Source organism: Glycine soja, chromosome 6, assembly GCF_004193775.1.
Source record: "Glycine soja cultivar W05 chromosome 6, ASM419377v2, whole genome shotgun sequence".
In the NCBI taxonomy this organism is placed as follows: domain Eukaryota; kingdom Viridiplantae; phylum Streptophyta; class Magnoliopsida; order Fabales; family Fabaceae; genus Glycine; species Glycine soja.
This window is the reverse complement of record NC_041007.1, coordinates 39,579,513-39,631,877: the sequence shown is the minus strand read 5'-3', so window position 1 is coordinate 39,631,877 and position 52,365 is coordinate 39,579,513. Positions and strand designations below refer to the sequence as shown.

General features: G+C 31.0%; 1 protein-coding gene and 2 long non-coding RNA genes across 3 annotated transcripts; 2 read left to right on the top strand and 1 right to left on the bottom strand.

The window, feature by feature from the left end:
* Window positions 1–29,740: 29,740 nt before the first annotated feature.
* LOC114414380 lies at window positions 29,741–30,334 on the bottom strand. Its single transcript, XR_003667205.1, has 3 exons — window positions 30,266–30,334; window positions 29,969–30,037; window positions 29,741–29,766 (listed from the first exon to the last, which is right to left on the bottom strand). It is a non-coding gene; the product is annotated as an uncharacterized LOC114414380 (long non-coding RNA).
* A 1,426-nt stretch (window positions 30,335–31,760) lies between these two features.
* On the top strand, window positions 31,761–33,764 carry LOC114414200. The gene is made up of 3 exons (XR_003667155.1): window positions 31,761–32,182; window positions 32,874–32,930; window positions 33,704–33,764. It is a non-coding gene; the product is annotated as an uncharacterized LOC114414200 (long non-coding RNA).
* A 13,956-nt stretch (window positions 33,765–47,720) lies between these two features.
* Window positions 47,721–48,059, top strand: LOC114416229 (probable ATP-dependent RNA helicase DDX46). The gene has a single exon (XM_028381101.1). The coding sequence runs from the start codon at window positions 47,721–47,723 to the stop codon at window positions 48,057–48,059; it is 339 nt and encodes a 112-aa protein (XP_028236902.1).
* Window positions 48,060–52,365: the final 4,306 nt, after the last annotated feature.

The following is a 52,365-nucleotide window of genomic DNA, read 5'->3' as shown; positions in this document are numbered from 1 at the left end:
AGAATAGAAGACAGCATGGGGGCCCAAGGTGAGAATGGCGCAGTTGAAGAAATGAAAGACCATCATCACTCGCTCTTCTCTCTCAGGTCCAAACGAAAAAAAATTTAAGGACCAAATATTTTTAAAAAAATATTTTAGGGTTTTAAATATAGAAATTATGGTAGGAACTATTTATAATAGCGAAAAAATATTTAAGGAGAAATGGAAACCTTAAACCTGCGAGAAACATTAAAAAAAACGCGGTTAGAAATATTGAGGAGAATGATAATGATTTTTGCTCATGGAAGTTAACCTGCATTTTTGAATCGTGAAATTTGATTCTTTTTTTTTTAGTGTGGGTGTGGGAGGGAAGGTGTTTTGGGGGTGAATGGAGAATAGGGCAGAATTAAGAGTGTTAGAAAGAAAGAAAAGAGTGAGAGTAGCGTGGTTTTACTTTACCAGGGATTTCACATGCACTTGGAATGGTTGTGATTTTGGCTTGCTAGGTTTTACAGTGAGGAGTGAATGAAACTAAACAGAGGCAAGGACCGTAGAAGGACTCATGCGCTAAGTTGAGGTGAAGAAGCATGATAAGTGCGCTACCCCATAAGAGATAGAAAGCGAGAATATCAAGAAAAAGAAAGTAACAACTTTATGATAAGAGAGAGAAAACGAAAAAAAAATGTAAAAATACAAAGACGGTCTTCAGAACCCGTCTTTGTACATCAATCAATTACGACGGCTTTTTAAATAACCGTCCTTAAACTCATAATTTATTACAATATTGCCACCGAATCCTTTTCAAAAACGGTTTTTTGCCAACTGTCGTAGTTGAGGTGTCGTAATAAGCATTTCTTCTAGTAGTGAATGTGTGTTGTAAAAGACATTTTTTATTACAACAATCAGAACAATGACACAGGTTCATTTTCTAAGGCGGTCCACTTAGAACCATCGTAGAATAGGTGTCATAGAAACTTATATTTCTAGTACTGCTTCCACTCCCTTCTTTGAAATCAAGCTTCTCAAACGCTTCTAGAGTCACATTCATCGATTATTACAAATTAAAATGTTTCCATCCACTTCAGTGTTCTCCCTTGCTACTCAGAGAAATTAATGATTCGGTCTTGATCTAATATAATGGTATAAGGTAGCCAACATATAATGCATAGGATCCAAATAGTAAAATTGTGTAATAAGATACTATCTATGTTTTAGTTTGGTTTCTGATGTTTAAAAAGTTTCACTTTAGTCTCTTGTTCTCTTTTCACTCTCATTTTTTATTTGATCCTCACAAACCTCACTTGGAGACATAGGTGTGAGGGTAACCTTTTTCCTTTTATGTACAAATGAAAATTTGTTTGTGACACCATTATGGACAACATCCTTATCATACTGCCAATGCCTTCCACGTAAGAGATTGCTAGCCTCCATAGGGACTACATCAAAGAGTATCTCATCAACATATTTTCCAATGGAAAAACATATCAAAACTTGTTTATCTACAACTAGCTCCCCATTCTCACTCAACCATTGTAGTTTGTAAGGCCTAGGTTGAGGGGAAGTTTTCAAAGCAAGCTTTTCTATCTATCTTTGGCTAGCTACATAAGTGCAATTTCCTCCATCACTAGTCAAAGACCATATTTTCCCCATGACCATGCACCTAGTATGAAAAATGTTCTCCCTTTGTGTTTCATCTCAATCCTTACACACACTCCCCATTAACCTCCTAACCATCAAAAGATAACCTTTCAAGGGTTGTACATCACATTGACTTTCACTTTCAGTAAAAGAACTAGAAGAGCAAGAAAAAGTTGCACTAGTAATAACCCCATTACCTAACACTGCCATTGTACTTTTGTTAGGACATTGGGAGACAATATGACCCTTTCCCAAACACTTAAAACATTTAATGGAACTCGCTTTTGAAGAAGTGGGAGTAGGGTTAGAATTATTTGTTACCAAGGGAAGCACCTTTTCATGAGATTTAAATGGAGATCCTCTCTCCTTCTTGTATGTTTGTTTCCTTTTTACTTGTTGTTCCACCTTGATAGCTTGATGAATGAGATCCTCCAAAGAGGCATAGTGGTGCAACTCTTGAGACTACTCAATTTGATCCCTAATCAAGAAAATTTCCATCTCTTTGTAATACTCATCCACACTCCTATTTCCTTGAAATAGTCTTTGGAGCTTGTTGTGCGGTCTCTCCCATAATAAGGTGGCAAGACAAAGATATGAAAGAAATGGGTTCCAAAAAGGAAATGAAGGAGAAAGTTAATCTATGTTGATATATATATATATATATATATATATATATATATATATATATATATTGTAATTTTTTAGGATTGGACTCCTCTAAGATGCAACCTGTATTTTAGAACTATGCATATCTAAACTACTCATAATAACAAATTATTAACATCATTACAATTAATTAAAAAATTTCATATCATATTTTTTATAAATAAAAATTTGTCACCTTATCACATCATCACCATCATTGTCATCGGTGGTGATGATGATGGTAATGTTGATGACAGCAACAATTATTGGAGTGATAATATTGGTGGAGATAATAGTATATTTTGTTCTTAAGAGAGAATTATGATATCAAAAATATAAATTAATGATAATTTTGTGAATTCTTTTGGCATTGTTCTTTAATTTCATGAAATCTAAAGTCTTATGTTGATAATTTATGATGATCTTTATCAAGATGAAACTCTAATTAATTTTTATTAAAAAAACTATTTCATAGATTATTATCAGGATAAAACTTTAATTTTAATTCAAGAATAATACAAAAACACTTAAGGAACTATGTCTAAATTTTATTATCTTTATTATTAGTAATATTGATAAACATTGATACGAATACAGGGTAAGTTATAACAGTCTTCACTTAATTTTACCTATGCAATTTTGGTACCACAGATTCTAATTGTGTGAATTAGATAGTCTAGTATCATAATTGTATGATTTTTCTCCCTCCACCCGTCAATAATAAAAATTTAATATATTTTTCCGACCTGCAACTAAATGATGACATGTAAATGTCATGACAATTGACCTATTACTTGACATTTATATTATTGTGACTTAATTAAACTTTTGATCTCTTTGTTGTTGCAATAGTGAATTTCCAAGAGAGCAAATAAGTTTTGTCAGTATATACTACTTTTTGATCCGTGCAATGCACAGGATAAACAAGTTTGGTTGTGTAGTGATAGGATGATTTTGTATTAAACAATATAGTTTTAGAGCAAAAAGCTGCTCAATTTTTTTTTAAAAATTATTTATTTTGGCATATGATAAGTAAAACTTTAAAAGAATAATTCAAATTAATAAAAGTTTGATAACGCGTGTTATTGTTAATCTAGCAATTATTGTTGTTACAAAATGTTGTACATTAATGTAGGTAATTTGTTAAAAGAAATATATCATTTTTCAATGATTCTTTATACGTCTCAAACACTTTATCAAAGGAAATAAAGATAAAAATAATTCAACAATATATGATTTTATATGCAATAATATTTGATAAACTGTATTTTGAATTGTAACAAAAAAAATTATGGTAGCAAAGATGCTTAAATTTCAATATCATGTTGCATTTCCCTATCAATTTGAAACTATAACTTAAGGTTGAATGTTACACAACTTAAGAAATATAGAAATACAATGGTAACAAATATTGAAATATTATACTTGATAGACATTTGATTCCAAAACATAATTTCTCAATTCTGAATAGTGTAATGGGAAGATCAATCTTAAATGCAACAATTGTACATTATACAGTATCTCAGAGAGGACCAACATTTAAACCAAGGGGGTTGGCCACCCCCTCCCCCCTCTTACAAACTTTTTTTAAAATATTATACATATAATATTACTATAATTATTTATATTTTTAGTTAATATTAATATATAATATTATATTACTATCAAATGCTCTTTAGAATTATTTATTACTATTCAATTATCAATGAATTTATTTTCTTTAAAGAATATAGAGAAAAATAATTTATGATTGTTTAGTTACTAATAGAGTAAAATAAGTTAATTTTACCTTATTTTCTTTTTATTATTTAATATTATAAACAATTTAGCGTTAATAATTAATTTTGTACATTAAATTTATATTTTGACATAATATCAACTCTAACGAAGGATTTAGTAATATTTTTTAATTAATTATCTTTTAATCATAGAAAATATATTTTATATGACTTTTATAGTTTTAGTTTGGTAGGTTGGAAGGTCACATTTAAAAGGCTAATAAAAATGCTAATGTTGAACATATTCCTTTAGCAATAAAAAATAATTTAACATTCGAAAAGACAGGAAATATATCTTAATATGATTAAAGAAATAAAAAAATATATAATTAAATTTGTGATATACAATATACCTACAGATTCGAAAGACGCATAAAAGTAAAATTTGTATAATTTTTCCTTCAAAAGATGATGCTACACTTACCATTGTATTTCAACGGGTGCAAAATATATATATTTCCGCAACTACCCATTGGTTACATGAATTGCTTTTGTATTTATAATCACGATCCATTTTTTCGGTCAATCAATTTTTATTAATACAACCATATTGAATTTTTTCCATTCAATTCCTCATCAAAAACTACAAAATATATTTCCGCAACTACCCACATATTCTTTCTTTCGTATATCTAAAGATAATGATAAAGATAAAGTAATTTCATATTACATTTCATACGGAAAACTATAAATTTATGGGATTAAAGAATTGTGGTCTTATTAAATACAATTTTCTATTTAGATTCTATTTAATTTTGCGCATTCAACTTTTCCTATTAAATACGAAAACCCTCATGCAGTGTTGGTCAATCACACAACCCCTCCCTATAGATATATAATTAAGGGATGCTTGGTTACTATAGAGATTTCAAGTAATATATCAATTGATTGATATACATTTTTAATATCAATTAATTTGATTATTAGAAGGAACTAAATTTATGCATAAAAATAAAAGTATTAACTAATGATGTAATTATAAGATGCTTGAATATTACAAGAGTTATGTGACTCTTTGTTTTTTTTTTATTGAATTTAAGCATATATAAGATTAATGAGTTATCTCCTAAAAGAAGACAGTTAGTCATGAAGAGAAAAATCCTTTATCATAATGAGAACATAACTTCTAGTTTTTTATTTTCAGCATCTAGTTTTAAGAGAAGTATTTGATTGTCGTCTAATTATCTTTTACCAAAATACATTCTCAATTATTTTAATATTTATTATGGCCAACATCTCATTATACGTAGCTAGGATGGCGTTCAAATAGTGTGCAATACACTTGTTCAATTGTGTTTTAAACATTTATTATTTTTTATTACACTTTAATATAAAGTTATTACGAAAACATGAAAATTAATGTGATCTGTATTTTATGGAAAAATATTTATCACTTACTTCCAAATTTCATTTAATAAGTGACAATTAATATACTTTCTTTTATGATCATCACAACCTATAGTCAATCTGCATGCATCTCATTATGCAGTCATGAACTTAGGGCTCCAATTTTATTTTTTTTATATTCAGTATTTTTGGAAGGATTGAAAAATAAAATTAAGGATTTTCTTTCCCCATATGACTACAGGTGATCCACCCCAACAGAAGACAAGTCAAGGAAATGAGAAAAAGAAAGAAGATGAGAATATTACTCAAGGTTAGTGAGATTTTTCTAAAATCAATTAATTTGCTTAAGTGTTTTATGTTTACATATGGTTTCAAAAGGTAGCTGAATTCTATGCATTCAAACGATATTTCTCTCTTTTAGAGGAAGAACTCAAGAATACTACAAAAGGTTAGTGAGATTTTCTTTGAAATCAATTCTTTTGCTTAAGTGTCTCATGTTTTGATATGGTTTCAAAAGGCAATTTAATTCCATGTATTCAAGAGATATTTTGTTCTTTTAGATACACATGTATAATTTGAGGTCTATTTAATTTTACTAGACTTTATTGATTATGTAAGAAATTTTGGAAGAGTTGAAAATTAAAATTAAGGGTTTCCTTTCCCTCTTTGACTACAGGCGATCCACCTCAACGGGAGAGAAGTCGAAAAATCGGCATAAAGAAAAAATTCAAGAATATAGCACAAGGTTAGTGTGTTTTTCGTTGAAATCATCACATCACTTTTCTTTTATTATATTTTCAACTATGAAGAAATTAAGAGTGTGTTTAATTATTATTTCTTTGGCTATTTTGGGATTCAGATTTGATTTCTTTTAATGTGTCCGCTTTTATTTAAAAAAATGGTTATAAATTATATTTTTGCAACATAGTTTATTAGGCACATTAGACAACATTGAAAAAGTTTTTCTCACTGTGAAATCCCTGTTTGAGAAGAAAACAGTCCATACCAAAATCCCTAAATCAAATGGCGGAAGAAGAATCTGGACTACCTACAGTCAATTTGCATGCATCTCATTGTGCAGTCATGAACTTAGGGCACAAATTTTTTTATATTTACTTAATTTAAGAAGGATTGAAAAATAAAATTAAGGGCTTTCATTCCTCAGATGATTCCAGGTGATCCACCTAAACAAAAGAGAAGTCAAGGAAATGAGAAAAAGACAGAAGACGACAATATTACTCAAGGTTAGTTTGATTTTTCCTAAATCAATTATTTTCCTTAAGTGATTTATGTTTTCATATGGTAACTCAAAGAGAAAAATGGAAATAAATCCAACTTACGTATCTGGTATAAATAAATAAAGAAACATTTTGAAAAGAAAATCTTCAATTTAGTCTTTTAAGGTTACATGTTTTATCACATGTTACTTTCTGAAAATATTTAGTGACTACATTATTTCTTCAAAGATTTTTTGGCCATAATTTGTAGTTTTCAAAAGTTTTTCTCCACAATGATTAAATTAATTTCACATTTAAGCCATTCTACCCCTACTATCATGTGTATATCAGCATGCATGGTTTTATGCCTACTTGACGATTTTCTATTCTTTGTTGTGTAATAATATTGTCACATAACTAGTTCACAATTTTACACCATTATGGGAGTGAACATATTTTAGCTAGTTTCATTTTTGCCCATAATTCTTGGTTTGGAAATATGTTCATCATCAAATAAACAGGGCCATCAAAACAAAGAAAGCAATTTAGGGTTGGAGATGATGGTAAAATATTATTTGATGAAGAAGAGCTCAAAATGATCCTAGATTTTAAGAGAGGTGAGGATTATATTGAGGTTGTTTGTGGCGCTACAAACAAAAAATATGGAGATTATGTTGGGAGGCTAAAAATTAATAACGAAGGTCAATATTTCATCACTTGTGAGTGTTGCCCTGACTGTCCCTTGGGTAAGTATTCCACTTCAATTTATCAAGTTTTCTTTTTTTGTGATAGTATAATTGATCTCCAATGTTCCAAGCAAGTATTTTTGTTTTGTATTGCTATAATTGTACAATAAAAAAATAATGGGACAAGAACTGCAGAGTCTGTTGATATTTTTTAGAGCCTTATTTTTGTTATTTAAAGTAGGAAAATAATAGTTTTATTTTGTAATTTGGAAAAAACAAATAAATAGCAGATATATAGATTAAATTTTATTAAAAAAATATCTGTGAGACAGAATCACTATTTCTTTTCATTTTAATGTAGTAGCAATATAAATTATTATTATAAATATAATTTGGATCCTATGCATTATTTGTTGGTGGAAACGAGGGAGAACACTGAAGTTGGTGGAAACATGTTTTTTTGTAAAAATCAGTGAATGCCACTCTAGAAGCATTTGACAAACATGCTTTAAGGGAAGGGAGTGGAAGGTGGAAGAGAAACATCTGGGTTCATTGCGAAGAGGAAGACAAAGTTCCACTCTGGAAGACACCTCTGATAAAGTATTACACACACCAGGCAAATGTGGCTAACTGGAAAGACTCTGCAATGAGGAAACAAAACTTTCATAGGGATGAGTTCCTACGTTGCACGAGATGCGGGAAGGAGTGCAGGTTCCATCTCAAGAGCAGACCAGACATTAAGAACTACCATGATGCTTTAACCAACAAACGCTAGACTTGTTCTCTTTGGCCTTATCAAAAGTAAGTTGCTCAATCCCAAATCAAGCTGTATGATATTCAAGTTCATGCATGATTAGTATTTTCTGGTGAACGTAGTTGGTACTTAGTCTTGCAAAACACATTATATGTTGGAAAAAGATATAGGGGACTCACAATGTGTCAATAAGAGCTAGAGAGACAAAAAGGATGAGTGATAATTGATATTTTACTAAAAATCACAAATACCTTCAACTAGAGACAATCCAGCTTTAGTAAGGTACGATCATTAATTATTAATTGCTACAACGATCTTTTTCCAAGTAATTAACAACATCAGCATACATATCAATTTCTAATTAATGATGTGAAAATTTTTATTTTTCAGAATAACATGTGATGATGATGAACAAAAATACATAAACAAAAGAATGGAAGTCTTCAACCGAACATCCAAGACAACTTATACATGAACATGCATGCTGCCTTGAAGGCATAACATATCAAAAACATGACAGTCATATAAGGTTAATAAGTTTAAATAAACAGCAGAATAGGAAGTTTAATGATAGGTCTGATTTTTAAAACATCAACAAAAACTATTCCGTAATTTTTTATGAAAATATACCATAGAATACATGCGTTCATCTCAATCTCACCATTTGAAACACAATGAATAATTAAAATGGAACTTTTATGAATAGAACAATTTTATTGAGAACCAAGAAAGGTGCAAAAAGAAATAACAACATCAGAGGAAAAAAACACCTGAAAATGACTAATCAATCGAGATACTTAAACCTAAAATATAAATGGCAACAGAGATCACCTATAATTATCAGGATTCATGGAAAGTAATGCCCGGTACAAAGCTTCGCCTTCTTCTAGGTGACATTGCTTTACTAAAAGTGAAACCTCTTGTTCTTTGTATACAAGTTTATCAACCTAGGAAGGCATATTCGGAATCAAGTTATATATCATGTATTAGTTACATTTATCAAATTCCCCAGGTTAATAAAACTAAAACATACTTACAATTTTAGATTCTTTTTTGTGCAACTCCTCCAGAGCTCCCTCAAGAAGCTCACATTCCTCTAACAATGAGATCTGGGAAATAATATTTACTGCAGAGAAACACCACAAGGAAAAATAAAAACAGCAGTCAAACCATATTAAGATTTCATATACTTGAACATTCAACAGGAGCATTGACAGCAAAGAGAATTGTATTCAACAAATGTAATTTGACCATATATTAAACTATAAAAGTGACAAAAAAATCCAATTGATTTATGAAGCCATAGTGGATAGCAGCTATCATTAGCATATAAATTATTAAATTTATTGATTATAGAGAAGCAACTAAAGGCAAATGCATTTAAGATGCTACCTGTAGGAGTGATAGGTCACGAAGAATTTCAATATTGTCGGGATCAATTCTCAGTGCATTTCGATGGCACTTGATCACCTCCCTGTATTCTCTGTCTGACCGATGAAGGAGACCATAATTGTATGATTTTTCTCCCTCCACCAGTCAATATTAAAAATTTAATATATTTTTCCGACCTGCTACTAGATGATGACATGTAAATGTCATGACAATTGACCTATTACTTGACATTTATATTGTTGTGACTTAATTAAACTTTTGATCTCTTTGTTGTCGCAATAGTGAATTTCCAAAAGAGCAAATAAGTTGTGTCAATATATACTAATTTTTGATCCGTGCAATGCAGAAGATAAACAAGTTTGGTTGTGTAGTGATAGGATGATTTTGTATTAAAAAATATAGTTTTAGAGCAAAATCCTGCTCAATTTTTTTTTAGAATTATTTATTTTGGCATATGATAAGTAAAACTTTAAAAGAATAATTCAAATTAATAAAAGTTTGATAACGCGTGTTATTGTTAATCTAGCAATTATTGTTGTTAGAAAATATTGTAAATTAATGTGCGTAATTTGTTAAGAAAAATATATCATTTTTCAATGACTCTTTATACGTCTCAGACACTTGATCAAATGAAATAAAGATAAAATAATTAAACAATATATGATTTTATATGCAAGAATATTTGATAAACTATATTTTGAATTGTAACAAAATGAAAACTTTTGTTACAATATGTTTTTTGGTAGCAAAGATGTTTAAATTTCAATATGATGTTGCATTTCCCTATCAATTTGAAACTATAACTTAATGTTGGATGTTACACAACATAAGAAATGTAGAAATATAATGGTAATAAATATTGAAATATTATACTTGATAGACATTTGATTCCAAAACATAATTTCTCAATTGGGTGGCATTTAGTCTAGTGTTATTACACAATCCGGAAAACTAGTCTATATTTCTGAATAGCGTATTGGGAAGATCAATCTTAAATGCAACAATTGTACATTATATAGTATCAGAGACGGACCAACCTTTAAACCAAGGGGGTTGGCCACCCCATCCCCCCTCTTACAAACTTTTTTTAAAATATTATATATATAATATTACTATAATTATTTATATTTTTAGTTAATATTAATATATAATATTATATTACTATCAAATCCTCTTTAGAATTATTTATTACTATTCAATTATCAATGAATTTATTTTCTTTAAAGAATATAGAGAAAAATAATTTATGATTGTTTAGGTACTAATAGAGTATAAATAAGTTAATTTTTCCTTATTTTCTTTTTATTAGTTAATATTATAAATAATTTAGTGTTAATAATTAATTTTGTACTTTAAATTTATATTTTGACATAATATGAACTCTAACGAAAGATTTAGTAATATTTTTTTAATTAATTATCTTTGAATCATAGAAAATATATTTTATATGACTTTTATAGCTTTAGTTTGGTAGGTTGGAAGGTCACGTTGAAATTGCTAATAAAAATGCTAATGCTGAACATATTCCTTTAGCAATAAAAAATAATTTGACATTAGAAAAAACAGGAAATATATCATAATATGATTAAAGAAATAAAAAATATATAATTAAATTCATGATATACAATATACCTACAGATTCAAAAGAGGCATAAAAGTTAAATTTTGTGTAATTTTTTCCTTCAAAAGATGATGCTACACTCTCCATTGTATTTCAACGGGTGCAAAATGAATTGGGTGAAAAGAGTATAATCATGATTGGTTACATGAATTGCTTTTGTTTTTATAATCATGATCGGTCTTTTCGGTCAATCAATTTCTATTAATACAACCATATTGAATTTTTTCCATTCAATTCCTTATCAAAAGCTACAAAACATATTTCCGCCACTACCCACATATTCTTTCTTTTGTATATCTAAAGATAATGATAAAGATAAATTAATTTCATATTACATTTCATATGGAAAACTATAAATTTATAGGATTAAAGAAATTTGGTCTTATTAAATACAATTTTCTATTTTAGTTCTATTTAAATTTGTGCATTCAACTTTACCTATTAAATACAAAAACCCTCACGCAATGTCGGTCAATTACACGACCCCTTCCTAATTTATTTTGTAAATTAATCAACGTGCGTTATAGATAGATAATTAAGGGATGCTTGGTTACTATAGAGATTTCAGGTAATATATCAATTGATTGGCATACATTTTTAATATCAATTAATTTGATTATTAAAAGGAACTAAATTTATGCATAAAAATAAAAGTATTAACTAATGATGTAATTAAGAGATGCTTGATTATTACAAGAGTTATGTGACTCTTTGTTTTTTTATTTTGAATTTAAGCATTTATATGATTAATGAGTATTATTAAATAATAAAAAATTTATTTAATTATCTCTTGAAAGTAGACAGTTAGTCATGAAGAGACAAATCCTTTATCATAATGAGAACATAACTTCTAGTTTTTTGTTTTTTATTTTCAGCATCTAGTTTTAAGAGAAGTATTTGATCGTCGCCTAATTATCTTTTACCAAAATACATTCTCAATTATTTTAATATTTATTATGAATAAAAAATGAGAGTGAAAAGAGAACAAGAGACTAAAGTGAAACTTTTTAACATAAGAAACCAAACTAAAACATAGATAAAGTATCTTATTACACAATTTTACTATAATTACTATTTGGATCCTATGCATTATATGTTGGCTACCTTATACCATTATATTAGATCAAGACCAAATCATTAATTTCTCTAAGTAACGAGGGAGAACACTGAAGTTGATGGAAACATTTTAATTTGTAATAATCAGTGAATGTGACTCTAGAAGCGTTTGAGAAGCTTGATTTCAAAGAAGGGAGTGGCAGCACTACTAGAAATATAAGTTTCTACGACACGATGGTTCTAAGTGGACCGCCTTAGAAAATGAACGTGTGACATTTTTGTAATTATTGTAATGAAAAATGCCTTTTACAACACACATTCTAAGACGGTTATTGAAAAACACCTTAGAATGTTATGTCTAATAAAATTTAAGACGGGTTTTAATAAAAAGCCATCTTAATTCCACTGAAAAAAATTTAAACCCTAGCTAGCCTGGTGGAACTCTGTCGCGCGCCTCCGTACTCTACCTCAACATCAAGAGAGAGGAAGAAAGCTGAGAAGAAGAAGAAGAAGAAGAAGAAAAGAAAACCCACTCACACACACTCTTTGCACTTGCACATGCACCATTCTCACTAATCACTAGGGTTTATTCATCCATCCATCGAGCTAACTATTTTCTCTCTCTTCTTCTTCTTCTTCTTCACGTTCCACCTTCCCTCCTGCTTCTTAGGTACCTTGTTGATTTCATTCTTTGATTCGCGATTTCTTCACAATTTTAACTATTATTTTTATTTTATGTTTTCTGAGGTCTAACTCTATTGTCTTTCCTTACATTTCACGGAGAGTGAAGGGTTGTTAGTTGAGTTGAGATGGATGAAGAATGAAAAAGAAAAGTGAAGTTTAGAGATGGAAGAAGAAAAAGCAGCGGCGTACTACGACGAGCTGACCCGTAAGGGCGAGAGAGCTGCGAGGTTCAAGCAAGGTCTCGGCTTTTCCTCTTCAGCACCAAACGACGATGTTGGAAAACCCTCCTCCTCCTTCCTCTCCAAATTTGTCAAAGCCTCGTTCGAGTCGAAGAAGGAAGCGCAGCTCCAATCCATCCATGACAGGCTCAAGGAAAAGCCTTCTTTCAAGTCTAGGGTTTCGAGCAGGGATAGGGACAGCAATAGAAGTAGAAGATGAAGCAGGCGCAGAGAAAAACGTAGGAAAAGGAGCAGAAGCAGTGATAGATACAGGGAAAGATGAAGACGAAGCAGGAGCAAAGAGAGACATAAGGATAGTCAAAGAGGGAGACGGAAAATTGGGTTATTTTTCTTAATTGTTATTCTCCTTCACTGTGCTCTTTGTTTTCCCGTAGGAGCTACTTTCTTTTGGTGCCGCAAATCTAGGACCACAGGAATATTGGGATATTCAGAGTTTAAGTTTATTGGCTTTGGCTTTTCTCCTACGGCCATAGGAAGTAGGGAGTTCGAACTGATATTAGAATGACTATGGATGTGGTTATTTTTATCATGGGGGGGGGGGAATCCACTTATTTATGCAAGTGAAATAATCTTGTTTTAGGAGGTGGTGGGTAAATTTGATGTGGAGATTATGTGTCATTGTTTTTGTTTCTGCAGAAATCATATGAAACCAAACAATATAAAAAGGGTCTCAAAGCAGCTGTTGTAATTTTGAAAAAATTTCCAGACCATGGAGGTATACTTTATTATTTTGGTGATTATTTTCTAAGTTTTTCCTTATGGCCAGGGGTCATCTTCTTACCCTTCTTAATTGTTTAAGTAAGTCATGCAAGAAATGCAATGTTAGCCCCTCCCCCCTTCCCCATTTCCTATCTATTATTTCTTATTTGCAGCATATTTTATTTCTTTGGTCATAATTTTTATTTATGTGTCCGTTCCTGTTTCTGGATGATAGAAACTTTATCGATGAAGGGTTTGACATTAAATTGCATGGACCGTAAGTCTGAAGCATACAAACTAGTTTATCAATCTTACAATAGTTGTCTGTCAGATGATCCAGCTTTGATTTTTGTTCTGGTACAGAATGACCTTAAAAGTCATGTTTGCTGGCATGTTTATGGTCTCCTTTGTCGGTCAGAGAGAGAATACCGGGAGGCGATCAAGTGCTATTGAAATGCACTGAGAATTGATCCCAACAATATTGAAATATTTTGTGACCTATCACTCCTACAGGTAGCATCTTAAATGCATTTGCCTTTAGTTGCTTCTCTATAATCAATAAATTTAACTTGGATGTTAGTCTTTGATTATGCTGGCATGTACTTAAGTTTGAAAATCATAATGTTAGTTTGTATAACAAGTGGAGGTGTTTTTTTTTTTTTTTTTGTCTTCTATTTTCTATTTTACTGAAAATGATAACAAGATGTGCTTAAACTAGAATTATTTATCACATTAGAACTTGGGCTGGATTAAGGGGAAAGGTGAATTAAAATCTCCTTCCGTTCTGAATTTTGAAGTGCACAAAGAAAGGCCATATCATGGGAAGAATTTCACCGTAGGACCTTAGAGGAAAACTCATTATAATCCTTATAAGTAAGAGTGGATAACATAATCTCGTAAAAAAAGTGTGGATAACATAATGTGAAAGGTTGAGTGCATAATATAAATTAAATTAATTTTTTACACTCACAATTTATGTTCCATAACATTAGCAAGTATAACTATTTTGATATTATTTGTACAAGTTGAGTATCTACTGTAATATTTAATTAACTACTTTGATGAATGATAATTGGTATTATTGAGTTCTAACGCTTTTTAAATGTATAGGTAAAACAAACACTGCAGAAACTTAACATATTTAAGTTGTGACTTGTCACAAGCAGCCTTAAACAGTGCACGCTAAACCCTGTCATGGTAGTAGAGATTATTTTTATGAGTTAAATTTATACATATATGGTCATATGTGAGTATATAGAGTGAATTGAAGGGACTTTTATATGAGAAAGTGAGATAATCATGATTAATTAAGTATCGGATCAAATCATGCATTATTAAGATTAAAGATAATGTGACATAACTTTTTAAGAGATTATGTAAGCATAATTATCCACGTACATGATTATATAATCTAAATTTACTTCTCTTATCTTCTTATTACAAATACTATTCTTACTTTATGTATCCCCTTGTGTGTAAAATATTTTTACCCAAATATATATAAGAAATTTCAAATATATATATATATATATATATATATATATATATAAAAGGATAAATTTGTTTAAACTTTAAAAAAATAATTTTAAAATAAGCGTCTCTTATATGAGCGTTTTCATATAAAATAGATAGAATTTATTTTTTGAAATATAAAGAGTTTAGACAAATATACTTAAAAATAAAAGAATTACTTATTTTATTAGAATGAACGTTTATTTCAACAAATAATTTTAAAGAAACTACTCATATATTATATTTATAAATGAATAGATTTGTTACGAGAAAACGACAAAATCTTATTATTAGAGATGTATGCGGAAAAATATTATACACCAACTATGTACATTTTATACAATAGAATGTTTTTTAATATATTATAAACATGTTTTAATACATAACATAAAATAATTATATCCCATTCAAGAAATAATTAATAATTTTCAGTATTTTTTAATGACATGTTCGTCATGGGTTCTTCTATACAGTATATTAAAATTATGTTATGCTTATTTTCAGGATTTATGAATTTTGGGTTGTCAGACTGTCAATATAGGAAACTGGCCACCTGACTGGGTCAACCCTTGGTCCAAAAAATGGCCTATTTAAAAATATGTCCAACAGATATGGTATTCACTATCTAGTACAAGTCTTGGTATTGGTGACTTCTGTGAGGCATAATGGGACTGGAAAATTGCTTATTTGTGCACCAGTAATTTTATTCGCATATCCTAAGCAGCAGGTGGAGTAAATGATAATACTCATTATTATTTCTGAGGCTGACCTCTGGGTGGTATTCATGGTACTTTGAAGCTTCTATCAATTAGATAAGATAAGACCCTTAGTAGGGTTGGTGTAACTGAAATGTGTATTGGCTTTTTGTTATGCTCTTTAATAATTTATATGCTAATGATAGCTGGTATCCACTATGGCTTTATAAATCAATTGGATTTTTTTGTCACTTTTATAGTTTCATATATGGTCAAATTACATTTGTTGAATACTATTCTCTTTGCTGTCAATGCTACTGTTGAATGGGCAAGAATATAAAATCTTAACATGGTTTTGTCACTTTCTCTGCAGTAAATATTATTGCCCAGATCTCATTGTTAGAGAAATGTGAGTTTCTTGAGAGAGCTCTGGAGGAGTTGCACAAAAAAGAATCTAAAATTGTAAGTATGTTTTAGTTTTAAAAACATGGGGATTTTAATAAATGTAAATAATACATGATATATACCTTGATTCCAAATATGCCTTCCTAGGTTGATAAACTTGTATACAAAGAACAAGAGGTTTCACTTTTAGTAAAACTTGGTCACCTAGAAGAAGGCGAAGCTTTGTACCGGGCATTACTTTCCATGAATCTTGATAATTATAGGTGATCTCTGTTGCCACTTATATTTTAGGTTTAAGTATCTCGATTGATTAGTCATTTTCAAGTGCTTTTTTTTTCGCTGGTGTTATTTTTTATTTGGCACCTTTCTTGGTTCTCAATAAATTGTTCTATTCATAAAAGTTCCATTTTAATTATTCATTGTGTTTCAAATGGTAAGATTGGGATGAGCGCATGTATTCTATGGTATATTTTCATAAAAAAATTACGGAATAGTTTTTGTTGATGTTTTAAAAATTGGACCTGTCACTAAACTTCCTATTCTGCTGTTTATATAAACTTATTAACCTTATATGACTGCCATGTTTTTGATATGTTATGCCTTCAAGGCAGCATGCATGTTCATGTATAAGTTGTCTTGGATGTTCGGTTGAAGACTTCCATTCTTTTGTTTACGTATTTTGATGCTTATGGTTATATGGACTGTTTTCTACTTTTGATTTCGATTGTCTCACAGCAGATGATGATACCAGTAGTACACAATCATGGAAAACTTCTCTCACAATTCCAATTAATAATGGGAGAATTTTCATTTTTCAGAATAACCTACAATAATGATGACGCGAGACCAAACACTACTAAAAAAATATGATTTTAACATCGTCAATTTAACATTAGTTTTATGAAAACCGATGTTAAGAAAATGACTTTGTTAAAATCGGTTTTTTAAAAACCGATCTTGTGTGTATCCCTTAACTTCATTTTTGACCAAAACTGAAGTTGGTAGACGTGCGTTAATAATGGTTAATAAAAAATCTAATGTTGTCAAATTTTCTAAAACACATAGTCTCTTGTCCTCTAGCTGCCTCATTCTTCTCTCAATGTCATGAACCCTAATTAGGTAAGAATCTCTCCACATTTCATGATCAGGCTCCCTTCGATACTCCTGCCACCGAACCCAAAGCCTCATATTCACCGCCACAGGTCCTCCCACCCTAAAGCCTCACCGTCCCTTACTCACCCTAACCCACAACATCTTGTACCAGCAACTCGCATACAAAGCCAACGCCTCCATCTACACGTGCTTCATTTCACTTTTATTATGATGTAATTCTGAGTTTGAACTCAATGGGAATGAAGAAAATCTCAAGCTTCAATTAACAACCTTGATGGAGATGCAGTCACAATCTATAGAATTTAGGTTTGGACTTAATTGTAAAATGTAACTCAAGGTAAGGATTGTCATCACTTATATTTTCACCATACTACCTGTTAGTTGGTGTCACCCCTGCAAGTCGGGAGATGGACGTCTCAGTTATGAACTTTGCAGGATTAGGCATCTTTGGGAGGTTTGATAACAGCCTGATAACATGTGACCCAATAGGCCAACAACAACCCTTATTTTGAATCCATATTAGAATTCAGGTTTAGGTCTTACTCAACTCCTAAAAGCTAGTTTGATAGGTGAAAATTGCCCCCTTATACCACTAGTCTATGTGTTATTTCCTACACAATGCTATAATTATTTTGCAGTGTTACATAAATTAATCATCCTAGACGATCAGAAACAGCTGTAGGCATAAGCGTCAATCCACCTCCAAAACACAGTAGTATAAAAAGATAATATAAAAAAGAAAACTTTAAGTTGAGTACCATGTCAAGCTCAATATTATTCAAAGAGAACTAGTTCTGATTTGATCAAATGAAAGACCAAGATGGTACCATCTAGAAGTTCCCCAAAGAAAAAGAAAAAAAGTCACAGCTTTCTTAAACAGTAATAAAGAGGTCCAAAGTTTCTCCGCAACATCATATAGTTTTCATGTCTTCATGTAGGTGCCAAATGAGTCAATTAAGAAATGGCACTTTGCAGAGCCTAGTTAAGGTTTAGCATATAGCATAAAGTCTCTGCATTTTTGGCAATTGCAATCCTCAAAGCGGCACTTGATGCACCCTTCACAGTAACAAGTTGAGCAGCCTTGGCAAGTTGAAGAACGAGAACAGCCCCTGCTTGCTTTCAGACTTTATCTCTATTCATAATCATCGCATGTTATTCTGAAAAATGAAAATTTTCACATCATTAATTAGAATTGATATTTGAGCAGATCTCACAACTAGAATATAGCTTCTTATAGTATTCAAGTTTACTGTATGCAATACAAGCTAGCGTGAGTCACTTTTCAATCTATATACGGTTTGGCTTGGCCCTAAGCTAACATACAAGAGTCCCAATATTTGGACGCTCAAATTGTACATACACCTTGATTTCTCTTTATCATTCTTTCATATCATACCATTAATCACATCAGTCATTTATCTCTCCATCTCTGAGTCCATGGATGATAATCTGACATAAAGTTGTTCATAACAAGTGGTCTTAAATCTAAGTTATAGGTATGTTGAAGTTGTTAATTACTTGGAAAAAGAGCGTTGTTGCAATAATCAATTATCCTACCTTACTAAAGCTGGATTGTCTGTAGTTGAAGGTATTTGTGATTTTTAGTAAAATGTCAATTATCACTCATCCTTTTTGTCTCTCTAGCTCTTATTGACACATCGTGAGTCTCCAATATCTTTTTCCAGTATATAACGTGTTTTGCAAGACTAAGTACCAACTACGTTTACAAGAAAATACTAATCATGCATGAACTTGAATATCATATAGCTTGAGTTGGGATTGAGCAACTTACTTTTGATAAGGCCAAAGAGAAAGAGTCCAGCATTTGTTGTTTAAAGCATCATGGTAGTTCTTAATGTCTGGTCTGCTCTTGAGATGGAACCTGCGCTCCTTCCCGCATCTCGTGCAACGCAGGAACTCATCCCTGTGAAAGTTTTGTTTCCTCATTGCAGAGTCTTTCCGGTTAGTCACATTTGTCTGGTGTGTAATACTTTATCAGAGGTGTCTTCCAGAGTGGAACTCTGTCTTCGTCTTCCCAATGATCCTAGATGTTTCTCTTCCACCTTCCACTCCCTCCCCTTAAAGCATGTTCCTCAAATGCTTCTAGAGTGACATTAACTGATTATTACAAACAAACATGTTTCCACCAACTCAGTGTTCTCCCTCGTTTCCACCAACAAATAATGCATAGGATCGAAATTATATTTATAGTAACAATTTATATTGCTAATAAAATAAATTGAAAAGAAATAGTGATTCTGTCTCACAGATATTTTTTTAATAAAATTAAATCTATATATCTGCTATTTATTTGTTTTTCCCAAATTACAAAATAAAACTATTATTTAACCCATTTTAAATAACAAAAATAAGGCTCTAAAAAAGATCAACAGACTCTGCAGTTCCTGTTCCATTATTTTTTTATTGTACAATTATAACAATACAAAACAAAAATACTTGCTTGAAACATTAGAGATCAATTATACTATCGCAAAATAAAAATAAAAATTGAGAAATTGAAGTGGAAAACTTACCCAAGGGACACTCAGGGCAACACTCACAAGTGATGAAATATTGACCTTCGTTATTAATTTTTAGCCTCCCAACATAATCTCCATATTTTTTGTTTGTAGCTCCACAAAGAACCTCAATATAGTCCTCACCTCTCTTAAAATCTAGGATCATTTTGAGCTCTTCTTCATCAAATAATATTTTACCATCATCTCCAACCCTAAATTGCTTTCTTCATTTTGATGGCCCTGTTTATTTGATCATGAACATATTTCCAAGCCAAGAATTATGGACAAAAATGAAACTAGCTAAAATATGTTCACTCCCATAATGGTGTAAAATTGTGAACTTGTTATGTGACTATTATTACACAACAAAGAATGGAAAATCATCAAGTAAGCATAAAACCATGCATGCTGATATACACATGATAGTAGGGGTAGAATGGCTTAAATCTGAAATTAATTTAATCATTGTGGAGAAAAAATTTTGAAAACTACAAATTATGACAAAAAAATCTTTGAAGAAATAATGTAGTCACTAAATATTTTCAGAAAGTAACATCTGATAAAACATGTAACCTTAAAAGACTAAATTGAGGATTTTCTTTTCAAAATGTTTCTTTATTTATTTATACCAGATACCTAAGTTGGATTTATCTCCATTGTTCTCCTTGAGTTACCATATGAAAACATAAAACAATTAAGGAAAATAATTGATTTAGGAAAAATCACACTAACCTTGAGTAATATTGTTGTCTTCTGTCTTTTTCTCATTTCCTTGACTTCTCTTCTATTTAGGTGGATCACCTGTAATCATATGAGGAAAGAAAGCCCTTAATTTTATTTTTCAATCCTTCTTAAATTAAGTAAATATAAAAAAATTGGTGCCCTAAGTTCATGACTGCACAATGAGATGCATGCAAATTGACTGTACGTAGTCCAGATTCTTCTTCCGTCATTTGATTTAGGGATTTTGGTATGGACTGTTTTCTTCTCAAACAGGAATTTCACAATGAGAAAAACTTTCAATGTTGTCTAATGTGCCTATAAACTATGTTGCAAAAATATAATTTATAACCATTTTTTTTTATAAAAGCGGACACATTAAAAGAAATCAAATCTGAATCCCAAAATAGCAAAAGAAATAATAATTAAACACACTCTTAATTTCTTCATAGTTGAAAATATATTAAAAGAAAAGTGATGTGATGATTTCAAAGAAAATCACACTAACCTTCTGTAATATTCTTGAGTTCTTCCTCTATCTCGATTCTTAGACTTCTCTCCTGTTGAGGTGGATCACCTGTAACGAGATCGAGAGAAAGGAAACCTTTAATTTTATTTTTCACTTCTTTAGCACAATGAGAAAATCACACTAACCTTGATTTTAGAAACACTTAATTGATTTTAGAAAAATCACACTAACCTTGAGTAATATTCTCATCTTTCTTTTTCTCATTTCCTTGACTTGTCTTTTGTTGGGGTGGATCACCTGTAGTCATATGGGGAAAGAAAATCCTTAATTTTATTTTTCAATCCTTCCAAAACTACTGAATATAAAAAAATAAAAATTGGTGCCCTAAGTTCATGACTGCACAATGAGATGCATGCAAATTGACTATAGGTAGTCCAGATTCTTCTTTGACCATTTGATTTAGGGATTTTGGTATGGACTGTTTTCTTCTCAAATCTGAATCCCAAAAAAGCCAAAGAAGTAATAATTAAATACACTCTTAATTTATTCAGTTTAAAATATAATAAAATAAATGTTCTGTGATGATCATAAAAGAAAGTATATTAATAGTCACTTATTAAATGAAATTTGGAAGTAAGTGATAAATATTTTTCTATAAAATACAAATCACATTTATTTTTACGTTTTCATAACAAATTTATATTAAAGTGTAATAAAAAATAATAAATGTTTAAAACACAACTGACCAAGTGTATTGCACACTATTTGAAGGCCATCCTAGCTACATATAATGAGATGTTGATCATAATAAATATTAAAATAATTGAGAATGTATTTTGGTAAATGATAATTAGGTGATGATCAAATACTTCTCTTAAAACTAGATGCTGAAAATAAAAAACTTGAAGTTATGTGTTCATTATGATAAAGGATTTGTCTCTTCATGACTAACTGTCTTCTCTTAAGAGACAATTTAAATAATTTTTTTATTATTTAATAATACTCATCAATCATATAAATGCTTAACTTCAACAACAACAAAAAACAAAAAGTCACATAATGCTTGTAATATTCAAGCATCTCTTAATTACATCATTAATTAATACTTTTATTTTTATGCATAAATTTAGTTCCTTTTAATAATCAAATTAATTGATATTAAAAATGTATGTCAATCAATTGATATATTACCTGAAATCTCTATAGTGACCAAGCATCCCTTAATTATCTAGCTATAACGCACGTTGATTGATTTACAAAATAAATTACGGAGGGGTTGCGTGATTGACCAACACTGCATGAGGGTTTTTGCATTTAATAGGAAAAGTTGAATGTGCAAAATTAAATAGAACTAAAATTGAAAACTGTATTTAATAAGACCACGTTTCTTTAATCCTATAAACTTATAGTTTTCCGTATGAAATGTAATATGAAATTACTTTATCTTTATCATTATCTTTAGATATACAAAAGAAAGAATATGTGGGTAGTTGCGGAAATATATTTTGTAGCTTTTGATGAGGAATTGAATGGAAAAAATTCAATATGCTTGTATTAATAGAAATTGATAGACCAAAAAAACCAATCATGATTATAAATACAAAAGCAATTCATGTAACCAATCATGATTATACTTTTTTCACCCAATTCATTTTGCACCCGTTGAAATACAATGGTAGGTGTAGCATCATCTTTTGAAGGAAAAAAATTACACAAAATTTTACTCTTATGCGTCTTTTGAATCTGTAGCTATATTGTATATCATGAATTTAATTATATATTTTTTTATTTCTTTAATCATATTATGATATATTTCTTGTCTTTTCTAATGTCAAATTATTTTTTGTTGCTACATGAATATGTTCAACATTAGCATTTTTATTAGTCATTTAAACGTGACCTTCCAACCTACCAAACTAAAGCTATAAAAGTCATACAAAATATATTTTATATGATGAAAACATAATTAATTAAAAAATATCACTAAATCCTCCGTTAGAGTTGATATTATGTCAAAATATAAATTTAAACTACAAAATTAATTATTAATGCTAAATTTTTTATAATATTAACTAATAAAAAGAACATAAGGAAAAATTAACTTATTTATACTCTATTAGTAACTAAACAATCATAAATTATTTTTCTCTATATTCTTTAAAGAAAATAAATTCATTGATAATTGAATAGTAAGAAATAATTCTAAAGAGCATTTGATAGTAATATAATATTATATATTAGTATTAACTAAAAATATAAATAATTATAGTAATATTATATGTATAATATTTTAAAAAAAGTTTGTAAGAGGGGGGAGGGGGGGCCAACCCCCTGGGTTTAAATGTAAGTCCGTCTCTGATACTATATAATGTACAATTGTTGCATTTAAGATTAATCTTCCCAATATGCTATTCAGAAATATAGACTAATTTTCTGAATTGTGTAATAACACTAGACTAAATGCCACCCAATTGAGAGATTCTGTTTTGGAATCAAATGTCTATCAAGCATAATATTTCAATATTTATTACCATTGTATTTCTATTTTTCTTAAGTTTAATTAAGTTACAACAATTGAGAGATTATTTCACTATTGCAACAACAAAGAGATCAAAAGTTTAATTAAGTCACAACAATATAAATATCAAGTAATATAGGACAATTGTCATGACATTTACATGTCATCATGTAGTAGCAGGTCGGAAAAATATATTAAATTTTTATTATTGACTGGTGGAGGGAGAAAATTCATACAATTATGATACTAGATGACCTAATTCACACAATTAGAATCTGTGGTACATAAATCGCATAGGTAAAATTAAGTTAAAACTATTATAACTTACCCTGCATTCGTATCAAAGTTTATCAATTGGCCTAATAATAAAGATAATAAAATTTAGAGATAGTTCCTTAAGTGTTTTTGTATTGTTCTTGAATTAAAATTAAAGTTTTGTCCTGATAATAATCTATGAAATAGTTTTTTTAATCAAAATTAATTAGAGTTTCATCTTGATAAAGATCATCGTAAATTATCAACATAAGACTTTAGATTTCATGAAATTAAAGAACAACGCCAAAAGAATTCACATAATTATCATTAATTTATATTTTTTATATCATAATTTTCTCATAAGAAAAAAATATATTATTATCTCCACCAATATTATCACTTCAATAATTGTTGTTGTCATCAACATTACCATCATCATCACCATCGGTGACATTGATGGTGATGATGTTGGTGGTAGGTGACAAATTTTTATTTATAAAAAATATGATATGTGAAATTTTTTAATTAATTGTAATGATCTTAATAATTTGTTATTATGAGTAGTTTAGATATGCGTAGTTCTAAAGTACAAGTTGCACCTTAGTGGAGTGCAATCCTAAAAAATTACAATATATATATATATATATATATATATATATATATATATATATATATATATATATGTCAACAGAGATTAACTTTCTCCTTCATCTCCATTTTCGAACCCATTTTTTTCATATGTTCGTCATGCTTTTTACATATCACTTGGGGTAAATTAAATTACACTTGGACACTTTGAGATTGAAAATATAGAGTGAAGAAGAGAGGTAAGATCATCTAATTATTCTCATGGAGAAGATGACGGGTATGAAGAGGATGGGCCAGGATGGAGGAATGAGAGGTATAGGAAGAGAAGAAGTCATAGAAGATATGGAGGTAGGCAAAGAGAGGAAGGGATTGATGGAGTAAAGGTGAAGATCCCTACTTTTAAAGGGACTCGTGATCCGAAAGTGTATCTCGAGTAGGAGATGAAGGTTGAGCAAGTCTTTGCTTACTAGAACTACAATGAAGAGATAAAGATCAAATTGGTCTCCATGGAGTTTGAGGGATATGCCTCAGTATGGTGGAATCAAGTGAGGAGTGATGTTTAGAGGATGAGAAGGCCTTTGATTAATACTTGGCAAGACATGAAGAAAATTTTGAGAGAGAGATTTGTGTTGCCTTATTATGGGAGAGACCGCACAACAAGTTCCAACGACTATTTCAAGGAAATAGGAGTGTGGATGAGTATTACAAAGAGATTAAAATTTCCTTGATTAGGGATCAGATTGAGAAGTCCCAAGAGGCCACCATGTCAAGGTTTTTGCATGGTCTCAATAGGGAGATCCAAGACATTGTAGAGTCGCACCAGTATGCCTCTTTGGAGGATCTCATTCATCAAGCTATCAAGGTGGAACAACAAGTAAAGAGGAAACAAACATACAAGAAGGACAGAGTATCTTCATTGAAATTTCATGAAAAGGTGCTTCCCTTGGTAAAAATAATTCTAACCCTACTCCCACTTCTTCAAAAGTGAGTTCCATTAAATCTTTTAAGTGTTTGGGAAAATGTCATATTGTCTCCTAATGTCCTTACAAAAGGACAATGGCTGTGTTGGGTAATGGGGTTATTACTAGTGCATCTTTTTCTGGCTCTTCTAGTTCTTCTACTGAGAGTGAAAGTCAATGTGATGTACATCCCTTGAAAGGTGAGAAAATTTTTCATACTAGGTGCCTGGTCATGGGGAATATATGATCTTTGATTATTGATGGGGGAATTGCACTTATGTATCTAGCCAAAGACTGATTGAAAAGCTTGCTTTTAAAACTTTCCCTCACCCTAGGCCTTACAAACTACAATTGTTGAGTGACAATAGGGAGTTAGTTGTAGATATACAAGTTTTGATATGCTTTTCCATTGGAAAATATGTTGATGAGATACTGTTTGATGTAGTCCCTATGGAGGCTAGCAATCTCTTACGTGGAAGGCCTTGGCAGTATGATAAGGATGTTGTCCATAATAGTGTCACAAACAAATTTTCATTGGTACATAAAGGGAAAAAGGTTACCCTTACACCTATGTTTGCAAGTGAGGTTTGTGAGGATCAAATAAAAAATGAGAGTGAAAAGAGAACAAGAGACTAAAGTGAAACTTTTTAAACATAAGAAACCAAACTAAAGCATAGATAAAGTATCTTATTACACAATTTTACTATTATTACTATTTGGATCCTACGCATTATATGTTGGCTACCTTATAACATTATACTAGATCAAGACCAAATCATTAATTTCTCTAAGTAACGAGGGAGCACACTGAAGTGGATGGAAACATTTTAATTTGTAATAATTGATGAATGTGACTCTAGAAGCATTTGAGAAGCTTGATTTCAAAGAAGGGAGTGGAAGCACTACTAGCTAGAAATATAAGTTTCTATGACACCTATCCTATGATGGTTCTAAGTGGACCGCCATAGAAAATGAGCATGTGGCATTGTTGTAATTATTGTAATGAAAAATGCCTTTTACAACACACATTCTAAGACGGTTATTGAAAACTGCCTTAGAATGTTGTGGCTAATAAAATTTAAGACGGGTTTTAGTAAAAAAACCATCTTAATTCCGCTGAAAAAAATTAAAACTCTAGCTAGTCTGCTGGAACTCTGTCGCGCGCCTCCATACTCTACCTCGACATCAAGAAAGAGGAAGAAAGCTGAGAAGAAGAAGAAGAAGAAAAGAAAACCATTCACACACACTCTCTGCACTTGAACATGCACCATTCTCACTAATCTCTAGGGTTTATTCATCCATCCATGGAGCTAACTGTTTTCTCTCTCTTCTTCTTCTTCTTGACATTCCACCTTCCCTCCTGCTTCTTAGGTACCTTGTTGATTTCATTCTTCGATTCATGATTTCTTCACAATTTTAACTGTTATTTTTATTTATGTTTTCTGTGGTCTAACTCTATTGTCTTTCCTTACATTTCATGGAGTGTGAAGGGTTGTTAGTTGAGTTGAGATGGATGAAGAATGAAATTGAAAAGTGAAATTTAGAGATGGAAGAAGAAAAAGCAGTGCCGAACTATGACGAGCTGACCTGTAAGGGTGAGAGAGCTGTGTGGTTCAGACAAGGTCTCGGCTTTTCCTCTTCAGCACCAAAGGATGATGTTCCAAAACCCTCCGCCTCCTTCCTCTCCAAATTCGTCAAAGCCTCCTTCGAGTCGAAGAAGCAAGCGCAGCTCCAATCCATCCACGACAATCTCAAGAAAAAGCCTTCTTTCGAGTCTAGGGTTTCGAGCAGGGATAGGGACAGCGATAGAAGTAGAAGATGAAGCAGGAGTAGAGTAAAGCGTAGAAAAAGGAGCAGAAGCAGAGATAGATACAGGGAAACGTGAAGGCGAAGCAGGAGTAGAGAGAGACATAAGGATAGTGAAAGGGGGAGACAAAAAATTGGGTTATTTTCCTTCACTGTGCTCTTTGTTTTCCCGTAGGAGCTACTTTCTTTCGGTTCCGCAAATCTAGGACTAAAGGAAAATTGGGATATTCAGTTATTTTTCTTAATTGTTATTTGTAAGTTCTTACACGGAGTATCAGGTTTTTAGGGAAGGGAATTTCAGAGTTTAAGTTTATTGGCTTTCGCTTTTCTCCTACGGTCATTGGAAGCAGGGAGTTCGAACTGATATTAGAATGACTAGGGATGTGATTATTTTTATCAAGGGGGGGGGGGGGGGGAATCCACTTATTTATTCAAGTGGAATAATCTTGTTTTTGGAGGTGGTGGAGAAATTTGATGTGGATATTATTTGTCTTTTTTTTTGTTTCTGTAGAAATCATATGAAACCAAGCAATATAAAAAGGGTCTCAAAGCAGCTGATGCAATTTTGAAAAAATTTCTAGACCATGGAGGCATACTTTATTATTTTTGTGATTATTTTCTATGTTTTTCCTTATGGCCAGGGGTCATTTAATTTCCCTTCTTAATTGTTTAAGTAAGTCATGCAAGAAATGCAATGTTAGCCCTTCCCCCCTTTCCCATTTTCTATCTATTATTTCTTATTTGCAGCATATTTTATTTCTTTGGTCATAATTTTTATTTATGTGTCCATTCCTGTTTCTCGATGATAGAAACTTTATCGATGAAGGGTTTGACATTAAATTGCATGGACCATAAGTCTGAAGCATACAAACTAGTTTATCAATCTTACAATATTTGTTTGTCAGATGATCCTGCTTTGATTTTTTGTTCTGGTACAGAATGACCATAAAAGTAATGTTTGCTGGCATGTTTATGGTCTCCTTTATCGGTGAGACAGAGAATACCAGGAGGCGATCAGGTGCTATCAAAATGCACTGAGAATTGAAAATCATAATGTTAGTCTGTTAAACAAGTGGAGGAGTTTTTTTTTTTGTCTTCTATTTTCTATTTTACTGAAAATGATAACAGGATGTGCTTAAACTAGAATTATTTATCACATTAGAACTTGGGCTGGATTAAGGGGAAAGGTGAATGAAAATCTCCTTCTGGTCTCCTTCCGTTCTGAATTTTGAAGTGCACAAAGAAAGGCCATATCATGGGAGGAATTTCACCTTAGGACCTTGGGGGAAAACTCATTATAATCCTTATAAGTTAGAGTGGATAACATAATCTCGTAAAAAAAGTGCAGATAACATAATGTGAAAGGTTGAGTACATAATGTAAATTAAATTAATTTTTTACACTCGCAATTTATGTTCCGTAACATTAGCAAGTATAACTATTTTGTTATTATTTGTACAAGTTGAGTATCTAGTGTATTATTTAATTAAGTACTTTGATGAATGATAATTGGTACTGTTGAGTTTTAACGCTTTTAAAATGTACAGGTAAAACAAACACTGCAGAAACTTAACATATTTAATTTGTGACTTGTCACAAGCAGCCTTAAACAGTGCATGCTAAACCCTGTCATGGTAGTAGAGATTTTTTTTGCGAGTTAAATTTATACATATATGGTCATATGTGAGTATATAGAGTGAATTGAAGGGACTTTTATTATGAGACAGTGAGATAATCATTATTAATTAAGTATCGGATGAAATCATGCAATATTAAGATTAAAGATAATGTGACATAACTTTTTAAGAGATTATATAATCATAATTATCCACGTACATGATTATATAATCTAAATTTACTTCTCTTATCTTCTTATTACAAATACTATTCTCACTTTATGTATCCCCTTGTGTGTAAAATATTGGTACACAAATACATATAAGAAATTTCAAATTTATATATATATATATATATATATATATATATATATATATATATATATATATATATATATATATATATATATATATGGGTGAATTTGTTTAAACTAAAAAATAATTTTAAAATAAGTGTCTCTTATATGAGCGGTTTCATACATAATAGATAGAATTTATATTTTAAAATATAAAGAGTTTAGACAAATAATTATTTCAACAAAATAATTTTAAAATTACTTATAGAATTACTTATATTATTAAAATGAGCTTTTATTTCAACAAATAATTTTAAAGAAACTACTCATATATTATATTTATAAGTGAATAGATTTGTTACCAGAAAACAACAAAATCTTATTATTAGAGATTTATGCAGAAAAATATTTTACACCAACTATGTACATTTTATACAGTAGAATGTTTTTTAAGATATTATAAACTTGTTTTCAAAGAAAAACACACTAACCTTGTGCCATTTTCTTGAACTTTTTCTTTATGCGGATTTTTTCACTTCTCTCCCGTTGAGGTGGATCGCCTGTAGTCAAAGAGGGAAAGGAAACCCTTAATTTTAATTGTCAACTCTTCCGAAATTTCTTACATAATCAATAAAGTCAAGTAAAATTAAATACACCTCAAATTATACATGTGTTTCTAAAAGAACAAAATATCTTTTGAAACCATATCAAAACATGAGACACTTAAGCAAAAGAATTGATTTCAAAGAAAATCACACTAACCTTTTGTAATATTCTTGAGTTCTTCCTCTATCTCGATTCTTAGACTTCTCTCTTGTTGAGGTGGATCGCCTGTAACGAGATCAAGAGAAAGGAAACCTTTAATTTTATTTTTCACTTCTTTCAAAATTACTACGATAATCAATAAAATCCTCTAAAATGAAATACACATCAAATTATAACTATATTTGTAAAAGAGAGAAATATCGCTTGATGCATAGAATTCAGCTACCTTTTGAAACCATATGTAAACATCAAACACTTAAGCAAATTAATTGATTTTAGAAAAATCACACTAACCTTGAGTAATATTCTCATCTTCTTTCTTTTTCTCATTTCCTTGACTTGTCTTCTGTTGGGGTGGATCACTTGTAGTCATATGAGGAAAGAAAATCTTTAATTTTATTTTTCAATCCTTCCAAAACTAATAAATATTAAAAAAAAAATTGGAGCCCTAAGTTCATGACTGCACAGTGAGATGCATGCAAATTGACTATAGGTAGTCCAGATTCTTCTTCCGCCATTTGATTTAGGGATTTTGGAATGGACTGTTTTCTTGTCAAATCTGAATCCCAAAAAAGCCAAAGAAATAATAAGTTAATACACTCTTAATTTCTTCATAGTTTAAAATATAATAAAATAAAAGTGCTGCGATGATCATAAATGAAAGTATATTAATTGTCACTTATTAATTATAATTTAATTTGGAAGTAAGTGATAAATATTTTTCCATAAAATACAAATCACATTAATTTTTATGTTTTCATAATAACTTTATATTAAAGTGTAATAAAAATAATAAATTTTTAAAACACAATTGACCAAGTGTATTGCACACTATATGAATGCCATGGTGTCGAGGTAGAGTACGGAGGCGCGTGACAGAGTTCCAGCAGGCTAGCTAGGGTTTTAATTTTTTTCAGCGGAATTAAGATGGAATTTTACTAAAACCTGTCTTAAATTTTGTTAGCCATAACATTCTAATGCGGTTTTCAATAATCGTCTTAGAATGTGTGTTGTAAAAGGCATTTTTTCATTACAATAATTACAACTATGCCACAGGCTCATTTTCTAAGGCGGTTCACTCTGAACCATCGTAGAATAGGTGTCGTAGAAACTTATATTTCTAGTAGTGCTTCCACTCCCTTCTTTGAAATCAAGCTTCTCAAATGCTTCTAGAGTCACATTCATCGATTATTACAAATTAGAATGTTTCCATCCACTTCAATGTTCTCCCTCGTTACTTAGAGAAATTAATGATTTGGTCTTGATCTAATATAATGGTATAAGGTAGCCGACATATAATGCACAGGATCCAAATAGTAAAATTGTGTAATAAGATACTTTATCTATGTTTTAGTTTGGTTTCTTATGTTTAAAAAGTTTCACTTTAGTCTCTTGTTCTCTTTTCACTCTCATTTTTTATTTGATCCTCACAAACCTCACTTGGAGACATAGGTGTGAGGGTAACCTTTTTCCCTTTATGTACAAATGAAAATTTGTTTGTGACACCATTATGGACAACATCCTTACACTACTAAAAAAGCTTTTTTTTACGACATCATATTTACGACAGTCATACAAAAACGTCTTAGTATGTATAAGGATGGCAATTTCGTAAATATTTCAAACATTTCAAAGGCAGTTTCAGAAAACCGTCTTTGAATGCGGCCATTTTAATTTTTAACGCGCCCCTCGCATCCGTTCCTCTTCTTTCCGCAAATGTGGCGCTCGTTCCTTTTCTTTCCCAGCTGGCATCTGTTCCTCTCCCCACTCGCTAGCTATCTTCTGCTTCTCCTCTTCTCTCCTCTTCCCATTACATTTCTCCACCTTCTCCCTGGTACCACCACCGCCCCCCACTCCACATTCGTCCTCCGCCCCCATTCCCCTATCCTCCAGTAAAATTACAAAAAACCCTAACACCAAAAAAACCCAAACCCCTGTCGCAATGAAATCTCCACCCCCAAATAGCTCTTTGGAATAGAATCAAGGAACTTACCAAATCCATTATATGCTATTGGGGTTTTGGCATGTTTCCGGTGTGAAAGAAGGAAAAAGAAATGCGTATGCGATGGTGATGTACGTAGGTACGCCGAAGGACTACGAATTCTACATAGCCATACTCGTGCTTCTCAAATCGCTGGCTACGCTCGACGTTGAAATTGATCTTGCTGTGATTGCTTCCCTTGATGTTCCTCCTCGATGGATTCGAGCTCTGTAAGTCCCACTCCTTCACCATCATTTGCCACTTTATTTTTATGTACTTTTACTTTATTATTATTTGTAACCTGTATTTTTATTTGGTTTCGGATATCTGTTGCTTTATTATTCACCCTGGAATTTGGTTGATTTTATTATTTTTGAAAAATAAGGAAAGAGATTTATTTGTTAGCTTAATTGTTTTAATTGGCGAATATGTTTTTCTTTTCCCTTTTTTGCACAGAGTGAAGCTTTGTTCTTAGGGTAATGGATTCCCTTTTTTGTGATGCTAGTGGATGATTTGACTGATTAGTGTTTAGTGGAATGAAGAACCAGAACTAGTAGTAGGTAGAGGGAATCACTTTTGGTTTTGGATGTAAACTTAGAAATGTGCAGCACTGCACAGAATTGATATTTGATCGTGGGTCAAATTGTCAAAATGTGCAAAGAATACAAAGGCACAGGTGATATCATTCCATTTTACGTTTTTTAACGAAGCTGTTAGTTTCAATTCAATGATTTACATATATAATAAATATATTGATACTTGCTTTAGTTTCATGAATTAAAAGAATTTGATTTTGTAAATTTCATTTGAATTTGTTTTTGTACAAGCTCTCAACTTTTATTATATGAACGAGAAGTTTCTTTTCTCCTTTTTGAGTTTATTTGAACTTGTGGTCTTCTAATTGTATATATTTTTGTGCAGGTGTCAATCGGTACTACTACATGTGTTTGAATGACCTACTTGCACTTGGCGGTGGGGGTAATTTTGCTTTATGCTTAGAAGAATATTTGTTTGAATTTAATAATGCTGCTTAGTTTTGTTCCAGTACATTTTAATTGTAATTGAAGTACACTAGTGGAATCTCTTCTTGAATACATCCTTTTTGGTTAAAAGATTATACAGGACAAGTGGGCCTTCTGACACATTTCGAAACAAATGTCTAACTCATAGTCTAGAGTTTGAGTTGAAGAATATTGAGGTAATGTTCTTACTACTAATGTTTGTTTTCTAGCTTACAAAGTTAAAACAAATTATTTAGTGGCTTTCATCCCCTGCTGGTTGCAGCTCAATCCTATATATATATATTTTTTGCATTAGCTTTTGTGCACTAAACTTTGCTCTACATTCTGTCCGTTCTTTCCTCAGTCCCAATCCCTTGAAAATGATGGAGGACAATTCACATAAGTTTGCGGTGCCATCATTGAACTCGTAAGTTTTGACAAAGCTCTATAAGTTGGTGGTCACTGGTCAGAGATGCCATCTTTGCCTCTATTTTGTGCAAAAGTCTTAAAGTAAACGTCCTATATATTTTTCTCTGTAAGTTGATTCCTTATTATCAAATACTAAGATTATTATCCTCCAAGGGTTGATCAAGTTCATATCTATTATTTTGTCTCTATAACTTTGCGGTTATTGCTTACCAAATACCAAGGTTATTATTCTGTGAGGGTGGATCAAGTTCATACCATGTCACGGTGCATATTGTCACATGTTTTGGCTTTTGCACTTGTTTCTGCGTTGAGTGTCTTCAGCTGCTTGGTTAACGTTGCACAAGCTCAATCTGCAAACACCACCACTGATCCTTCCGAAGGTGAGTGCTTTCTGGTTTTCTTTTTCTATGTTGACAAAGAATTTTAAATCTGAAATTGATGATTAATTTTATAGTTGGTCTAAAAGACTAAAACTTTAAGGAATTCATGAAGGTTTTTTGGAAATCAAAAGTAATTATACAGGTGAAATCAAAAGACTACTAGTTTTCTTGTTAATTTGTGGCATGTTGGGAAAGGTTTGAACTTTTGGGAATTTTCTCAGTTTCAATTTTCCAGGAGATTCAGAGAAATAGCTAACTCTTCATCATCAACATAGGAGAAAAAGGATAAAATATGTGGGAATTTTTTTACTTTTTTAGTTAAATGATAAAATACAATAATACACTTGAATTATATTTTGAAAAATAAAAGATTCAATAATTATTTTAGCCTATTGTGAATAAACTGACAGAGAAAAAGCAAATCATTGGTATAGTACAGATAAGTGTGTTTGTCCTGATTTCCAACAGTTTGTTCTGTTAGTCAATTTGCAGGTTTTGCTCTGTGACATGGTATCTTATCAGTAGCCAGTAGTAGTATTATAAAATTTGTCTGGTCATTTCATATGTTTGGCTACACAGTTTTTCTAAAAAAAAAAAAAATTATTCAATTTTATACTTTTTTAAAACCTTACAATGCATAGGTTTATTTTATTCTTAACTTTTAATTGGTAGCTACCTTCCAAAGACCAACCAGAGTCCCTTGTTGGCATAATGTACATATTTTTCTAGAGAGGACACTTCCCGACTATGTTTCACTTCCAATATATAATATTTATTTTAAAAGAAATTATTAAATAGTTAAAAATAAATTTATATTAAAATATAAATTATTTATTATAAATTTAAAATATAATTTTTATATAGATATATATAAATACTTATTGCTATAAAGTTTATTATAATATAATTTATATATTCAAAACTACTTATTTCTTATAAATTTTAGTTATATAAAAGTTTTATTGTGTACGCTGCTTAGAATAAATACTAGCTGGGTGAGGAACGAGATGAGGGTCAACATGAGGAACATTTCCAAAGTATTTATACCCTTTTTTTATTATTTCCCTTACAACTTTTTGGTGAATGAATACATAATGGTAAACTTTATTATATTTATTCTTCATGTGATAATTATTTATGTAATTGATTTATTACAAAAGTATAATAAATTATAAACTTGATAAGTTGATATACTGCTTGCAATATTATTTTAATTTTAAAAATTATTAAATGAAATATATTATTTGATGTTAAGATTATATGTTATTAATTTTTAATTATTTTCAAATTATTAAGTACCTATGGATATTAATAACAAAGTTGAAATAAATAATTTCTGTAACAAATAAAAATCAGTACTTTGGTTTATTTATTCCTCTGTGCAAACACTCCAATGACCTTCTATGCTTTGACATACTCTGGTTTATTTCTTTCTTTTTTTCCTAAACTATTTTTCTCTCTTTCACTACAAGAAATATGCCCATTTGCCAGGGATTTTTGACAGGGACATTAACCCCTGGCAAATTTCCCAGGGACTAAGCCAAGGAAACCCCTGGCAAAATGACATTTGAGAAGGCTGGGACCACTTACATTTACACAGGGGTTTGTCCCTCGCAAAAATACAAAAGCCTTGGCAAAAAAAAGAGCGGGAAATGAATTTTAAAATAGCATGTTGTTTTCACACGGCCAAACACACGGGTATGCCCTCGTTTTCTGTAAAGCTGACGGAATCTTCCCATAAGTCAACACGACATGACCATGCACTGCAAAAAGCTGTGCGGCCCAGACGTGACAGGGGTGTTACCCCTCGGAAATGGCTTGCAGCCCCTGGCAAAAAGGAATCCCTGCTTTCCTAGCTGCACCGTTCTGCTCATATAGCTGAAGCTAGGAGGTTAGCCTTTGACTCTGTTGTTTTGCGAGGGGCATTCCGTGAGTTATTCCCTGGGTTTTTTTACACTATATAGCCAAACCGCGTGTTTATCCTCATGCTCAGTGTTGTGTTTTTGAAACTTAGAAAAATTTTCGGTTTCCATTTCCATCCTCACCAGTTCATTTTCAGTCCATTATCATTCAGTTCATACACTTGTTCTATAATTTGGTAACACTCTTTTCACTTATTATATTTTTCTGTTTTTATTTGTTACTACTTATTAACATAAATATTTTTTATTGTATCAGTGTCCAAATTTGCCTCCTCCTGCTGCTCCTTGCTCTCTGAATTTGTTCTCTCAAGCTTCAACAAGTTAGTAATTTTTCTACTTATAATTTTAGATATATGATGTTTATATATATGATGTTATAATTTTGCATGATCTGTCAAAGAAAATATGATGTTTCTACTTGCATGATGTGTTATAATATATGATGTTTATATATATTTCGAATTTTGTTGTTAATAAAACTGTTTAATTAGAAACTGTATAATTTTTTTGTTTAATAAAACTGTTTAATTTTGCATGATCTGTTTAATAAAACTGTTTATATAAAACTGTTTATATATAATATATGATGTTAACATTTTTAAAACTGTTTATAAAACAGTTTAGTTAGAAAAAATGTTAAAACTAGAGAAAAAAAATGTATAATAAAACTGTTATTTTTAAAACTGTTTAATTAGAGTAAAACATTTTTTCTTTGTTTTTATTCGAAATTTTAATAAATATGTTATATAGAATGATATATGTTGATGATGATGTTGGATGTTATTGAATATATGCATGTTGTTGAATATTCAAATTATTTATGGAATATATATGCATGTTTTTTTATTTTTTAACAAAATAGAATATATGCATGTTGTTGAATATATGCTTTTTAGGTAGATTTGTGGATTATGTGTAGTTATTGTTATACTAGAATGCACAAAAATACATAGCATTTTGTTAATTATTATGGAAAACTGGTTATTTACTAAAACTGTTTTTTTAAAACTGTTTTTTTTAATTTGTTAATTATTACTGTTTTAATTATTATGTTTTCGATGTGGTTGTACTATTTGGGAGGCTTTCTACGCTTCCCGGCACAATTTTTATTTGCTTCTTTTATGATACAATGTTTGTAATATTATTAAGTACATTTAATATTTTAGTGTCACGCTTTTATTAATTAAAACGATTTTTGAAACAATTAATTATATTTAAAAAAGCATTTTGAAAAAAAAACGAATTTTTTATTATTTTAAATGATTTTTATTAATTAAAATGATTTTAAAAACAATTAATTATATTTAAAAAACAATTTTGCAAAAAAAAAGATTTTTTTATTATTTTAAATAATTTTTAAACAATTAATTATATTTCAAAAACAATTTTGAAAAAATAAAACGATTTTTTTAATTATTTTATATAATTTTTATTAATTAAAATGATTTTTAAAACAATTAATTATATTTCAAAAACAATTTTTTAAAAAAAACGATTTTTTTAATTATTTTAAATAATTTTTTTTAATTAAAATGATTTTTATTACAATAAATTATTTATTAAATTTTTTTTTTAAAAAAATATATCCCGTTTCACAGGGGTTTGCCCCTGGCAAAACCCCTGGCACTGTATGATTTGACTTGTGTCAGTACAGCAGCGCGTCAGAAAAGTGTGCAGATGCGTCAGTGAGAAGACAGGGGCTAAGACAGGGATTTTGCCAGGGCCAGCCCCTCGTTTTTTTGCCAGGGGTGAAATCCCTGGCAAACTGATTTGCGATGGGCGATTTTCCCAGGGATTCAGCCCCTGGCAAAATCCCTGGCAAACGTCCATTTCCCAGGGCTTTTTGTTCTTTTCCCAGGGAATCCGCCCCTGGCAAACGAGCTTGTTTCTTGTAGTGTTTTTCTTCGATAGTTAGCAGCCATCACCACCCATTTTATTCTCCATCAGACCTTTTGGGTAGGTACTTCAACATATCATATGGTGTCTTTTATTGAAAGTTGCTTTAGAAGGGTCACTAGAAAAATGAGAATATATATATTTTATAACTAATTAGTTTTCCAATTGCCCCTGAGATTAGTTTGTGCAGTTAAAAGAGCAAGTGATTTTCTGCTTATTTATTTCCAACTTTAATCATACTCTCTTGCCTTCAAGAAGAAACAGTTCATCTTTTATATATAATGTGTGAAAATTGTTTTAGATTGTGCACTTTTCCTTAACTATATGTCTCTTGAATTACGATGTCAATCACTATTTTAGGTTTTGATCTTAATGAAGCCATTTTGATGTTAGGATTACATGATATAAGCCCCCGAATTTTTAATTGGCAGGAATTAAGGCATCAAGTGAATTTAATAAGGAATGTTGCTGATAAAGTGTTGTCTGAGATGGGTTCTTCTTTAAGCTATAAGGTTCGAACTATGATTGAAGTTCCAAGGGATGCACTAGTTGCAGATGAGGTAGCATTTGTATCCTAATGTCTTGAAGATTCACTCTTAAATTCTAACAAAATATTTAAGAATATCACAAAGAAAAACAGTCTTCTTTTCTCATTTCGCTCTTGTTATTTATTCTTTTTAATTTGATATTCGGTTAATCTAGATTGCAAAGGAAGCAGAGTTCTTTTCGTTTGGAACCAATGACCTTTGTCAGCAGAATCTTGGGGTTTAATTTGACTGTGACCTTTGTCAGCAGAATCTTGCTACCAATACTTGGAAATGCAGGTGAACATGCAGGAGCAATCACATTGTTGCAATACCTTACAGGAATTACATAATAAACATATATTGTTTGTTTCTCAGGATACAGTGTTGGTTGCAATGTTCATGGGTTTGAATCATTCATTTAAATACTAACTTAGACAGAACTCAATTTTCAGAGCTATCATTAAATAAATGGGAATTATTTTGTATATAATTTTCAAATAATTATTATAAAATTAAACTATTTTTAAATATATGATAATTTATTATTAAACACAATATATTAATTATCAGTTTTCGAATTAGATTTACTATTTTTACTGGGTTTAGCAATTTAATACATATTCACCTATTTTATGGCCCTTGAATTGCTCTTTTTTTATACAATTATGATTTTTATTATTTGATTTGAGATAACGAGGGTTTTAAAAAATCGTTTATCATTTTGTTTTCTTTTAAGAAGTTCATTTAAAAATTAATAACGAACACTATTGTTGAAAATTAAGATAAAAATCAATTAAAAACATTAAGTATTTCAATTATTATGCACAAGGGTGTTTTTTTTTTGCTCCTTTAGAAAAGCCTTTGGTATTTTTGGTTGCTTTTGCTTTGTTCAAAGTTCAGGGTCAAGAAATATTTGAATTAAATGAGTGACTTTTTAACAAAATTTATGAGAGTTTGAATTTTCTATTTTAAGCATTTTTCAAAATTTTCTTACCAAAGTATGTTTTGAGGTTGTAATAATATGGAAAAACATTTTTCTATTTTTGTATTTATTTGATTGTCTTTTTTTTAGTCCTTTTTGTTAAGAATCAAATTTCTGGTTTCAGTACTAGAAAGTTGAAAACTTGATAACTGAGCAAGTACCCATTTTTCAGAGATGGAAACAAAAGGGAGAAAAATTAACTTTGTTAGAAGATAATTGCATTTCTTCCTCGTATGATTTTCTACTCAAACCCTAGAGTGTTGTGATTAGTGATTTTTGCAATTTAGTGCAAAGTTAAAAGTTTTAAATGGATCAGCTAATTCAGCTAAACAACTTAAAAAATCCAAAGTTTGTGTCTTTGTTTTCTTTCTTCCTAGTATCTGGGAATCCTTTGATGAGTTTTCATTTTGGTTTCCTTGCATGTTTAAGAAGATTCAAATTTTTGGTTTTGCTAAAATACTCAAATTTTTGTTATGGCATGTTTTCTAATGAATCATTTTGCTTTCTGAGTACATTGTTTGTTGATCTCTGGCTTGTAGATGTTGGTTTTATTGTGTGGACTTAGGAGTGAGTAGTTTGATATATGTGCATGGAAGGAAGAGAAGGCTTCAGTTCTAGGGTTACAATGATAGGGGTAGAAGCTCCATCAGCCTATCATATGGCACCAAGGAGTGAAGCTCCATGTCAAGTTCCTCCTGTTCCTGAAGCAATAGCTGGAGCTATTGGTGTCTCACCTGTGAGTGTGGGATTGGATGGAACAACAGCTAAGAAGAAATCTGATTCTATTTTAGCAAGGGAGTGTTGAATTGTGGTCTACAACCACAATTTGTGGTTGCAATACCACATCAGCTGCACTTTGTCTGCCATTTTTCCTCTCTCACAATTTTAAGAGGTTATGAATAAGAGGTATGACTATATTTTGCAAAAATGGACTTTCTGTGATATGTTGGACACCAATTTTTTCTTTGATATGTTGAAAATTTTACTCCTCTTCAAGCCATTGCATGTGATTTGCTTGCTAGTACACACTGCAGCTGTATGGTTGCATCCTCTCATTTTTCCTTCTTTATATCTCTTTCATATTTTGTTGATATTTTTGTGATGGGCATCTAAAGTACTGCCCTATATAACATTTTTACCTTTGGTTTCAGTTACAAGTTATATATATATATATATATATATATATATATATATATATATATATATATATATATATATATATATATATATATATATATATATATTATAATGGTTTGATCATTAAATTAAATTTCATCGAAAATACTGCACAAAGACATGATGTAGAAGAACCACCATTCTACATCTATTATCAGAACAACCGATGTAGAAGAATCATCATTCTACATCGGTTTTCAGAATAACCGATGTAGAATGGTATAGTATACTACTACGGGTTTGACAACACGTGATGTAGAAAGGAAAACATTTTACATCGGTTATAGACACAATCGATGTAGAATGGTTAACAAAAATCGACATTCTACATCGGTTCATCGCTAATAATCGATGTAGAATGTCTTACTTTCTACATCGGTTTTTGCTAATAACCGATGTAAATGTTCACTATTCTACATCGGTCAGATAATCAATGTTGAACGACGCGAGACTTTCAACATTGTCTGTTACGATGACGCGTCATAACCGATGTAGAATGGGTCACATAACCGATGTAAAAAGGCTGTTTACTAGTAGTGTTATCATACTGCCAACGCCTTCCACGTAAGAGATTGCTAGGCTCCATAGGGATCACATCAAACAGTATCTCATCAACATATTTTCCAATGGAAAAGCATATCAAAACTCGTATATCTACAACTAGCTCCCCATTCTCACTCAACCATTGTAGTTTGTAGGGCCTAGGGTGAGGGGAAGTTTTCAAAGCAAGCTTTTCTATGAATCTTTGGCTAGCTACATAAGTGCAATTTCCCCCATCAATAATCAAAGAGCATATTTTCCCCATGACCATGCACCTAGTATGAAAAATGTTCTCCCTTTATGTTTCATCTCAATCCTTACACACACTCCCCAGTAACCTCCTAACCATCAAAAGATCACCTTTCAAGGGTTGTACATCACATTGACTTTCACACTCAGTAGAAGAACTAGAAGAGCCGAAAAAAGATGCACTAGTAATAACCACATACCCAACACAACCATTGTCCTTTTGTTAGGACATTCGGAAACAATATGACCCTTTCCCAAACACTTAAAACATTTAATGGAACTCGCTTTTGAAGAAGTGGGAGTAGGGTTAGAATTTTTTTACCAAGGGAAGCACCTTTTCATGAGATTTAAATGAAGATCCTCTATCCTTCTTGTATATTTGTTTCCTCTTTACTTGTTGTTCCACCTTGATAGCTTGATGAATGAGATCCTCCAAAGAGGCATAGTGGTGCAACTCTACAATGTCTTGGATCTTCCTACTGAGACCATGCAAAAACCTTGCCATGGTGGCCTCTTGAGACTTCTCAATTTGATCCCTAATCAAGAAAATTTCCATCTCTTTGAAATATTCATCTGCACTCCTATTTTAAAATAAGTGTCTCTTATATGAGCATTTTCATACAAAATAGATAGAATTTATTTTTATAAATGAATAGATTTGTTACAAGAAAATGACAAAATCTTATTATTAGAGATGTATGCGGAAAAATATTTTACACCAGCTATGTACATTTTATACAGTAGAATGTTTTTTAAGATATTATAAACATGTTTTAATACATAACACAAAATATTTATATCCCATTCAATATTTTTGTGATGCTCTTTAATAATTTATATGCTAATGATAGCTCGTACCAACTATGGCGTTATAAATCAATTGGATTCTTTTTTGTCACTTTTGTAGTTTGATATATGGTCAAATTATATTTGTTGAATACAATTCTCTTTGCTGTCAATGCTACTGTTGAATGTTCAAGAATATGAAATCATAATATGGTTCAAGAATATCAAATTGTACATACACCTTGATTTCTCTTTATCATTCTTTCATATGATACCATTAATCACCTCAGTCATTTATCTGTCCATCTCTGAGTGCATGGATGACCATCCAACATAAAGATGTTCATAACAAATGGTCTTGACTCTAAGTTATAGGTATGTTGATGTTGTTAATTACTTGGAAAAAGAACGTTGTTGCAATAATCAATTATCCTAGCTAACTAAAGCTGGATTGTCTCTAGTTGAAGGTATTTGTGATTTTTAGTAAAATATCAATTATCACTCATCCTTTTTGTCTCTCTAGCTCTTATTGACACATCGTGAGTCCCCAGTATCTTTTTCCAGCATATAATGTGTTTTGCAAGACTAAGTACCAACTACGTTCACAAGAAAATACTAATCATGCATGAACTTGAATATCATATAGCTTGAGTTGGGATTGAGCAACTTACTTTTGATAAGGCCAAAGAGAACAAGTCCAACATTTGTTGTTTAAAGCATCATGGTACTTCTTAATGTCTGGTCTACTCTTGAGATTGAACCTGCGCTCCTTCCCGCATCTCGTGCAACGCAGGAACTCATCCCTGTGAAAGTTTTGTTACCTCATTGCAGAGTCTTTCCGGTTAGCCACATTTGCCTGGTGTGTGTAATACTTTATCAGAGGTGTCTTCCAGAGTGGAATTTTGTCTTCGTCTTCACAATGAACCCAGATGTTTCTCTTCCACCTTCCACTCCCATCCCTTAAAGCATGTTTCTCAAAGGCTTCTAGAGTGACATTCACTGATTATTACAAACAAACATGTTTCCACCAACTTCAGTGTTCTCCCTCGTTTCCACCAACAAATAATGCATAGGATCGAAATTATATTTATAATAATAATTTATATTGCTAATAAAATAAAATGAAAAGAAATAGTGATTCTGTCTCACAGATATTTTTTTTAATAAAATTAAATCTATATATCTGCTATTTATTTGTTTTTTCCAAATTACAAAATAAAACTATTATTTCATCTATTTTAAATAACAAAAATAAGGCTCTAAAAAAGATCAACAGATTCTGCAGTTCCTATTCCATTATTTTTTTTATTGTACAATTATAACAAAACAAAACAAAATACTTGCTTGAAACATTAGAGATCAATTATAGTATCGCAAAATAAAAAAATAATTGAGCTCAATATAGTCCATATTTTTTGTTTGTAGCGCCACAAAGAACCTCAATATAATTTTTAGCCTCCCAACATAATCTCCATATTTTTTGTTTGTAGCGCCACAAAGAACCTCAATATAGTCCTCAACTCTCTTAAAATCTAGGATCATTTTGAGCTCTTCTTCATCAAATAATATTTTACCATCATCTCCAACCCTAAATTGCTTTCTTCGTTTTGATGGCCCTGTTTATTTGATCATGAACATATTTCCAAGCCAAGAATTATGGACAAAAATGAAACTAGCTAAAATATATATGTTCACTCCCATAATGGTGTAAAATTGTGAACTAGTTATGTGACAATATTATTACACAACAAAGAATGGAATATCATCAAGTAGGCATAAAACCGTGCATGTTGATATACACATGATAGTAGGGGTAGAATGGCTTAAATGTGAAATTAATTTAATCATTGTGGAGAAAAACTTTTGAAAACTACAAATTATGACAGAAAAATCTTTGAAGAAATATTGTAGTCACTAAATATTTTCAGAAAGTAACATGTGATAAAACATGTAACCTTTATTTATTTATACCAGATACGTAAGTTGGATTTATCTCCATTGTTCTCTTTGAGTTACCATATGAAAACATAAAACACTTAAGGAAAATAATTGATTTTGGAAAAATCACACTAACCTTGAGTAATATTGTCGTCTTTTGTCTTTTTGTCATTTTCTTGACTTCTCTTCTGTTTAGATGGATCACTTGTAATCATATGAGGAAAGAAAGCCCTTAATTTTATTTTTCAATCCTTTCAAAGTTAAGTAAATGTAAAAAAATTGGTGCCCTAAGTTCATGACTGCAAAATGAGATGCATGCAAATTGACTGTAGGTAGCCTATCTAGATTCTTCTTCCGCCATTTGATTTAGGGATTTTGGTATGGACTGATTTCTTCTCAAACAGGAATTTCACAATGAGAAAAACTTTCAATGTTGTCTAATGTGCCTATAAACTATGTTGCACAAATATAATTTATAACCATTTTTTTAAATAAAAGCGGACACATTAAAAGAAATCAAATCTGAATCCCAAAATAGCCAAAGAAATAATAATTAAACACACTCTTAATTTCTTCATAGTTGAAAATATAATAAAAGAAAAGTGATGTGATGATTTCAAAGAAAATCACTCTAACCTTCTGTAATATTCTTGAGTTCTTCCTCTATCTCGATTCTTAGACTTCTCTCCTCTCCTCTTGAGGTGGATCGCCTGTAACGAGATCGAGAGAAAGAAAACCCTTAATTTTATTTTTCACATCTTTCAAAATGACTTCGATAATCGATAAAATCCACTAAAATTAAATAAACATCAAATTATAACTATGTTTGTAAAAGAGAGAAATATCGCTTGAATGCATAGAATTCAGCTACCTTTTGAAACCATATTTAAACATAAAACACTTAAGCAAATTAATTGATTTTAGAAAAATCACACTTACCTTGAGTAATATTCTCATCTTCTTTCTTTTTCTCATTTGCTTGACTTGTCTTCTGTTTGGGTGGATCTCCTGTAGTCATATGGAGAAAGAAAATCCTTAATTTTATTTTTCAATCCTTCCAAAACTACTGAATATAAAAAAAAAATAATTGGAGCCCTAAGTTCATGACTGCACAATGAGATGCATTCAAATTGACAATAGGTAGTCCAGATTCTTCTTCGACCATTTGATTTAGGGATTTTGGTATGGAATGTTTTCTTCTCAAATCTGAATCCCCAAAAAGCCAAAGAAATAATAAGTAAATACACTCTTAATTTCTTCATACTTTAAATTATAATAAAATAAATGTTCTGTAATGATCATAAAAGAAAGTATATTAATTGTCACTTATTAAATGAAATTTGGAAGTGATAAATATTTTCCATAAAATACAAATCACATTATTTTATACGTTTTCATAATAAATTTATATTAAAGTGTAATAAAAGATAATAAATGTTTAAAACACAATTGACGAAGTGTATTGCACACTATTTGAACGCCATCCTAGCTACATATAATGAGATGTTGATCATAATAAATATTAAAATATTTGAGAATGTATTTTGGTAAAATAAAATTAGGTGACGATCAAATATTTCTCTTAAAACTAGATGCTGAAAATAAAAAACTAGAAGTTATGTGTTCATTATGATAAAGGATTTGTCTCTTCATGACTAACTGTCTTCTTTTAAGAGATAATTTAAATAATTTTTATTTAATTTAATAATACTCATTAATCATATAAATGCTTAACTTCAACAAAAAAAAAAAAGTCACATAACTCTTGTAATATTCAAGCATCTCTTAATTGCATCATTAATTAATACTTTTATTTTTATGCATAAATTTAGTTCCTTTTAATAATCAAATTAATTGATATTAAAAATGTATGTCAATCAATTGATATATTACCTGAAATCTCTAGTGACCAAGCATCCCTTAATTGTCTATCTATACGCACGTTGATTGATTTACAAAATAAATTATGGAGGGGTCATGTGATTGACCAACACTGCATGAGGGTTTTTGTACTTAAAAGGAAAAGTTGAATGCGCAAAATTAAATAGAACTAAAATAGAAAATTGTATTTAATAAGACCACATTTCTTTAATCCTATAAATTTATAGTTTTCAGTATGAAATGTAATATGAAATTACTTTATCTTTATCATTATCTTTAGATATACAAAAGAAAGTATATGTGGGTAGTTGCGGAAATATATTTTGTAGCTTTTGATGAGGAATTGAATGGAAAAAAATTCAATATGCACCACTATGCCTTTTTGGAGGATCTCATTCATCAAGCTATCAAGGTGGAACAACAATTAAAGAGGAAGCAAACATACAAGAAAGAAAGAGCATCTTCATTTAAATCTCATGAAAAAGGTGCTGTATTGGGAAAAGAGGATCTTCAAAAGCTTGTTCCATTATATGTTAAGCGTTTGGGAAAAGGGTCATATTGTCTCCCAATGTCCTAACAAAAGGACAATGGCTGTGTTGGGTAATGGGGTTATTACTAGTGCATGTTTTTCTGGCTATGCAAGTTCTTCTACTGAGAGTGAAAGTCAATGTGATGTACATCCCTTGAAAGGTGATCTTTTGATGGTTAGGAGGTTAATGGGGAGTGTTTGTAAGGATTGAGATGAAACACAAAGGCAGAACATTTTTCATACTAGGTGCATGATCATGGGGAATATATGATCTTTGATTATTCATGGGGGAAATAGAACTTATGTAGCAAACCAAAGATTGATAGAAAAGCTTGCTTTGAAAACTTCCCTTCACCCTAGGCCTTAGAAACTACAATGGTTGAGTGAGAATGGGGAGCTAGTTGTAGATATACAAGTTTTGCTATGCTTTTTCATTGGAAAATATGTTGATGAGATACTGTTTGATGTAGTCCCTATGGAGCCTAGCAATCTCTTACGTGGAAGGCCTTGGCAGTATGATAAGGATGTTGTTCATAATGGTGTCACAAACAAATTTGCATTTGTACATAAAAGGAAAAAGGTTACCCTCACACCTATGTCTCCAAGTGAGGTTTGTGAGGATCAAATAAAAAATGAGAGTGAAAAGAGAACAAGAGACTAAAGTGAAACTTTTTAACATAAGAAACCAAACTAAAACATAGATAAAGTATCTTATTACACAATTTGACTATTATTACTATTTGGATCCTATGCGTTATATGTCGGCTACCTTATACCATTATATTAGATCAAGACCAAATCATTAATTTCTCAAAGTAACGAGGGAGAACACTGAAGTTGATGGAATCATTTTAATTTGTAATAATCATTGAATGTGACTCTAGAAGCGTTTGAGAAGGCTTGATTTCAAAGAAGGGAGTGGAAGCACTACTAGAAATATAAGTTTCTACGACACGATGGTTCTAAGTGGACCGCCTTAGAAAATGAGTGGGTGACATTTTTGTAATTATTGTAATGAAAAATGCCTTTTACAACACACATTCTAAGACGGTTATTGTAAATTGCCTTAGAATGTTATGTCTAATAAAATTTAAGACGGGTTTTAATAAAAAACCATCTTAATTCCGCCGAAAAAAATTTAAACCCTGGCTAGCCTCCGTACTCTACCTCGACATCAAGAGAGAGGAAGATAGATGATAAGAAGAAGAAGAAAAGAAAACCCACTCACACACACTCTCTGCACTTGCACATGCACCATTCTCACTAATCACTAGGGTTTATTCATCCATCGATGGAGCTAACTATTTTCTCTCTCTTCTTCTTCTTCTTCACATTCCACCTTCCCTCCTGCTTCTTAGGTACCTTGTTGATTTTATTCTTTGATTCGCGATTTCTTCACAATTTAAACTATTATTTTTATTTTGTTTTCTGAGATCTAACTCTATTGTCTTTCCTTACATTTCATGGAGAGTGAAGGGTTGTTAGTTGAGTTGTGATGGATGAAGAATGAAAAAGAAAAGTGAAGTTTAGAGATGGAAGAAGAAAAAGCAGTGGCGTACTACGACGAGCTGACCCGTAAGGGCGAGAGAGCTGCGAGGGTCAAGCGAGGTCTCGGCTTTTCCTCTTCAGCACCAAACGACGATGTTGCAAAACCCTCCTCCTCCTACCTCTCCAAATTCGTCAAAGCCTCCTCTGGGTCGAAGAAGGAAGCGCAACTCCAATCCTTCCACGACAGGCTCAAGGAAAAGCCTTCTTTCGAGTCTAGGGTTTTGAGCAGGGATAGGGACAGCAATAGAAGTAGAAGACGAAGCAGGAGCAGAGAAAAACGTAGGAAAAGGAGCAGAAGCGGTGATAGATACAGGGAATCATGAAGACGAAGCAGGAGTAGAGAGAGACATAAGGATAGTAAAAGAGGGAGACGGAAAATTGGGTTATTTTCCTTAATTGTTATTCTCCTTCACTGTGCTCTTTGTTTTCCCGTAGCAGATACTTTCTTTTGGTGCTGCAAATCTAGGACCAAAGGAAAATTGGGATATTCAGTTATTTTCCTTAATTGTTATTTGTAAGTTCTTGCACGGAGTATCAGGTTTTTAGGGAAGGGCATTTCAGAGTTTAAGTTTATTGGCTTTGGGTTCTCTCCTGTGGCCATAGGAAGCAGGTAGTCCGAACTGATATTAGAATGACTATGGATGTGGTTGTTTTTATCATGGTGGGGGGGGGGGGGGGGGAATCCACTTATTTATGCAAGTGGAATAATCTTGTTTTTGGAGGTGGTGGGTAAATTTGATGTGGAGATTATGTGTCATTGTTTTTGTTTCTGCAGAAATCATATGAAACCAAACAATATAAAAAGGGTCTCAAAGCAGCTGATGTAATTTTGAAAAAATTTCCAGACCGTGGAGGTATACTTTATTATTTTGGTGATTATTTTCTAAGTTTTTCCTTATGGCCAGGGGTCATCTTATTTCCCTTCTTAATTGTTTAAGTAAGTCATGCAAGAAATGCAATGTTAGCCCCTCTCCCCTTCCCCATTTTCTATCTATTATTTCTTATTTGCAACATATTTTATTTCTTTGGTCATAATTTTTATTTATGTGTCCATTCCTGTTTCTGGATGATAGAAACTTTATCAATGAAGGGTTTGACATTAAATTGCATGGACCGTAAGTCTGAAGCATACGAACTAGTTTATCAATCTTACAATAGTTGTCTGTCAGATGATCCAGCTTTGATTTTTGTTCTGGTACAGAATGACCTTAAAAGTCATGTTTGCTGGCATGTTTATGGTCTCCTTTATCGGTCAGACAGAGAATACCGGGAGGTGATCAAGTGCTATCGAAATGCACTGAGAATTGATCCCGACAATATTGAAATTCTTTGTGACCTATCACACCTACAGGTAGCATCTTAAATGCATTTGCCTTTAGTTGCTTCACTATAATCAATAAATTTAACTTGGATGTTAGTCTTTGATTATGCTGGCATGTACTTAAGTTTGAAAATCATAATGTTAGTTTGTTTACCAAGTGGAGGTGTTTTTTTTATCTTCTATCTTCTATTATACTGAAAATGATAACAGGATGTGCTTAAACTAGAATTATTTATCACATTAGAACTTGGGCTGGATTAATGGGAAAGGTGAATGAAAATCTCCTTCTGGTCTCCTTCCGTTCTGAATTTTGAAGTACACAAAGAAAGGCCATATCATGGGAGGAATTTCACCTTAGGACCTTAGAGGAAAACTCATTATAATCCTTATAAGTAAGAGTGGATAACATAATCTCGTAAAAAAAGTGTGGATAACATAATGTGAAAGGTTGAGTGTATAATGTAAATTAAATTAATTTTTTACACTCGCAATTTCTGTTCCGTAACATTAGCAAGTATAACTATTTTGATATTATTTGTACAAGTTGAGTATCTACTGTAATATTTAATTAACTACTTTGATGAATGATAATTGGTACTATTGAGTTTTATTGCTTTTTAAATGTATAGGTAAAAAAAACACTGCAGAAACTTAAAATATTTAAGTTGTGACCTGTTGCAAGCAGCCTTAAACAGTGCACGCTAAACTTTGTCATGGTAGTAGAGATTATTTTTACGAGTTAAATTTATACATACATGGTCATATGTGAGTATATAGAGTGAATTGAAGGACTTTTATATGAGAAAGTGAGATAATCATGATTAATTAAGTATCGGATCAAATCATGCAATATTATGATTAAAGATAATGTGACATAACTTTTTAAGAGATTATATAAGCATAATTATCCACGTACATGATTGTATAATCTAAATTTACTTCTCTTATCTTCTTATTACAAATACTATTCTCACTTTATGTATCCCCTTGTGTGTAAAATATTTTTACACAAATATATATAAGATATTTCAAATATATATATATATATATATATATATATATATATATATATATATATAGATATGTGTGTGTGTGTGTGACAAATATATATAAGAAATTTCAAATATATGTGTGTGTGTGTGTAAGGATAAATTTGTTTAAACTTTAAAAAAATAATTTTAAAATAAGCGTCTCTTATATGAGTGTTTTCATACAAAATAGATAGAATTTATTTTTTAAAATATAAAGAGTGTACACAAATATACTAAAAAATAAAAAATAATTACTTATTTTATTAGAATGAGCGTTTATTTCAACAAATACTTTTAAAGAAACTACTCATATATTATATTTATAAATGAATAGATTTGTTACGAGAAAACAACAAAATTTTATTATTAGAGATGTATGCGGAAAAATATTTTACACCAACTATGTACATTTTATACAGTTGAATGTTTTTTAATATATTATAAACATGTGTTTAATACATAACACAAAATAATTATATCCCATTCAATAAATAATTAATAATTTTCAGTATTTTTTAATGACATGTTCATCATGGGTTCTTCTATACGGTAAAATTATGTTATGCTTGTTTTAAGGATAAATAAAGGTTCTAAGGTCCTGAGACGGTTTTTTTTTTTTGGGGGGGGGGGGAGGGGGGGCGACTCGGGGTGTGTGTGTGTGGTTCCATGTCAAACCCAGTGGTTTGAATTTATGAATTTATATGTCCAACAGATATGGCTTATTTCTGCACCAGTTATTTTATTCACATAACCTAAGCAGCAGGTGGAGTAAATGATAATACTCATTATTAATTCTCAGGTTGACCTCTGGGTGGTATTCATGGTTTGACTGCTGTTATTATTTTGAGCTCTGGGTGGTATTCAGGTTGACCTAAAATACTCATTATTATTTATTGTTAGATGAATGTGAGTTTCTTGAGAGAGCTCTGGAGGAGTTGGACAAAAATGAATCTAAAATTGTAAGTATGTTTTAGTTTTATTAACCTAGGGAATTTGATAAATGTAACTAATACATGATATATAACTTGATTCCGAATATGCCTTCCTAGGTTGATAAACTTGTATACAAAGAACAAGAGGTTTCAGTTTTAGTAAAGCTTGGTCACCTAGAAGAAGGAGAAGCTTTGTACCGGGCATTACTTTCCATGAATCCTGATAATTATAGGTGATCTCTGTTGCCACTTATATTTTAGGTTGAAGTATCTCGATTGATTAGTCATTTTCAGGTGTTTTTTTTCTCTGATGTTGTTATTTTTTTTTTTGGCACATTTCTTGGTTCTCAATAAAATTGTTCTATTCATAAAAGTTCCATTTTAATTATTCATTGTGTTTCAAATGGTGAGATTGAGATGAACGCATGTATTCTATGGTATATTTTCATAAAAAAAATCACGGAATAGTTTTTGTCGATGTTTTAAAAATCAGACCTGTCATTAAACTTCCTATTCTGCTGTTTATATAAACTTATTAACCTTATATGAATGTCATGTTTTTGATATGTTATGCCTTCAAGGCAGCATGAATGTTCATGTATAAGTTGTCTTGGATGTTCGGTTGAAGACTTCCATTCTTTTGTTTACGTATTTGGAGGCTTATGGTTGTATGGACTGTTTTTTACTTTTGATTTCGATTGTCTCACAGCAGATGATGATACCAGTAGTACACAATCATGGAAAACTTCTCTCACATAACTTAATGCCTCTTTGAAGGTATAAGTAAAAAACTTATGGCAGTTTTGAACCTCACTTTTGTGTCAAAGTATGAATGTCCTTAGGAATCACATGCCAGTTCTGGTTAAAGCCGTATTCTAATGTTTTTTCTATTGATAACTATTTCCTAGTGTTACTTATTATACATAATATCCTTATCTCGTCTTCATACAATTTACAAGTGGTTTTTTGTTAAGGATTTTGATGGTAATAACATTATATATATTCATAAAGAGGAGTTCTCTCAAGAAACTCCAATTTCCAAGTAGTGTCTATTTTTACTTTCTCCTTTTAAAAGTATCTAATTTTTTAACTTGAGAAATAGCAGAATGCTTTTTGCCTCTGTTTGTGTAAACCTTTCACTGGGTTGGATTGAATGAATACTTACAATATCTGCTAAGTAACTTTGCTTTGTGTCTTGTTCTTAAAACACATGATATGATGTACCATGGAAGCCCTTTTTCCAAAATTCTGCTTACGTGTGGGCATATATGCTGAATTCTTTGGTAGTTGGGGTCACCATATCTGTCTATCTTATGGCTTCACACATTTTTTAGGTACTGTGTCA

Coding starts and splice junctions, on each gene's coding strand:
- LOC114416229 (XM_028381101.1), top strand. CDS start 47,721: ATGGAAGAAGAAAAAGCAGTGGCGTACTACGACGAGCTGACCCGTAAG.